The sequence below is a fragment of the Zosterops lateralis genome, assembly GCF_965231275.1.
Source record: "Zosterops lateralis genome assembly, chromosome: 1".
Lineage (NCBI taxonomy): Eukaryota > Metazoa > Chordata > Aves > Passeriformes > Zosteropidae > Zosterops > Zosterops lateralis.
In genome coordinates, this window is record NC_139762.1 from 55217032 (window position 1) to 55276495 (window position 59464).

Here is a 59464-nt window from a genome sequence, read left to right on the forward strand (position 1 = left end):
AAGAAACCTGGTCTAAAGCTCAGGAATGTCCAAAATACAGCCTCTCAACTAAAGCCTTTCTAATGGCTCCAATATTCTGGTTTATGGTTAAGTAGTAAATATACAGACATAAAAATTTGCACATTAACCATCTTAGGAATTCAGCAATTTAGTGAAGGATGAGAACAGCATTTGTTAAATATGAAGGCTTCTGCTGGGAATTCAGTATCTACAAAGGCTAAAATACTTGAAAGCCAACATTTGAACAATAATATCTATCTAAGACTATTTCCAAACATGGAAAAGTGAAAAGAAAAAAAACCTGATTGTCTCTTCTCCTGCCATTTGCACTGACAAGGAAGACATATTTGGTCTCTCTCTAGTCCATGACAGTTCTAACGGAAGTGCAAGTATTTTTTCCAGGCAAAAATTTCCAGTTAACATGTTTTCCAGTGCTTGTACACCTGCAACATGCCATCCTCATCCTCCAAAAATATCCTGAAATGAAAATCCAAACTTATAGGCAGTTGAAGCAGCAAGATAAAAGGTTTTAATTTGTCTTTCAAGGCTCTTCAATCTCAGATCACTTCCTAAATTTCTAAGAGCCGTCTTGTGTTGGAGTATACATCCCCCTGGGCCAAATCCATACAGGCCCAGGAGTGCCCAGAAAAGTGAATATTGAATGAGAAACTATGATACATAAATCCACACAGACATGAAGTAGAAATGCAAGTTTAGTTCTAAATAAATAGAGGGGTTTCGGGTGCCTTAGATGAATAAGACCCTGTGTCAGGGGGTAAGAAAAAGACCTAATGGCTAGTTTATAGTTCAGTAACACTGCCTTTTGCAAAATTAGTTAAATTCTAGTCATAACAAAAATAATGTAGCCTTGCTGAAAATTCCTAGATAGAGCAGATAGAGATACATGTGTAGAATTTGTGAAAGAATTTACAAAGATTAACATACATTAATTTTATCTTAGGATAGGTCCAACACTATTGTAAGAAAATTTGTGTTTAAGCCTGATTGGTTAAAAACAAAATAAAATGCACTTAGAATGCCAGGACGCTCATGCTGAGGGGACACAGAATACGGGTGCTGTTGCTGCTGCCTTTGCTGCTGCTGTTAAGATCCTACCACTTCTGCTTGGGACATGGGGACTTTGCTGGCACAAACTGTAACAACCTCCACCTTCACGAGGCTGATTTTGCCATGCAATAAAGGACTTTAATACTACCCATCACCTTTTGTCTTCAGCGAGGACATAAGGAAAACTTGACAATCTTGCACTTCACCTGAAGTATCAGGCCAGGCTTTTGCTGAAAATGCCTGACCTGGTATTTTGCTGAAAAAAAGTTTTGGCAGGAGTCAGTTCAAATTACTTCAAACTTCTGATTTTCAGACTGTTTGCTTTTTGAATCTTCCTGTCACTTACTAAACTGTGATAGCAAAGTGTTTACATCATCCCTCCACCCCCATATATCATCCTGAATTTGTTGTATTAGATACACGACTTTAAGGTTACATTAGTCCTCACTTCTCCTCCCCCCACCTGCCTTACAGTCACCATTACAACTTAACGGTGAACAAACAAAAATGAAGGGACCATAAGTTAAAATAATATATTTTATTGCCAAGTAGCATTTAGGCAGACATAATAAAGGGTTTTTCATATAACCAAAATGTACATTTCTATTCACAATCATCTCTCCTGTAGTTCTGAATTCCAAGAAGGCAGCGGCAGCATATTCTCCATTTTCTGAGGAGCCCTCTACTTGTTTCATTCTCCACACAGCATTCACATAAAAATCACTTCAAATCCAGGAATTCATATGCTTTATTTTAAAATTTGAGGAAGAGGAACTTTCCAAATGTCCATTTAAATCTTTGCTCTTGTTTCTCTGTGACGTCTCTGTCTTCCAACTCCTGAATACCAAGATGAAGTTTGCAAACAATTCCAAAGCGCTGAACTTTAAATTTAGATTTAATTTTGGTTTATAAAGAAAGTAATTTTACATCAGTAACTTGACAAAATCAAGTTAAATATAAATCTTTCAACAAATAACAAGTGTTGTAGAAAAATGTTACTTTGCTCATTTTGAGGCAGATGCTGTAAAAACTGCCACAGAAAGTGATCTTGCTAAAGTCTATTTATGTATCTTAAACAATTTTAGTTTAAATCCAAATACTGAATATTCAGAGCACTTTAAATATGTTAAACTATACAGACAGGCAACAGCACAGCCCAAATGCCAAACAATCTGCCTATTTTAAACACAATTTTAAAAGCACTTCATGAAGTTGCATGAATTCCAACTGGTATCACATGACTTATTTCAAAAGATGCTTACTGGAAAGTACTTTCTTCAAATATATTTACAGGAAACAATATTATTCTTAGGGCTGTGGAAAATTGCTAGCATACTGAAGCTGAAGTCATAAGTTACAGTGATGTCACCATGATTTTTGCCACTGACTTCACTGATGCAAAGATTTCTTTTATCTACTTACTTTTCTGTTAGATAAAAGATGTAAACACCAGCTCAGATTTAAAAAATAGCTATTTGAAAAGTATTTCCACAAGGCACACGTGCAATATGAAGCTAAGTTATCACATACATTGCAGCAAAAGCAAAACAAAACAGAGAAAACAGCACCACTGTTAGCCTTTGCTGAATTCCTTCTTAAGGCAATATAGCTGAGCTCTGGGGAAAAATCACTTTCATGGGTAAACATATGGTATCATGTTTTTAACCAAGTTACTAAAATGAATTAAAAAAAAAAAGATTTGGTACTTGTGAATTGCTTCCTCACTACAGGTACGGCTCCAATAGCCATGATTTAGAGATGTGTAACATACAGACCTATAAAATGTTTTAACATTCATACAGTTAAGAGGCAAGTGATAAGAAGTACGACTTCTCAGTAAGAACCGGTTTGGTAATAATAATTAATCTTAGCTTGAGAAACTGAGATCACCTCCATTTTCTTATTACAAGCAGTGGCAACTTGACTGCTGAAGTGTGTCTCACCAAAGCTCTCATTTTTATGCTAATGCCACAATCTGATAAAAATTCCACTAAACAGAGCTGAAAATAATGCTAGGAAAACCTTTCAGGTTTTAAATTTCAAATCAGAGGCACAATTGTGATGGTTTTGGCAATATTAATGTGAAACTGTGAATGGTTAAGTAGACTTCAGCTTTATTCTATTTATTATCAACTAAACCACTTTGGTTTTCTGTACCGTTAGGTCAACCAACTGTGTGTGCTCCAGTATACATCTGACTCAGTTATCTGGACATGTGTGCCAGCTCCTGTCCAGAACCTACCTTTGAAGCATGAATATGTATACAGAATGTATATTCTTCCTAGAGGTCTTACTAGCTTTAAGTCAGTGCTATATTAACACAGCTCTGAGCTTCAAAACCAGGAATAGCCTTTGTTTGGCCACATTGAGTCAGCATTTGTCTTCAAGCACTGGTACAGATACAGTCCCTGCAAGAAAGGGAGTGAAGAAATATATTCCTGGAAGTAACTTATTTCTTAAGCTGAATTTAGCAGTATGCCTTGTCGAATCCAAACCATAATTTGCTTAAGAAATTAAGGGCAATGTAAGAGATATTGATTTATTTTTAATTTCTGTTCACAAAGTATGAGACAAAATAGTAAAACAAATTTAAATCACTCCATACAAATTAACAGCCTGAACATTCTTGAAGGTACCTGGTTTTACCTGAAACACCTCAAATGTTTAATAACATTAAAGACTGCATTTTTGAAAATGTGAAATAATCAACTCCTACAAAAATATACAATAATAGCATGTATTTTAGTTTTCAAAACATTTTGGGGGACAGATATGGTTTTTGAGTTTTCTACTTGTTCTTCCATGTTTCATGAGCTGTTCAATTGAGATGTAGCCATGGAATGCTTCATAGTTAAGGCTCAGGGTAATATGATATTTCTAAGTGAATCTAAGCATGAGTAAATGCCTTCCATTTTTTGGCAACAAATCTCACACTACAACACGGTGAGTCCCTTTTTAGCATCAGCCTCTGATGCTGTACTGGGGACTCACCTCTAGTATTACACGTGGTAGCCATAAGGAACAAGAAACAGAGTGCATCAGTGTCAGTGTTCCTAAAGCTATTAATACAAAAAACTTTCTCCTCAGGAGAACAGCTATTACTCAAATTCAGAGCTGTACCATGTGTTCTGATCAGACCTACAATCTCCTCTCCCAGAGAGCTACTCACCTATCTTAAATCAAGATCTGGAAACAATTCAGCATCATGAGACCACTCCAGTGTCTTTCAGTGTTATCCCATTTTGTTAACAGCATTTCCCATAAAACAAAGGTCTTCCATTGCCAAATAGTTTAAGCAGATGGCCTTATAAATTTTACAAGTATTATTCCAAATTCATAACATACTTAAACCAAACCTCACACTTCCATCTTAAGCTTCCACAGTACAGAAAAAATATAAACCGTAATAGTACCACGCATACAACACCAAAATAATATATAAAGTCTGTTTTTTTAAAGGTCTTCAATAAAAAAGTAGTATTAGTAATCTCATGTTGTGGCGTTGGTTTTGTCTTTGTTTGGTTTGGGTTTTTTTCCTTTGTTTTTGCTTGTTTTTCTTGTTAAACACATCAAGTTTGAGATAAATTAGAGTAAGTCTTAATTCCCCCCCTTCCCAAATACTGGTTCTTCAGATTCCAAAGCAAGTCTGTGCTCTTAATAGGCATTTATGTATATATTTATACTTAAATTTTATATTTCTTTCCATGTAGAAGAGTAACTCAGATTCTCAAATTTACCACAATAACACAGAAGTGAATTAATAAAACATGAAAATACTTTAAGAATACCCCAACCAGTGTTTTTATCACAGATTATTTCTAGTCCATCTTGTGTGAGATATGTCAAAATAAATATCTGAGATTTATTGTTGTTCTTAATATTCCAAAAATATATTTGCTTACCACCAGTTCTCTTGCTTCAAAGTCATGAATGAAATCTACATTATTCTGACAGCACATTAGATACAAAATTGCACCAAACCCAGATTAAAAAAGCCATACTACTATTAGGTATTATGCCGTTACATAAAATGTTGAAATGCTTAACTTTTCAAACTAGCATATCAATCTAACTTCAGATGTTAAATTATGAATATGTTGAACAACTGATCATTTGACAGATAATCAAAAAGCACCTCACACGATAACTTAGTATTTTCACCTCTAAGCTTCTGTATCACAATCTATGTGATTCTGATTCATCTGAATGTTTCTACATCAATTGCTTCAGTCCTGGACATCAAAGTAGTCAATTACTGGCTCCTCCTTAAACGGTTTGGATAAAGCACTGTTTCCACTACTCCTGAAATTAGAAGAATATTAGATATTACATGCATGAAAAACAAGATACAAAGTAAACTGAATCACAAACTCCCGCAATGTCTCAGTGTGCACATACATACTGAATCGGTCAATAGCATGCACTTCTAAATTAAGTTTTATTCAAAGTACCTTAAAGCTCCAGAAAGCCTTTGTTAACTTTGACGAAAAACATATGCTTGATTAAATTAATGTACATCAACATGTACCTGAATTGATAAAATTCCTTTTGGGGTTTTACCAGAAAATGTAATTTACCAGTATTATTTATTACAAAAATGATACTGTACTGAAGATTAAATGTTCAAAATGCCTTTTTAAAAGAAACAGCAAAAGAAATACTGTTAAAGTGAGTTGATGATCAAATCCACTTGCTTTCAAAATCAAGACTAATAAAAAATATATGGTCATAGCAAATCCAAACACTGTAAATAATTTTTTCAATAAGACACCATGAGATCTTCCAAAATATTTTGTAGAATTAAGAATCTCTAAAGAAACTTTACTCCTAGTAATGAAAAATAAATGGCTAAACCCCTTTATTTAATTTTGCTACGTAACTCCTTAGCATTAATTAAGATCACTGAAGACAGCAATCCCACAGAAGTGGAAATGAAGGGTAACAACCTGTTAAAAACTGACACTGAGTTACACCTTAAGCAATCCTTTTAGAAATGTGTTTTGCTCTGGATGCTGATCTCTGACACAATTTAAATTTTCTCGGAACAGTCTACTTTGTATTCCAGCAGCATCTACCAACAGTAATTACTGCAACATTAAGCAGTTCCTTTCTGCAAAAGGTACTTGAACATGATTTCAGATGCTCATCTGGGAAAAATTTCAGAGGAAAACACTTCTGAAAGGTAAAACCAAACAAATAATAATAAGCCAACCATTTCTAAAAAATCATAACTATGGGATAACTTTAAGTATCTGAAGGTGGCAGGTCATAAAACGTAGACTGTCCTTTTAAGACCATTCATCAAGATGTCTTATATATCCCATCTTCAGAAATTCTCACTATCTGACAAAACTGTAGTTCACCTTTAATCAACTGTGTAGTCATACCTACACAAGAAAAATACATTTAGTACCTGTCCAAATAAATCATTTTATGCCAGTAAAATATTACTCTTGGTTAAAGGTAAAACAAATAGAATCCCCAAACCTCTAAAACAGCCCTCTCTTCCCATCTATCTAATATTTACTAAAAATAATTTTAAACCTCCCTAATATTTGTTATACTACTACCCCTATACCACACAGTCAATCCTACATTTTCTTATCACTTCATTTCAGGCTTACATCTGTGGAAAGAACATCTTAGTGCATGCTGCAAGCTCCAAAGCTGTGTGTGGGTTGGGAAAAAACAAGAAACAGGGCATATGAAGTTGAAGCTCAGGAATATGTTCCTTGGAGAACTCAGCACAAAATCGAAGAATATGGTTTTAAATCCAAATTCCTTACTTATCTGTTTGTTTGTAATGCGGAAGAGGAGGTGCAGGCCTGCTGTGCATTTCTTTATCTAGTACAGAAGTTAACGTATTGCTTGGACAAACAGATTTCCCTCTAAAGAAATAAAAGAAAGATTATTTAGTTCAATAGGAAATCATACTCACTAAGAAGCTGGGAATGAGTAATATTTGTAAGTAGCAGTTTTAGTATAAGAGTTCACACTTGTATTCTTAAATCATCTATTCAAATATTTAATTTTCCAATCATGGAGACACAACACAACTACAAAACATACATTTTCATTACCAAGAATCTATCCATTATATTCTACATGTCTCTTCAGTGCTGTCTATAAATGACAGAGAAGCAGCAAACTAGATTTGAGCATTGGCACCTGCACTCCTTTTCTGCATGTGAGGTCCACAAGTCCTTTCTACTATGAAGTGCACTAAATGATCAACTGTTAAAATAGCAAAACTGGAATATTATACTCTAGGGCAACATATCTGTTCTTTTAAAGAAAACCAATATAAATCAGAAAGAACAACTTAATAGCTTAACTCAGCACCGCAAGAATACAGTTCACTGAATCTTTACAATATATTATCTAAAATTTTGGAAGCACCTTCTCAAATGCTGGCAGTAAATCATGTTGAACTCATTGATCACAGCACTCTGCTAAGAGGCACTCTCTCAAACAACACTGCCTCTTCCTTGTAAGCAGTTCCACGTGAATCAGATCAGAAAAAAACCTATTATGTATTAGAGTGGGGAAATTAAAAAATCAGCTTCTTCTGTCCTCCACACTAACCAGAATGCATTATGTGATTGCCACTACACAATGAAGCATCACACTTGTGCCTGTCCCACCTGCAGTGTAAGGGTCACCCCGTGGCTATATTTACAGGGCAGTACGTTCTCCAGCACAGGAGGACAATGTACTTTAGTATGGATACTATGTATTTTAGGGTGTGAATCACACGCAACTTCAGTTGCCAGTTTGTGCCCAAAGGCTGCAATAGCTGGAGAAAGAGGAAGGAGAGATAGATGACAGATAGATGACAGATAGATAGATAGATGTGACACTCTGGTTCATATAGATGGAGAAATATGTTACAATAACCAGACTTTTTCAAAGATGGTGTAAATTTCAGTATGATTTCGCAACCCAGAAATTAGTTTTCACAAAATTTTATTACATACATTATTTTTGATACCTCTATCAATTCTAGCCAATGACAAAAAGTTACTAAGATGAACGGAAAACAATCTTGCAAAATATTTTCTTAGCTTTTTATTTCTAATGGTGTTTTCTTCTCTGAAGATTTACTTGAGTAAATGTGCCCATGAAACTAGCAATTCAAAAACTGATTTTAAAACTTTTCTACTGGAAATTAGTGCATTTTGCAGATTGCATTGTAAATAAACTCCTTTTGCTAAGTGATCAAAACCCATCCAATTATTTAAACCCAACTCCATTATTTAAACTATACTGTAAAGATTTGAGAATAAGAATGAATTACATACTTCACTGCAGTGATAACAACATTGCGCTTTGGTTCGTTGTCATAGCTCACACTTTCAATGCCATAAACCTGAGCTAATTCATGGATGATTCTGCGGTGATCTCTGTTCATGGGTGGGTAACAATGACTCTTCTTTGTATGCTTGCCCTGAATTCAACAGAAGAGTTTAAGAAAAAAAAAAAAAAAAAAAAAAAAAAAAAAAAAAAAAAAAGGTGAAGTTTTCCTTCAGGAGACCCAGAGGGAAGAGTACAATGAAAAAAAGTGTTTCTACATCTAAAATTTTGCTGCTATGACAAAATCAATACCACAAATTGCCAAGACCTCAGTATTGACAGAAAATCCACCTGAAAATATTAATTTAATTCCACAAAATTCAATTTATGTATTCTCTGTTGTTTCCATCACCTCAAAGTATATATATACCCACACAGGGGTATCTTTAAAGTTTGAAATACAAATCCTGATTACACATATTCTACTTAGATCTCAAGAAACAATACAAAATTATTTTTATCAGAATTTGTATGTTTCAAAATTTTCTGCCAAGTTCACAACAGATCCAATTTTATTTTGCAGATTGGCTTCACAATGCACATATTGCACATAGCTACAAAGATGTCAAATTCATCAATCATTTCCCTCTAAAGTAGCTATTTATCTGCAAGTTCCTTATGTAATGGCATCAGTAGATTCTTTATTAAATAAAACCTCAAAGTTCTAGTTTTAATCAGTTAACAAAGACTGATAACGTTTGATTGAACACTGATTATTACATCAACAGTAAAAGAACAAACAAAAAAGCAGGGCGCTATGAGCTCATGTCTGTAATGGGTTGGATCAATTTGTAACAACAAATGCATGAGTCGCTCAGTGCTTCAGTCTGCTTTCACAGATACAGGATACTGCTTCAGCTTTTGCCTTCATTATCTTCATTTGCCCTCATTGCCTTCATTCAATGAAGTCTTCTAGGTCTCTGTGTCAACAGAAAGGATTCAAGGGGAACACAAACTATTTGTAGTAGAATAAGTTTGAGTCAGAGACTTCTAGAGAAATCCCAACCTATGTAAGCTCCTAGGACTGCAGACATTTAGGGTCACTGAGAGACCAGGATGATATCCCACTTCTCCATCACCTCTGAAAGATTGTAAGAATGGGGTAGGAACCCAACGACTAGAGAAAGGTAATTGTTGCAAGTATATACAAACAAACAAACAAGAAAGAACCTAAGAACTATTGGCTGATTAGCTAAAACTCAAATCTGTTTTTAGCTACATGGAGGAGAAAAGTTCCTGGAAATAATCAGCATGGATTTACAAAAGGTCAGCCACCAAAATTAATGTAAAAACCACCACATGAAGTAGAACAAGTAACCATGAGTATAATGCAGCTATCCTGAAAATAGAGGGTTAATATCTGTCTCTTAGATTATGAAATTGCTAAGTTACAAACAGTAACTGGACCAGAAACTGTGGTCAACCATAAATCTTCAGGGTAAACACATGCTGACAGAATATTATCTTTACTTTGCAATTAACAGTAATGAACTTCCCAGCTATTACAACACTTCCAGCATAGATACAAGAGTTTGCAGAACTCTATAGATTCTGTACCTATTTATGACTAGTATGCTTGCTTTAAAAAAGTGGTGATGGTTCCATGCTCTGAAAAACATCAGAATTCTTGTCCCTATGAAGACAGAGCTGGATATACATGTCCTCTGTCTTTTCTCCTTCTCGTATCAACCATGAAAACTCTGCTATGCTAGATAGAGTACACATTGGTGAGTCTAGGGCAAGAGATGTTTATGAGGCAAGCAAAGTCATATATAATAGACAGAGCTGAATCATATTAATGCTAAAACTTCTGAGTATCAAAATCCTTTTTATTACTCATTTATTCAGTTAAGCTGAAGTAGGCATCTCCTAAGGTAAAATGAAAAAAAAAAAAGGCAAAAAGAAAAAAAAGCAGAAGCAAAATGTGTAAGCCTAAGTAACAGTAATCAGTTTCAAAGACATAGTACTGTGGCAGAGCCACATGAATGTTCTACATCTAGAAACAAAGAAAACAAGCCACATATTTAGTCAGAGAAATTTAGGAATTATAATAAACAAACAACCAAACAGACAACCATAAAGAGGGCTTGAGGATCATGGCAGAAGAACAACTAAAACTAGTCTCCTTGCGTAATGCTCTGTCACACATATTAATTCAATCTTTAGCTACATAAACCTGTAGGTTGCAAGATGAAACATGACTCTCATAAGAGAGAAAAGAAAGTCTCCGAGTCTTTCAGAGAAATAAAAAGAAAAGTTATGCAAGAAGAACTGAGTACAAGGGCAAGTTAACTTTACAGTGCATGGGAAATATTCCCTTTTACACTCCATATGCCACAATTTTGAAGGAAAATAGAGTTAGAGCCTGGCCTTCACACATGCTGTCACTTTAGCTTCAAGACAGGCTGGGAGGACACATGGAGCTACAGGCTGGTCAGCCTCACCTCAATCCCTGGGAAATCTCCTCCCCTTTGAAATACAGTTTGATTTCTGGGAGCTTTCTGGGAACTTCTCATACCTTTATGGTATAGCAATTCCCTACAGCCTGATGGGTAGGGTGGTACAGAACTGATCCTTGAGATACTCAAATGTTATGTGGCCCTAAATGGTTCATCCTGATCATGATAAAAGCTGGGTACACTGGGTCATTCTCCCCTTAGATCAGACAGGGAAAAGGCTAAGATGTGGTTTGCTTTCATATTTTCCTTCTCTTCTGCAATGTAGATGCTCTTTAACAGACACTATTTGTCTGCTTTGTAGGATTTGGTTTGCACGCTGAAAACTAAAATAGCTGGTTTGCACTGGAGATGCTCTTGAGCTCTCTGGTACTCTTGTTCTGGCATATTTGATGTCACTAACTGCAAATTCAAGACCTCCAGCTGCCCCTTTTTTAATATAATTACTTATCTTGGTTTGATAATAATATAAGTATCTATTTGGTACATGCAATTATATATAAAAAGATATATGTGAACACACTTGTGTACGTATGTGTGCATTATAAAGGTAATTTATAAAGGAATACGTAAAATAGGATAACCACAGGCAACACAACACTAGGCAAATTATTCTTAGGTAAAATAATACAGATAACAAATAACTAACTATTCTATGCATCTTCTTCCAAGTGTCTGAGGTTGGAGGGACCTGAGTATAATTGGCATAATCTGCAGCCCAATAAACAAGATATTGAGCACAGGAGGAAAGAGACAAATAAACTAGTATTAACTTGTAAAGTTAATACTCAAGCAGTGAGACACAGGAGACTCAAGCAGTGTCAGGCCATTTGGAATGAGCACAAATAAGTTGTAAGAGTAAGTAGAAATGAGACAATGAAGGCCAAGGCCCATCTGCAATTACATCTGGCCAATTATGAAAGGACAGAAAGAAGGGCAGAGTGTCACCAGGATGTCATGAAAGGTGATCATGATCCTGCTCCTCTATTCAGCCCTCATGAGGCCTCACCTGGAATTCTGTGTCCTGTACTGGGCTCCTCAGTACAAGAGAGGAATGGAGCTCCTAGAGCAAGTCCAGCAGAGGGCTACAAAGATGACAGGGGAGTGGACCATCTCATGAGGATAAGCTGAGAGAGTTGGCCTATTGTGCCTCAAGAAGAGATGAAAAATTGGATTTTATTTATTATTATTTCTTTTGTCAATAAGTATCTGAAGATAGAGTGTCAGGAGCATAGAGCCCAGCAACTTAATAGTTGGCCACTTAATAGTGCCAACCAACAGGAAAAGAGGCATTAGGCAGAAACTGCACAGAAAGTTTCACATGAACATGAGAAAAAACTTCTTTACTGTGCAGGTGACAGAACTGAAATGGACTGCCCAGAGAGGTTGTGGAGTCTCTCTCACTGGAGATATTACAGAACTGTATGGATGCAATCCCATGCAATGCTTGAGCTGGATGACCCTGCTTGAGCTGGGAGCTTGGACTGGATGACCCAACTGGGGCCTCTTTGGTAACTAGACACAGATTGACTCATTTTAGTCTTTCATTCTAATCATGAAAACAGTGTGCAAGAACATTAGACAGATGGACAAGTACCATGATTGTTTAAGTATACTGGAGTCTCTCAAATACTGTGGTTCAATCCAGGTTTTCTTATACAAGAAGGAGGACAACCTCACGCACTGCAAATACAGGAAGGTATCAAAAAATTTGTGAGCAAGTTCCACTACAGGGATCAGAAGTACCTAGGCTTTCCTTCTCAAAGTCTGAATGTTTAAATATCATCTTTGACAGTATTTTATTAATGGAGATCCAAAAATTGATGATAATCCATTGATGCATTAAAGCCTAGCCCTGCATGAATCCTAAGCAAGGTTTGGCACCAAAGTGATCCTGAGCTACTAGGTCTCCTAAAAATTTTGTTCTTTTTACAATAAATTGTGCACTGTATTTGAGCCCAAAGAGATCAAGTGTCAACTCATGAGTATTAAAAACGTTCAGTAATATCAAATTTTCCCCAAAAGAAACCAATTCTTAGAATCCATACAGAGTATACGAATACTGACCTTATTCACAGCTTCCACAAGCAGTCTCATTTCCTTCTCAATGTCACTGACAAACTTTATGTCCCTCCTGCAAGAACAGCATTCTAGGTTAAAAAAGCAAGAGAGTGTACAAGGATAAAATATCTTCATATTTTGTAATATATTTCAACAAGAACAAAATTAAAGAACACAGCTGACTGAAGCAGAAGCTTCATTCACGTTAAAAGACTGTTAGTGTGTCATCACTATAACAAAAATAATTATTTCCTCTTAAACGACTGGAACTGAGAATAAAATTCTGTGACATGGTTCTACTGTCTGATAATACAATTCCACATTTTCAAATGAATAATGTAGATTTTCAAGTTGCCATTTTGATGTTTTTAAATTACTTGTCATTAATTTACTGAATTACAATATAGGATGAGAAACAAAAATGGGTATAGGATAAACAAAGGAGAGTTCTTTTCCAAGACAAAGCTCACTGATTTTGGTCTTCAGCTCACCTAGCATAACAAATTATTAAGAATGCAAGAAGCAGCATAAAGCTACTTGCAAGCAAAGAAAGCATTCTAGATGTGAAATACTAATGATTTATTTGAAGTATTTTTTTGTAACCAGCTTCATCACAGTACTTCAAGTCTGTCACTTAAGGGTGAACTTTGTGCTCTGTTCTTAAATAGGCAGGAAAAATAACTTTAAAATTAAGGTTGCTATTTGTTAGGCCACCATCCCCATGGGGAAAAAAGGCTACCCAAAGATTTCATATCTCAAAGCTGGTTAGTAGTAAATAATACATCAAAAACCAGGCACTATTCCATATCAACTCAGTACCACTTTGTGAATGATGTCAGAATTTAACCAGTCAAGAAGTGCCTACCAAAGCAAGCACAACTATCTTTGGTAGATGACAGTTTTAAGTGCAAACACTAATGAAACTGTAGCTCCACAATGAAAACATTCAGCTCCTATTTTGCAGGAGGCTCATCAGTTGGAAGTAAAGAAGACATAACTTAAATTCTGAATGGTTGCTTATGTAAAATTTTCACTTATCTCAACGTATCAGCAAATCAAATAAAGGATTTTCAAGTAGCAAACATCCTTACGAAACCATGGAATTTATGTGGCATCAGAATACTGAAGCAAGAACAAAACATACTAAGCTGTTCTAAAAAACAGAGACCTTGTAAAAACTAATGTCATGCCTACAAACACATACAAGAGAAAAACCGCTTAGATGAGACATTATCTAAACATCTTTTAAAAAAAAATCTCTGATCCCTCCCTGTCATTCCAGATTGCTAAGTACTTATTAGTGTGATGTTTTTGACATCACTTTGGTTTCACACTGCCTCATTTTAGGATGTTTCAGTCTAGCAATCTTCTATGCAGTCGCACTGGCATAGGCTTTGCTCTGCATCCAATGTTTTATTAATTCCATTTCTTTATTTTAAAAATAAAAGCAGTAAGGCAAAAAAATAAATGAGACTAGTGGAAAGAACAGCAGGCTACAAGAGCATATTTCATTATTTAGCCATCACTTTTGTCTTTGTTTTAAAATGTCTATAAGGCACACTGAGCTGGAAGTTGGTTCTGAGTAAAAGCAGCAGAGATGTGAGAAGTACAAATACTGATAGTGAAAACAGTCTAAAATGATGTTGCCATTCTAAATCTGGTCTGATTACAGAAAAAAGCAACCTGTCAGGCATGTTTTCCATTTCAGGTTCTCATTTGGCAGGACTTGAGAAGTGCACAACTCCTTTGCCTCAACTGCCATGTACTGCCAGGACAGCTATTTTTAGAAGAGTAAATAGAACTGTTTGGCATTTCCCATCTTGCTCTCAACACTGTTGACTTATGACACCTGCCACCATTAAAACACATACCTTGCATCTTCTTTTAAAAGGTCACTGTACTTTGGTCCAGAAGAACGGATATTAAAAGGGTCAGAATTGTCATCTATTTCAAGGGCTTCAGCAAGGCGCCTAAATTTGAGGGTAGGAGGAAAAACCCCCAAAATATAACAAAAACATAAGCAAACAAAAATCCCCACAATATAAATCCCCCCAGCCTTCCACACGTCATCGAAGAATAAAGTTACAGGTTACTAATACAAATTAACAGCTTGCAAAATACATGGTCTCTACATTTGAAACTACTCATTTAGATCTAGAATATTCTAGCAAGATTTCTGATCACTCAATATAGATCTTGGTAACAGGAACCATCTCCACATATATCTTTTCTCTAGGTCATATGGATAAAGATTTCTTCTCTACATAGCATTAACTTTCCAAACCTAGACTACTTGTTAAAAAAAAAAAAAAAGCAAGTTAATTTCCCACCTGTTCCTCTGAAGAGCTAAGCATTCTTCGTCACATTGCAACCTGAATTAAGAAAAAGAAATACAATTAGAATCACTGCTGCTACTCATACTTTTCAAGCTGTAGCTTGTTCGTGTCACATTATCACAGTCTAAAGAAGTAACAAGAGTGTGTGAGAATATTTTATTGTATTAGGACAGATAGAGCGAAAAAATAAACAAGCAACAATCAAAGATCTTTGAGCATCCAATCCCTTCTCTAAGTCTTGAACAGAAGCAGCAATTACCAAAGTCATACAGGAACTGAGGAAAAACGCTTCTGAACTAGATGTTATATTGATAAATTTTATCATTTGGGAGAAGAATGAAGTTGGTAGGAGCATTGAGGGGGATGCTAAGAAGGACTGGAAATCAGCAATGGAAGATGTCACTCCTATGAATCAGAAAATATTATCAGCCAGGAAAAAGAGGAACGTTAGATATAGGAGCAGCAGGGACAGTGATGGGAGAGATCTCTGGAGTCCAGGGCAGCTCTGGAAACATGCAGTTTATTGCATAGGTCATGGGTGCAAGAGCTCTGCTTAAGCTGCCAGCCACAGCTAAAAGCGTGCCCGAGGAGAGAGAAAGTGCGAGAGAGAGAGAGAGAGAGAGAGAGAGAGATGGCGTTGCAAGCGCCACTGTGGAAGGATTATGATGAGCCATAAACATTAGTATTTCAGCAACCCCTAATTTCTAGGGTCAGCAGAGTTATGAATTTCAGTTTTCTGTCTCATCTTTGAAAGGTATTTCATAATTTTATTTTGAGGGATTAAAATGTTGGAGCAGAATCAGGAGTTCCCCAGAATTTCAGCGGCAGTTACAAACTTCTTCCCCCAGAATGAATAAGTTAACTAATTTTCTTGATAATAGTTCCTTACATAAAAAAACTAAAAAAACACAACAAAAACATATAACAAAAACCAAAACCAAAACAATAACAACAACAAAACAAAACTACAGGGGAAACTGGTTCAAACTGGTTTATTCAGTGGCATGTATTATCTTTGGAGACAAATAGTTCTAGGATCCAGAACTTTTTTTGTGTGTGCTTCAGGCACACACAAAGGCTTCAAATACGTTACCACATTTATCTCCTTACCTGGCCTGCTTCATCTCTTTTTTTGTAATAAGCCGACTGATTTCCACTGAATCCCCAAGCTGTAGATCTGTTAGCTTAGTTGCTATAGATATAGCAGCTATTCTGAAAAAGAGATTGGGAGATTTCATTTGAGGCAACATATAAACTTCTGAAAAGTTCATATATATAAGGATACAGATTTAACCTCTAGGCAAAAGAAGTAAGACAGACTGATCATTTTCCCATTAGATTACCGAACTGAATTCTAGTTGTACATCACCAAGTTTCAGGAGTCTAATCTAGTTATGTAAATCAAGAGTTTACTCTCATCTCCCTCAACTAGGAATAACAAATGGACATGCTTCCTATGCAAGTTGAAATTATGCAAGGCAAATAAAATACTCTATCTCCTCACTTGCTAAATATACAAACTGCAGCTGACCATATAGCTTTAACTATCATTTTACCTGATTCTTCGTTAATTTTGTGCAACTACAATATGTAAAGTGAATTTATAAAGTACTCAGAAATTTGCTTGGAAGATATGGTTAACACAATCCACAAGGAAAGGACAAAATGTCTACTGAGATCATTACTATCTTCCATATAAAAATTCTTCCTAATTCCCTTTAACAAGTCTTCCCAGTCTCCTTTCCTTGGTAAAATTTGTATAAATAAAATATATAGTAATTTTTAATGGAAATATCCCACATAATTTTCAAACAAACTCCTAAAAATTAAACATTGTATCCTCTTGAACTATAATTTCTGTTACATTCAGATAAAATAATATGTTTGTTTCTATATGTTTATCTCCTTATGTTTTTCATTACATTCAAAGAACCAACCACCTATCAGGAAGGAGGCTAATCATATTTCATAAAACAAAAAAATCATTGAGATGGACTTCATATTGATCAGTTGATGCCAAAGGCTAGGTAATAGGACATTAGATCATATGACATCATCACTTGTGCCATATATACAGATACAGCAGCACAGATATTTCCTGTTCCCTTGGGCATTCTTTCACAAACATTCACTAACAAAGCCCAAAGCTATTTCATCATTTCTCTAAAATTTCCAAGAAAACTTGGATACTCCCCTAATTTGCAGACTTTTACTTTGTTGTGGGTTTTTTTTTGTTTATGATTTTTGTTGTTTTGGTTTGGTGATAGGTAGGAAAAAAAGGCAAACTTGTCTCCACAAAATTAGAATAATCTTTCGGGAACCTGAACTGCTGGAGTTATCAAACTTGGCTGGTACATTACTACCACGAGTCAAGAGAAATTTGTAAGCACATATGAGCACATTTTAACTGATATAAACACTTGCTTTAAACAGAACGGTCTCTTTCTCTTGATCTGGACTCTGATTAGAGAGATAAATACATATGTATTCACATTATGCATGCAAGAACTCTCACTGGCTTCAAAGAACCATTTTCCTTGCATGAATGTTTTTGCACTGCCTGAGCTATAGAACAGCAGAGAAATAACAGCCTCCAAAAGTCTAGATTTGTATGTTATCATCTGAACTTATCATTAATGACAAGTATTTGTCAATTTAAACTGGTATTTAGAAGTTGAACCAGTCTTCTGATTTGTATTCATAGTGATGAAAATACCAAAAATACCAAAATTCTGTACATGTATCTTGCATTCAACTTAGTATTGACTACAACTGTTCTTGATTATTTCTAATTAGCACATTTTTCTCCTTATATTCATTAGGTAATACTAAGTACCTAAGCTAAGGTATCTTCTGTCAGAACTTGAATATGGACAATGTTCAGCAGAAACCAAGCAGCATACCCTAAGCAGGGCTAGGATAAAAAAAGGGCCTTCAGATACCAGTTCCAAATAAAACCATTATTAAGAAACTGTCTTTGAAAGATAGGAAGAATCTCAGACTTTGGTCGCCCAACAACCAGGACACAGAGCACAACACTGATCATATACCAACTCTCTAGATTAACTTTTTTTATTCCATTTAAATCATAGCCTCAGAATAAGCTTTTTTTAAATTATTATTACTGTTTTGGTGCATTAGTTTCAACAGTTCCAAAGTCCCACTTTTCTTCTTTTCCTATGCCCATTCCTTGTTCTTTCTGAGAGAAAAATAAGTTTAGATATAGGATTTGGAGACCGTTGCAATAAATAGAGTTGGGTAGGGCTCAGTTTGCATATTAAAATCCAAAATTTAGATGCCAAAGCTCTCCTACCTAAATTTAGCTATTTTCGACTTACTTCAAATCACTCTTTAGCATCCATCATCTCCACTGACTAGTTACATCACACATGATTGGAAACTTGGACAGCAAGTCACACCTGGACTGCAATTACCTACATTCAGGAGCCTGAATCTGGACTTGACAAATTTGTTTGTACCTAATTGCTCTGTGTGGGTAAAATAGAGTTCCACAAATGGGAGAGACAAACTTCAACACACCACCATAGTTAGACTAATAAAAACCTTGTGAACTAAATATATTTAGTAAAGTCTGGAATTTAATCAACCTGCGAAGTAGTAAGTCAAGTAAGGAATTGAAAGATTTACTACCATACCAACCTTTGATATGTATTGGATGCTTCTGAGCAAATCATACTCTCCTTTCTTCTTCCACATTCACACTGAAGATCAACCTGCCATATCACACAAGTGAGCAAAAAAAACCTTTTTAAAGTTTTGTCTTTTTATGGCCATGGAGGGGTGTGAAGGATATAAATTTATTAATTTTAGAAGTCTCTTTTTAGTAGAATAATGCCTAACTAGAAGTGATGAATAGTTTTATTTTTTAAAAATCAGTATTTTAGGTTTAAAGAAAAAATGGCATACTATCAATATACAAATATCACAACTGTTACTGGCTGATAATTAAACCCTACAATTCACCTGTGACACTGCAGTGAATTTTTTGGGGGGTATCTAACCTTTGCACTGCAGGGTGTTGTTGGACAGGGTGAAGAAGGATGACACGGAGCCATACATGGATGATTACAATATAGCCTTGGAATAATACATGGCTGTTTACACTCTTCATCTATAAGACATTCTCCTTTATGACAAATTCTTTTACATTTGTGCATTCCACATTTTAACATTTGATTGCAGCGAAGTCCACAGGAAATGTCAGTGAGATGACAAGGAATATTGCTTCGCAGCTGAAAGAGGAAAGGAAGAAGATGACCTAACAGTAAAAATTATCAATGGAAATCTTAAAGTGCTTTTATTGTTCACACCTTCATTTGGCTCTGTCCACATAAGAGTCAAAAGATCTTAGGGCAAAGAATGAGTTTTGTTTTATAATATAGTCCAATACAGCAGTTGGTTTTAATGCATATGGAATAAATTATATACTTCTGCAAATTAATAACTTCAAACTCCAACTCCAGTAACATATTCCATTTCAAAGAAGACACAAAAATCTAAGTGTACAGACCTAAAAAATTGTTTAGTATTCAAAAACATTAATTGTCCATACTTACTTCATGCTTGCCCATACACCATTTCTGAGTGAGATAGGTACAGGGGGGACATTTCTCTTCACTATGACACGAATGGTACACTGCAGTCACAGAAATACAAAAGTTGTAACAGTTTTATTAGCATACTTCAGTTGAATGCATTAGGGCAGACAGTGAAGACTATTAAACATGAGTGTGCATTTAAAAACTACACAATTTATGGGAAGGATGATGCGTCATAAAAGAATAATGTGTTCTTTAAAAATTATGATGCCAAGTGTTTATGTGAATGTCCCCTATATGCTCTAAATTAAATAGCAGGTAATATTCTAACTCGTGAGTAGAGTTATACTGTCAGGCAGAATTTCTCAGAAACTGTTTGACCCATGCTATTTATTTCATGATCAATCAATGTAATTCCAAGGAACATAGAAAATAACTATTCACTAGATTATGCTACTGTTTCAATAGAACACTTGATCTTTGGAATACAGCATTTCATGTATTGTGACAAATAAGAAAAAAACCCAGTGCTTTTACCAGTGAAAAGTACCACTAGTAGTATTCATTGAAAGTTTTTAGTTGGTTGGCTTTTAAGTGTAGACCTTGGATATGTATTTTCAAATAGAGCTATGTACACTTTTCTACATTTTGATTAAAAGTACTCCAAATTAAAAAAAAAATAAACCAACCACACAACAAAACCAAGCAATAAGAAACCCTAAACAAATAACAAAACCCAAAAAAACCCCAATCAAAACTGAATGGCTCAACTTACCTGGATGATCACAGTCATGTGGCCTGGTGCATGTTTTTTTACACTCTGGTGGCTGAGTGCCACAGGGAACAGGGGGGTAAATCACAGATTCACCACAATAACAAGTTAACTCGTCAAAACCTGAAAAAAAAAAGTCAAATATATCCTTAATGGCTACATCTATTTGTATGTTTCCTCTATGAGAAATCTTCACATAACATGCAAATATTTTACTCCAGCTTCACTTTTTAAATATTAAACACTTATATCTGAAATTAGTGAATTTATTAGCTTTCACGGGTCCTACAAGAAAACTAAACTATATGACTTGGTTAGGAATTATGCTTTGCTTATAGAGTGGCTCTTTCACATCAGCTTTTTGAACTAGAGCAAGCAAAATGCTCATGGCAAGTTGAAAGCTTTACTGTTCTACCTTTGACTTTAAAAACGGGAGGTATCTCTTGAATTCTCTTCCAGAAGGCCCATCACTGAAATTTTGTGTTCCAAATTTCCTGACATCACTTTTTCAGACCAGTGGTTAGATTTTGTCATTTTGCCAAGCCCTGAATATAGTACTATAAAGATTCCAAAGAAAATTACCAAAAGACAGCAAGTCTTCTTTATGGTATTTGTTATTTCATGGATCCTCAAAGGCATCTTATGAACCTGTCCCAATACTTCAAACCCAACTCTGTATGTTTTGGAAGTTCTGTTTCTCAGGCAGTATCCATTTTATTCTGAGCACGTTTTTTTATCTTCCATATTTGGGAAACAAGTTTTAAACTCTTATAAGATCCATCACCTGTCTTTCTCCTTTTCACCAGTGTAAAATAGATCACATTAACTAATGTATTCCCAGAATAAGCAACAATTATGTATTTTTGCACATAACTCACTTGTTTGCCAGCATGTTTGACAGCTACCCCGATGGCAGGGTTCTTCACATCTATGAAGCCCACAGTTCAGTTTACGACCACAAACCAAAGAGCACTTATGTTCTGTGTCCTAAGAGATGGAGAAAAAGCAGAACTGAAATATAAAGCTTATTGGTTATTTTTTTCTCTTTGAGGTTCCAATTCACTTCTAGTAATAGATTGACAAAATTGTATAGTGCAAAAAATAGCTTAGGCCAAATTTATACAGTTTTTCCATCACTGTATGGATACACAAATTTTAAAGCAGACTCTGTTAAGACTTCTGTTACAGACACAGCTACAAGGTTTATGCTTCTAATTAAGTAACATGCTTTCCCTCTCTATTCTCTCTGCATTGACAAAAAGCACCTTTACACTGATTTAACTGCATTTAGGCTGAAATGTGGTTTTACATTTAAAATGACACCTATAAAACAAAACTTGCAAAATAAATGCACACACACAAACTTTTTGAGCATGACCACACAGCAAATAGAGAATGAAAATGCACGAAAATGGAAAGATACAAAAGAAGACCGTTAACATCACAAACAAAATGACACATCACATCAAACAATTTTATAAAACCAAAGGTACACTTACCACACAGCAAACTTCATTACACTTGTGTCGTCCACATGATCTCTTCTTGTTGCATCGCTTGTCACACATGAATGTAATAGCAGCTATTAAAAGAAAAAAAAAAGTCCTAACTTTTAGATCTTTGCGTATGCTGAGAATAAAACCTGCAATCACAATGTTATGCTAAGGCTGTTGCAGAGCATGGTCTAGAAGAAACTAACACAGGGTAAGCCAGAAAGCAAACTTTCAAATTACTTGTTCTCCCTCACAATTATCCCCATGTAGGCAACTTGCCTTTCTTTAAAGAAACTGTTATTCAAACGGATTTTGGAAAGCAGAATACATGAAGCTAATTCATTTCCCCTTAACCTTCACACCATGAACTGCATACAATAGAACAAAGAAAACAGGATATTCTGATACAGTGAAGTACCACGAACATCCAATTTAAGACTGTTTAGATTGGTGGGGCAGTAAAAGTTCAGCTAAAAACAACTACTGCTATATGGTCATTAAACTTCTGCTAGCAAAGAATATCCTTGTTATCATACACAGCTAACAAAAGGGAATCACTTCCGGATTCCATAAGAGCAAAGTCTTCACAGACAAAAGCTCATATTAGAAAATATGCATATTACTTTCTTATAGATCTTGTAAATAAATACCTCAGTTCACAGAGGTAAATCAAAGTAAAGATTTCACTGAGGGGAATTCTGAGATGTTACACCCAAAATACCAAAAAGCATCAAATGGGAACTCTCTGCCATGGTCAGATGCAAAGACCAGCTGCAAATATCAACACCATACAATGTGAAGCAGAATCAAAGCTTGTATTTCCCCAGAAACATAGGCAAGATCAGAGCAAAACTATTATACTGAATCTGAGCTGTGCAGGTTGACCGAAAGTTATAATGGCAACCTATTGAATATGGTGGGTGGCGTAAGAAACTGTCCAAAATAAAATAGACATTGTCTGAAATCTTTGGGATCAAATGTGAAGAAGTCTTTCCTTATGTAAAAGATGAATGAAAACTGAAGATGTTTATTTCCAATCTTTTCCCAAACATAGCAGCATGACTAGTACCACAAATAAGCAGCCGAAATAACCAACTTGGCATGAAAGTACGGATAAAAGATGCAGAACGGATCATCTGTTTGCCAACTTTGTCAGTCAAACCCCCAATTACTATGAGCTGTGATAACTTTTCAACAATTTTATTATGTATGTATCATAATCTTGTACCTTTATTTCTGAGAAGAGCACACGGGATTTCCTAGAAAACAGACAGGAAGCCAAGAGATTAAAATAGATGAAATTGAAACATACTTATCTAGAAAACACTTGGTTACATGGAAGAAGCAGCACACTCAGTTTCCATGTCTATAACACATCTGTATACAAAAATGGAAATAAAAACTGGAAAAAAATATCCTCAAATCTTTTAACACAATATTTGTTCCTTAAAGATTCAATACCAATTAAAAAAAAATAAGTTTTTTATTCTCTACTTAATTCAGCAGAATTAAGTGTCACTGAGACAATCAGGCTTGTCCCAAGAAATCAGAAATCTGCATAATGGAAACCAACAGAGCTCTCCCAGAGAATACTGACAAGAGTGCATAAATTTGTGCCTTGATCAACTGTCCCAAAAACACAAGTTTGATGGAAGAAAGGAAGAAGCCAAATGTTATGATCTACAAAGTTATACCTAAAGAGCTCAACATGAAAATAAAATGTGATGGATGAAAATAATGTTGTTGACATTTGAACCATTCACCATAACTTTATGTTCTAAACTGTCATTTCTGAGTATCACATTTTTCATAATTGATTTAAATTATCACTGTAGTTTCCTCTTTTTAAAGAAGCATCTTTCTGGTGTGTGAGAAACTTCATAAACTAAATCCAAAACCTCAGTACCTTATTTCAGGATTCAAAATGCAATCTAAAGCCTTCTACGCCATAACTACCTTCAGCAAACTTGTAGGAGAAAACTGTTCCAACCTCCAGCAAACTCTCAGTCATTTCTGTGCACCTGCATATAGACTTATATATCCAGAAGCCATCTCTACTTGCAGATGATATATAACAGGCCAGAAAAGTCATGAAAGCTGTGACAGTAGCCAAAAATTTCAAATCTATGATTTCAGAAAGTAGCATAGTTTAAAAATATGATAATTACTGAATAACAATAGCTGAGGATCTGCAGGATCATTAGATAAATGTAAAAAGAACGGGAATCAATAACAATATAGTCTCTACAAAAACTTCTACAAGGAGACTACAAGCTAATACTATAAAGTTTTAATTAAGCTGCCTTTCTACTCTCTGTTTACTCTTTGCAACACTACCAATTACTCATGCTACAAAAATACTCCAGAATAAGATAGGATTTTGCAGACTGTTTACACTAATAGAACCCTGTTCAAACCCTTCCAAAATACTTTAAAAATTGCTGTCTTAGTAAAAAGCATATATGAGTAAGTATAAATGAGATGCCATCTATCAGTTAGAATACAACATAGGTTCTTGCAACTAAGGAGCAGAGCACTTCTTTATGCATCTTCAGCTCCTTTTTCTCCACAGCTTTACAAAGCAGCAAAAATTACCTGTTTCCATGGTTACTCACTCACCTTTTTTTTGAAGCCACACCTACAATAAATATTTGATGTGTGAGAACAGGGTTTACAGTCTCCTTCGTGGCAAAGGCTTTCACATGTATGAACAAACTCTAGCAAAATGAAAATACAAATATTAAGAATAAAAAATGTCTACAACCTGGAACTTCATATTTATTAGAAGCATCACTGGTCAACAACACTAAGCTCATGCACAGCTGGGTTTTATTTCCCTATTTTAAAGCATTATTATGAACACACAGCCAGACTGCAAACTTTGCAGTGGTTTTTACATTCATTTTGGTTAAAATTCAAAATCTCTAATAAAATATTTATTTCTTGAAATTAAACATTTAAGGACCACTTTTTGTTTTAATTTCAAAACTATTGATATCAAAAGGTTAATCTAAGAATAAGGACTCTTTGTAGTTTGTGTAGTTTTAACAAAGAAACAGGTGTGCCCTGCTTCCAGAGCAAGGCCAGAGGGAAGATTAAGGGACTGAGGGAGAGAGTACATCTGGCTTAGGAATGCAAACACAGCCAAAGTAAGACCATAAAAAGACTGAGCCAGGAGGAGAGTTTTACAGTAATGATCAATTATAATATGTGTGAGATTTCTGCAGACTGTGAAGCATATGTATGTAATTAAGGTATACAAGCAATGTGTTTGCAGAGAATCAGAATGCACACTAGGTGAAGCTATCCCCCTGCAGCTGGTGCCACAATAAAGAATATCTGCTTCTTAATGCTGCACTGGTGTTAAGGATTTCTATTCACTCGACTTCCACTGACACTATAATATACTTCAAATACTTTGATACAGAAATTTTTAATTACCATAGCTACCACAAGAAAGAGGTTTGCCACATGTTTTTCCACATGATGGGATAGGATCTGTGCAAATTTTACGTTCAACACATCCTAGTTCCAGTAACTTGCTGAGAGGAGTCTGACCACAGGGACAACGATACACAACTTGGGGAAGTCGTGGACAGAGCTGGCAAGGCTGAGGATGGCATACTTGCTTACAGTTGTGCCTCCCACAATTTAATTTTCTGGGGGAAAAAAAATCAAAGAAACAAAATAGAAAGCAAGAAAAAAATTAAAAGGGGAAATACTTAAGAGTATCACAATAAGTCATTTTGAATGACCTTTTTCTTTTTAAAAGCCTATGTTGTAGTGATCTTACTTGCCACATATATTCTGGCATGAGAAACTCCCAAAACCATCAGAGAATTCTTCCTTTGATCCACACAATACTTCTTTTAAGTTGCTTCCACAGTAACACACTGAAAGAAAGCAATATTCCACATCACAAAAAAACATCACAAAAGAATATCAGTGACAAAACATTTCCAGCAAACATAAAAAGGTAAGAAGTGAAAAATTGTTACAGTCATTTTTTAAAAGGATGAAGAAGTTGCTCCTCTTTAGATTTATTTCATCACTGGAAGTTTTTTGTCCTACAGAAGTTGGAATTCCAGCATTATTTGTTTTGATAAAGTGGTACTATGTGCAAAAGAAGTTTATTTAGTAAAGCAGTACACATAACAAGGTAATTATTACCTTGAAAGTTGAGAAAATTAACTTGCAATTCCTTGTATAAACTGTTCTATGATGTTTTTTATGTACTGGCATACATATTCAGTCAATTTAATTTCCATTCAAGACTAAGTTTAGAGAATTTTAACAGAAATCATGAGAAACTTGTTGAAATGTGTTTTCCTATACCTTTCTCTATTTTTCTTCCATGTACTGTCTAATTAATTCTTATAGTAAACAATTCAGAAGGATCAGAGGATAATTCAGATAAGAAAGGATTAGTTAGTCCAAACCCTTACCTACAGTACAGTCAGCAATGAGATCAGACCACATTACTCAAGTGTTTTATTCAGCTGATCTTGAAAGTCCCATGAAAATACTTTTCCCTTACAGCCAGTTACAAGGAATTTAAGCTCATTGTCTCTCCTTCACACATGCATAGCCCAGCTCTGTCTTCTTAAATTATTTATTAGCTACTGAAAGGCCACTACTCAGCCCTCTCAAGCTAAGGAAGTCCAGTATCACCAGCCTGTCCTAAAAGGCACATGCTCCAACAGTCTAATCATCATGGCAGGATTCCAGCAATAGATTTTGGTTGTGTTAAGTAAAAACTGGCACTTGCCTCTTGGTACTGATCTTTTCCACCATCTTGTTTTCATTTTATAACATGGATATCTGTAAAGCATTTCAGTACTTACCTTGCTGTACTGTTAACTGGCAAGGTGAACACTTTCCTGCATGGCACACTTGAGTACAGGTGTGCTTTCCACAGTTTAAAGTATTTCCACATACATTAGAACAATGAATTTTTGTTGATTGGCCACAGCGAACTGAATGACTGTAGAGAAATGACACCACAGACAGTCAGCTACCTTGACATCTATACAGTATTTAATAAAAAGAGAAATACACTTTCAGTGAAATGCCAAAATCTTCAAAAGGCAGCGTAATATATTAATGCAAGTTTTTAGGAAAAAACATCCCTAGTTTTTCCTTTGCTTCTCCTCTTCCACCTCACTAAAGTAAAACACCTATCACAGTAGTTAGTCTACTAGATTTTTTTCTGAAGAAAACAGGAGAAAACAATGCAAAGTGACACTGTAACTTGAACTTAATGTATGAACTCATATATCTGTTGTCAGAAAAGCAGGTATTTCCAATACAGACATCCTTCTGAAGACTTAAACAATCCTAAATCCATTGAACACAATGAAGATAGCAATAGGGCCTTAACAGGAGTCAGATGTCTATGAAAATAACAGAGTTTTTAATTAAATTGTAAAAAAATGGGACAAAAATCAATTCTCCTATTTTTTTAAACTCTGGATGGCTCATACAATGGCTGTAAAATGTGTACTTGAAATAGTAATTTTAAAACATCCTAAAGCTGATGCCATGCCATACACCCTGGATGTTTATACAGTACATATTAAATGCTATTTTGAAGCAGGTTTTAAGCATCAAATGTACTACTACAAAAATCAGAAATCTGGTGAAGTAGCTGACATCTGGGGAAAAAAAATAAAGTTGTTGCATCTATTAAACTTTTAAATGAAAGAAGAAGTCAGAAAAACAACAACAAAACCAGAATCCAAACAAAAACAACAACCCCCCTAAACAATAAAAGAAGGTAATATTACTATGGAAGATAAAATTCAGTAATCTACAAGCAATCCATTTTTCTACTGAAGACTAAGTGCTTTTATCTACAAATACTGCCACATAAATTGCAGTACCTTCTTCTGAGAAATTAAAATTGTGTAGTATTAGATTCAAACTCTGAGAAATAATTGTAAAAATCTGCAAAATCTTTTTTCCAGAGCTGGAATGAAATCTTGCTCTGAAACACTGAAATCAGTTTATGTTTGTTTTGATTGTGTAAACAAGCTCAGGCAAACAATTTATTACAGAGAATCAGTTCTGGGTAACTAGGAAAAGAGATTCTAAAGACTCAGGCCAAATGGTTATGAGAGATCACACAGAGTATAGGTAGTACCATATTGCTATTGGCAATGACACTATATGCACCAAACATGCAAGGAGAAGATAGCTTTTAAGTCTGGAATACACTATAGACTTCTCTGTACCATTTCTAAGAAAAGCATGTTATTTTTGAAATTATTATTTCTGAAATTAAGTAATTAAAGACCTCATTTCATTCAGATAGAAAAGATGTGAACATTTTTCTACTAAATTCTAGCAAATAAAATGAATAAATACTAGATGGGATTTCAAAATCCAATCAACTCAGACTGCTCAGGCAATTCAGCTACATGTATCATAAACTGACAAGTCTTTTTTTGTTATTTTCACTTTCTTTCTTGAAAAATTAAAAGTAACTGCATGTTTTCAAAATACAAAATTCTTCAAATCATTTAAACCACAACTAAAGAGTTACAGCTCAGACTAAACTCTGTTCAGCATATTTTTAATAAACTATAAGAAAGAAAAAAATCAGTATATAAAATTTTGAACTGTTCTATTGCTTGCTTATAGCAACTAAACTTTTGTTTGCATGTAGAAGCATTCTTACCTTGTTTGTCCACATTCACATGTTTTTGTCACAAAGGCTGGGCATGAAGGGCAAGGTCCTGGGTGGCACAGACTTAGAAAAAAAGCAAAGTTAACTTTAGCTTTATTACACTCCCAGAGATACAATCCACAATGACCCAACCTCAGTGCATTATCAGAACATTACACAGGACTCCTACACTCACTCCTGCAGGGTGTGAAAGCAGTCTTAATACAAGAAAAAAAGTATTTGATTATTATAATTGCACCAATCTCAAAGACCAGTAATGTTGAAGGAAAAACTGTATTCCTGCTACTGTCAAATCAACAGTATTACTAACAAATCAAGTCTGTGACTGACACATTTGATATTTTGCATTTCACCAGCAAACATACAACTCAACTGTGTTCATCATTGACAAAAGCCAAAACAATCATCTCAAGTCCAAATCATCTCAAGTCTTATCATGTTAAGTTTTTTACCTGGTGTATTATTTCTCTCAACACTCTCATATACAAGCAATGTTAGGATTTCTTCCATAACCCCACTCCTGGCACTTTCTGATAATACTGTATCACACGACAGGAATTTATATTGATCACAAATATTTTAAAGTTGTAAACACTGGTAAAGTAGGCTGCAGTCTTACAGGAAGATTCCTTTTGTTAGAACAGTATCACACAATTAATTTTCAGACATCTCAGTTTTGACAATGTGTGTTTCTGAGTCAGTTTTCTGACCTCTTTTAATATGAACAGAAAAATTCTAGTAATGTAAAAACTAATGCTTTGAAATCAAACTTCTGACTTTTGAAATACGTATTCTTTACACATCCCTACAGATACACGTGCGAAAGTCTCTAGTACAATTTACTTTAGGCAGAAACTACAGTATGGCTACACTTCCAGGATATACTTGATCCATACAACAACAATTAAGATTGACATTCAAATTTCATTTAGCACAGAGACATGCACAGGATGTCCAGAAAACGTCCTTAGATGATTAAGATGGGTGATACCTTTAGAGTTTTAGTCCTGGTTTAGGAGATTAAGCAAAAAGCTAAGTTAAATGACTTGACAGTGTTGCAAACTAAACTCAGGAAGACAGGCTGAAGACTTCAGTATTAACTGTTGGTGAATGCAGAGGGTTTTTTAACTGAAACTTCATTATCATTAGCATGGAGGATTTTGCTGGAATTTATTGCTACTGCTCTAGAGAACTGGCATACCAGTGACACAGTTTAACACATGGCAAAAGTGTTATGCATACCTGATAAATGATACCTGTAAATGTATCAATCTCTGAGGGTCCAGCCCTTACAGACTGGCTTAAAATAATTTTGGTGAGACTGCTCTTCAGAGGTGTTTTGTAAAGTAAACAGTTTAATAAATGAAAAAAACCAAACGTTACAGAAAACAAAAGAAAAGTCGCACACGGGTGTCTGAGAAAACTTCTGAGACCTTGCTAGAAACACTCTAAAAAGCCCCTTAGTTCCTTTGTGCTCCTTCCTCAATACTTAGTGTTTTAGGAGCGACAATTTGGCTTGCTGCCAATAGGGAGAGGTACAGGATTTGAAGAAGAATGACAAGATCCAAGAGGTGCTTCTCTCTTGGCACTGAGCAAATTACAATGAGAAGGGCACAGAACTTTCCATTTAAACTTTCTAAAATGTCTAAAGGTAAACTGGAACTTTTTCCTTATACAGACATGCTCACTTGGGAGTGGGAGATGCTTTACTACATACAAGAAAAGTTGTGAAGATAGATGTATCTAGACAGAGGAAAAATTAAACTTCCATTTGCCTGACAGTGAAAATACTAGATATTGTAAGAGCAAAAAAGAGACCTCTACTGCTGTAGAAAAGATTACAGCACCAAAGACCTATGAAGAAAGTCCAGATACTAAAATTTACATTAATAGAGAGAAAATTTATTTACTGCCTTTGTTAGACCTTTTTCAAATGCTTTCAAGAACTCGCATAGTTCCACTTGGCAGGGAGAACTTCCGTCTTAAAAGGAGTTTTACTTTGTCATGAAGTTTATTATCAGGAACATTTTATTGAAGGTGTTTCTTTGATGCAGAACCTAACACTGCAAAAGCAATTTCAGTGCTTTTAAACTAAAAATGTGAACTGAAGAAGTGTAATGCATGTCACAGCACAACACTAGCAAAAGGTCTGCTAAGCCTTCCCTTTCCAAACAGCTGCTTGCTTGTTCCTCAGCTCTGACAAATCAGCTGTTTATATAAATGGTTACCATTTCAATAAATCTGAAATAAACCAGTTGATGTGCTCAGGCCTAAGCCAGAGTTGACTTACCAGATGGATCCCAAGCACTGTATGACTAACACCATCAGTATTATTTAGCTAAAAATAGACGACCGAGAGCTTACGCTTGCCGTTTAACACCAAACTGCCTGCTTTAGAAACTTTCACATAACCTTGTGTACTTATCTGCAAGAAATGTATCATTTTAATAAATTTTCCTAACTGACATGAATAGAGGCTTGCTTGTAGGATATTTTAGATGAAAAGCCTCCCAGCCAAGGCCTAGGCCCTGGCAGGTCAGGAAGTGCACCATCAGATTCAGGTATTTCTGTGCTAAAAATATAACTGAGTCACTTCAACTTGCTGATTTGGGCCTATAAAAGCTGGACCCACTTTCAGGGCATATTTGGAGATCTCACCTACGGATGGACTCAACATTTAGGATTTTCCAAATTGCTAGGAAGGGTTCTCTAGGTCCTCACTGTGAAACGGGGCTTCCCAGTGAGTGAGGCCTCCAGATGATGGTACAGTATCCAGGCAATTGGTGATGTATCTATCTTTCTCAATTACTATCTTTTCTCTCATACAGTAATGACTAGATGCACTACGTTGCTTATTTTTACTTGTAGCTAAAGCGAAGCATGTCATTCTATTGGATGTGTAATTTTACTTTGGTGATATCTTAATATTCATTAAAAAAAAAAAGACCATTCTTTCCATTGGTGCCTATGTCCTTTAAATCACCCCTGTCAATTGGCAGAACACCAGTGTAAATTACCTTTACTTATTTTCACCAAAATGGTGTGTGGTGTTGAAAAGGAAAAACAAAACAGCTTTTAGGATATCTGTCGCTAGATGGACACGAAAGAACCACACTCACACTGTCAGGATGTGAGAGCAAATAAGAAGGACGTTTATTTGGGATTTGGGTTTATATAGTTTTTGGAGTTTGATCAGCAATTGGGCAATGAGGTTGACACCTCTTTGACTCCACTGGTCAAACTAGAAGTTCATCACAGAGAGGAATGCGAAAACAATCTACTTTGTTTTCTGATCTAGCATGATTCTATAAATTAAGAAAGCAGCTATGATACTTAAATTAAATAAAATGCAAATGTGTGTGCATAAATAAATGATGCATAAATATAAATTAAAACTAATATCAAAAAGAAGTCTAATAGAATATTTTCATGTGTGGGAAAGATGTATTAAAGAATTATTCTGACACTCAATAAAACATTGAAATATATTTAAAACAGAACACATTAAATATGAAGTTTAGAGTAAAATTCCAATCTTTAGCAAATCTTGGAAAAAGTATCAGACAATAAGCTATTTTTTGGAATGACTGAAGTTTTTGAGTGTGTACCAAGAGCAGAAACAACTGCTTCTATCAAAAATTTCCAAAACCAGTAACATGAACAGATGTTAAGGATCATCTTTCATGGAAGCTAGATACAATAGGAACAACATATAATTTATACTTCTGACTAGCAAGCATATTCATACATTGAAAATGATCACGTAATGGTGTTAATCTTAGCAATGCTATTACACTACTAGAAAAAAATCTAATGTAAAGTATCCAAAATTGAAAACAGAGGTGCCCTCCTTTGCCTCTCTTCACTGAATTATACTAATAAAACATTAGCAAAACCAATCTGAGTTACATATACTGATTAAAATCTCCAAGAGGGGTTCTGGTTAAACTATCTGATGGTCTTAACAAATAAAGAAATACAAATGCCCTTTTTTCCTCAACAGTTTACAAGCTTAAAAAAAAAAAAAAAAAGGCCGGGGGGGCAAAAAAATAGAGGAAAGAAGTGGTGAAGTGGTCTTTCAGTTCAAACAAGTAGCATTGATCTCAGATTAAGATATTCAAACACTTTGTCATGAATAACAGCACCTAAATATCTGGTGGACCACTGGACATGTTCAGAGTTACTTTCAGACACTATTATTTCTCTACTTCAACAGAATTTCTTGAAACCAAGTCAGACAGCTGGTTCAGTTTCTAAAACATGATAGAAATGTTGCTACAACTATTGTAGACCTCGTGTTCGTACTCTCATATGAACTCACTTTAGACATACCAACACAAAGAACTTTCAGGCTTTTCATTTCTTTCAGGCTTCAGCTGAACTATAAACCTCTATAGGTTCTGAATCTCTAAGCATATCCTGGAGTCAAAAAATAAGCAGATACAGTCTTTAGAATTCTTCTCTAAATCATTTCAATGTTTGTATGATAAACCATTACTTACATGTTACAAAGATGTGGACAGTCCAAACACTGCCTCCTCTTTCCACAAAGTTCCCCACAGCTATGTGGGATTTCATTTCTGTTCCATTCTGGATTGTGCACCTTACCTAAATCATGCCAAAGACGAAAAGATACTTAATGCTTTGAATATCAGACTAAATTTGTGAAAAATATACCAAAGAGAAAAAGTAGTATTTTAATTACTGGCAGGTAGTCTTCTTTAACAAAAAAAAAAAAAAAATTACACAGATGTTTATGCTTTTCTGTACTGATACACACTCAACTTCTTTAGAAGAATGTACTATTTTTACACAGTGATATGAAAATATTTACCACTTGGGACTTACTATTTTCTTTTTATTTTTCAAGAAGCATACATATGATCCTCTGTGCAGCGCCTTTCCAGTGTCAATAATTTTTTTAAAAAATTGAGTTTCAGGCATGTAAGCAAACAAGCGCCAATACTGAAATTCATATTAACAAGAATCAAAACGACAAAACTGTTTTTCTTTGCAAAAAGTAAGTGAGAAACTCACCACAGAAACAAGTGTAAATTTTAGGAACCTGCACAGAAGCATTCTGACAAGCTGGACATCTCCAACCACTATTGCCATCTGTAGATAAAAAAAAAGATAAAAAGGACTTGGAGTAAAGAAAAGCCCTAATCTGCAAGCCTAGAATAAGTTCTTATACTTTGTTTCTTATCACAGTTCCAAATAAAATAATTTTTCCACTTACTCCGAAGTGGTGAGAAAACACATCAATAAAAATACATTTTATACAGCACCGACATCAACACAGCCCTGGTATTTCATTTCAACAGGATACAACTTTTTTATTGAAGCAAAGACAAATTTTAAACTTCCAATTCTTCTATTATCACATGCCCTGTTATAAGACATACAGCTAGAATACAGACAGTCTTCACCATACCTAAAGCTGTGAGAAGAAAAGTGTTAAGAGAGGGAAATTGGTGAGGAAAGCATAATTACTTCACACAAAGCACCACCTGTACTTTCCTTTTCACTATTCTCTCATGAATTTATATGTTTTGTAAAATACCAATTTAGTGTTGTCTCACATACAGAATAAACCAGTGTTATAAAATCCAGACTAATCTAATTTATTCATTTACAGTTGATAATACCTAGATATTGAGTAGAACATTATTTTTCAAGTTGTTATTTTATTAAATAGCAGTTTTCTTATTCCTGTGTTTCAGGAAGTTGCTGGTTAGCAGTAAGGGAAGAACAGCAAGGTGGAAGAAAAGCAAATATTAATGAAGACTTGCCCAATTCAGTACACATCTTGCTATTAAGAATACGAGTCTGAGAGCATTACCGACCACAAAAGAGGTCATAGACAAGAGAGATACATTTTTATATCTATATATAGATATTAACAAGAAAAAAAAAGTGATTGACACTTTGTCTCTTTTAACTTAATCAGTTCAGTGCTGGTAAATAATAAAATGGTGGTTTTAAAACTATTCTTCACTATTAAGAAATCTGACCAAGATTCATGGTAATTTCATGTTACAAAAGCAGAAGGGATTGCAAACACAGAACTCTACCTATGACAAGATAACTGCAACACAACAAGAGGCACCTTCGGTTCAACTTCAATTGGATTGAACAACTTACGTTGCTCATCATAATGTACAATGGAAATTATTTTCACAAATTGAAATTATCCAAATTACAAACTGCCTTGAATGTCTAGAAATGCAAACCTAATGCATGTCTGTTCTTTCCAATACTTCATGCCTATTGATATCCCTCTTTATCCCAGCCCATATTACTGTGCCACCAAGATTGCTGCAGAGATCTGTACGACTATGGGCTGAGCAGCTCTAGGACAGTGGCACAAGGCATATACCCTCATAATCATGGTCAAGACCAATCTGCATTTCCTGACCAAGACTTATTTCTTTTGACCGCTAGAAACTGAAGGATCTCAGACAAAGCAACTCAGAGAGCTGTTGAAAATGACAAGCAAAAACTGACAGTAGACAACTAAAAGGCATATTTGCTGACAAAACTGTAAGCACCTTATGTGGCTCCTCCTAAAGCCAGTAAAATAAATACTATGGGATTCCTTATGAGATTACAGTATAGCACAGTACATTATACTTAATTACTTCATTAACAATTTCTTTCATTCTTATTCCATGTTATATTTTCAAAAGCTGTGAAGGTAAGTCTACCCTGAAAGTTTCAGGAGGCCAGCAGAAGACCTCTCCTATCAACAACTCCCCTGGAGCTGGATGCCTAGTCCTCCATAAGCAACAGTTTCTCTAGAGTACAGTGATGGTCCCCAAAAAACAGGAACCTATTAAAACAGCTTTGCAAGACATATTTTCTTCTTCATCATCACTGATTATCTTTGTTCAAAGCACATTAATGTATGTTCACCCACAAGAGACATGCATGGTTGCCTTCCTTCAAAATTAGAAGTAATAGAAGTTGTGTTCCAGGATCCACAGGCTATCGCAGTAGGAATGATGGTAGGATGACTCCTGACATACACATTTGTAAGAAGTGGTCCTGTAAGCACTCCTTACAAATCCTGATTACTAAAGAAAGAGGTTACATAAGAATGAGGATGATCCTACAGAAAGAACATTCCACTTTCACGAATCTTCTCATGAACAGAAATGAAGTAGGCAGAACTCCAACCAAAGACACCAAAAGGACAGTCGTATAATCAGAATCAAGACACCTCATTCCCTTTTACTAGAGATTGTTTTAGTAATTGCTATCCTCTCCTTCCTTCTGGGATAAAAAGATTCCTTATTTGAAACTACTTACCAAAATTTTGGTAACTTCTATTCTGACCACTGAAACTCAGAACTTTGGAAATGCAGTGTTAGAGGCCAGAACTGGACTGGTACAGATCTGGTACACTTGAAGTGGAGCCCAAGAGCAGAGTAGAAAGAGACAGTTGTAATACCTCAAATATCTCCAATTCTTCCAGTCAAAATGAAAATACCAGTAAATCTTCTCTACAAAGAAGGGACAATATTACTTAAATGTTTGTTCTATCAATTTAAGGGCACAAGTTGAACACCACTTAAACATCAGTTTTAAAAAGAAGTAGAAGAAGGAAGGGGGCAAGCAGCAACAATTTCCTCTTTACAAACAAAGATCTTGTGTGCAGTGCAGGTATTTTTGTCAGATTGACCTTAGCTATGTGATACCTTAAGGCCAAATTCCTTCAAGACATAATTAAAAATGTTAGTAAAATGTTGCTTCCTTACAGGAAAGAATCTTTCCACATGATGGCAAAGTGATGCCCAGTAGAGCTCCTCCTCCTGACCAGGACATCTCTAAGATACAATAAAAATTCATTCTCTAGTTCTGAGTGCTGCTGACAATCTGCATTGTAGAAATAAAGATGGTGAAAATGTGTATTAATGTCTTCACAAATTACTCCATCTTTAAGGACCAATCAGGTTCCGGAAGAATGGGTGTGGGGTCATTACAAACATCAAGCTGCCCAAGTTTGTTGCAGAGGCAAGCACAGCTTGAACTTCTGAATTTTGGGGGGAAATGCACAGACTTAATACACTTATGAATATTAGCTTCTCCAGCTAGGATGGGGTTACAGCTAGTTTCAATGGCCATACAATGTGTGATGGGGGTGGGGAGGACTATATATGTTCAAGGGGGAATATTTAGTAGTCAGTTTGGGAAGTCTGTATCTTCCTAGTACCTCAACCCAATGGGGAAAGGAGGAGGACAACATGCAGCTGGGAGTTTAGGATAAAAGGAGGCTACATCCTTCAAAAACTCAAGAGACCCCACAAGGGGTATGGCCTAGTAGGCACTCTCTCCTTTCATTTGAATAAAGTTGCATGACTCTTCTGTCTCCTTTATGGACACTGGCTTTCCACAGCATGATTTTCAGCACAGCAGGGAGTCAGGTGAAGCACCCACTGGCTCACTGCAGCTGTCCACTGTGAAGGAGCTTTGGTCTCAACATGGTGTTGAAAGTATAACTGCTAGAGGGTCTAGTGAATGAGAAGACTGGGAACATTCCTTAACACACAAGACCAAGAAGAGAGCAATGCCATATGACTCCCCACAGATAATAAGGAGACTCTTTCACTTGCCTTGGCCAAACCAGCTGTCATTTTTCAGGTGACTGTAAAGACAATAGAAGGCAAAGAAGTTTTCTGAGGGAAGACATCTTCAATATAGCCAAAAAGAGAGATACTGTAGCATGTGAGAAGACTTTGTTACAGTAACCTAGTTCAAGAACTAGTTTCTGGAACCTAGAAATCTAGACCTAAGACAGTTCACTGCTTCTTCCCAACCAAGAAAGTAGAGCTTTAAGCACATTTTATCACACTAACACAGTAATCCAGAATACTTCACTTTCCTTTCCAACTGCATCACCTTTGCATTGATGCCAATCTGATGGCCTGCTGTGGATCTCAAAATTCAGACAATAACACCCACATTCAGTGAGTTTTGTACGAGTAAAACATATACACAATGCATTAATAAGCTCAAATTAAAAGAGAGCTGTACACTCCCTGTTTTTCACTTCCAATAAGTGTTCTATTGCACAGTGTCCCAACATTTAATTACTGTTGGTGTCCCAGGGCTCCCATCCTGGTAATGCCTTGCTTTCACTAATGCCAGGATGGATGGATTTAAGGAGTATTTTATCTGAGAAACCAACTAAAAAGTGGTTGAGTAAAAGCACACAACCTAATGCATGAAGTGCATCTTCTGCATGACTGCTCAGCAAAGTACAGATGAGAGATAAGACACTTCTTGGTGTGTAAAAACACAGCCACAGAGTTTTGCATCCTGATGCACTGATTTCATTGAATGATCTTCTGTATCCAAATCTGGAAATTAGGTTTAGCTAGAACCAAATTCTGGAAAGAATTGAGTTACGAGGATTATATAAGGCATACACAGAACCATGAGAATAAGATTGATTTAAACTTGTTTACAGCTTACTGCTTGTAGTGAGTGAACCATTTATGGCTAAATTTTGCCTTAAACAAGCTGTTTTAGCTTGTTTAACAAAAGGAGAATCTTTGAACTAAAGGAGAAACCGCTGTTAAGCAATGAATACTACAGAGGCAGGGCAGAGGGGTTTTTTATGGTAATTTCTCTCCTGCACTGCAAGTCACCACCATGCAGCTGCAAAACTCTGAACTCAGAACCTTTATTCAGAAAAGCTTTCCAAGCACACCCTGACACATAAACTCAAGCCCCCGGTTTGATACTGCCAGACTTCCAGAATCTTCCAGAAAGAAGACTGTGCATACCCAGAATTCTTCCTGGAGGAGGTACTGCAGTGTTTGCTAGAAGAATCAGGGTTATAAACTCCCCAGTTTTTGATGCACATGCATGCCCCCATCCCCAATGGACTCAGACTGCATATTGCAACTGTAGAACGTGCCTTCCCATCACTGGAGCCATAGGTGGAGACAGATCTCTCTTTTCCTGTTTTTCTCTTCCCAGTTTTCCTCTCTTAGGGTGATTATGCACTTCAGAATGGCTACAATACACCTTATCAAATCTATTAAGTTTTTCCCACTTAAGGTTTCAAAACAGTTCTAATAAAATTTGCTGTTGTATCAGTTATTTAGTGTTGTTTTGCTCTAATCCACCCCCATGGACCCCTTTAACTATAAATTTGGTTGCCTGCCTCAGAAGTGGGTCACACTGTGATCTTAAATAACATTTCTAAGAAGTTTTCGCTACATAAGTAACACATGAATTTGAGCATTTTATATATTTGAAAACATATAATATGTGTTATATATACTATATGTATACATAATATAGAATATATAAAAAATATATATTTGAAAAAATACCAACCTTCAGCTTGTGAAGCTGGTGATCGTGCCCACTTCTTGATGCAATTCAGGTGGAACACATGGTAACAATTCTGACAGCTCCACACTGGGGCCACTATTCGGACCACCTCACAGCACACCATGCACTCATACTTCTCTGTGGTCAGCTGTTCAATCAATGACCCTGCAAATAACATATATTATTTGTGCATAAAAGAATAGCTAGCTGATAAACAAAATTCAAATTAAATTCCAAGATTTCATTTGAATTATAGTGAAATTATTTTACCTCTGTGGCTATAAATAAGGCATTAGTTTACTCCTGGAAGATTCCAGTTTGATACTTGCTGGGCATTTTTTTAGCTTTAGAGCAGGACGAAGGAGTATAATATTCCTACTAAAGTGACAATGCAAATTCCACTTTGACAAATAGCAAATACTCTGATCATATGAATTAATTGATAGTTTTAAGATTGGCAGAAGTTAGAGATTTTACTCATCACTTTATACAGGAATTTCATCTTTGCATACACTTTAAACAAAAAGATGAAAGCTCTTAAATACAGAAATGTCTGCCAAAATTACATTTAATTTCTATCCTTAAGTATTCCCAGGAGATGACACTACAAATATTAACAGCGAATTATTATTATGGGATTATGGGAATAAGCCCTTTATAAAATGAGTGCTTTAGGAGTGGAATTACTGAAAACAACAGCCAAAGTACAGGGTCTTTTGAGCCATATGAACAAATGCAAAAAAGTACTTTGAAAATAAAGCAAGAATCTCACATTAAAGTCAAAACAGTCTGATGTGTAACTATAAGAAAGGCACCACATAAAGCTTCATTTCTGTCAGATTAATTGTCACTCGTCAAGGTAAGACTACCAAATACACATTAGAAATGTCCACAGGATTTTAAACTACATAAACTACAAGTACACAGTGTAATGTGAAAATGTACAATTTTAAGATCGTACCAATACAAGTGTCAGAGACTGAAATGTTATGGTTTATGGCTTAAACATATTTATTAAGTACTTTTGCCTATTATAGCAAATTGTATAACAAAAACTGCACAAAAGACCACTGCACCCTGAAGGGACTCCCTGGGCTGAGACCCTCAACTGTGAGTTAAACTGCCTAAGGGATAGAGATAAGAAAAGTAACACAGTTGTTCAGTGCATCTGGGAAATGATGGATAAGACTGAAAGAGCATCTATGGCAGGGATGTCCAGAAGCTTCAGGGTGGAGGCTATAGCCCCAGGTTTATCTGCTGCGAGACTTATACAAACCCTGACACTAAATTGGGGAGCAGGAGAGGTTTTGGATATGTGGTACAGCCTCTAGTCAGAGGCAGTGAACACCCATCCACTGCTGTGCAGGCTTGCCCAACTGCAGGGTCCCTCACCCCAGGAAAGCCACATTTACCAGACATTGATGTGAGGGACAGCATAGGGGATGCCATGGCCCATCAAAGGCCCACTCCAAGGGGTCCCCAAACTCTGCACCCCAGAGCACTGCACGTGATGTGACACATCCACAGTCCTGTGGGTGACAAGGCCAAACTGGCCCTCCTCAGGGAGGGCATCTGGGCATTACCCCTGGCCCATGAGCAATCCATTGGATTCGATACTTTTCAGCAGGGGACCCTCACCAGCAAGAAGACCAGAGGGAGGGGAACAAGACGTCGTTGGAACACATGGAGGGGTGATGTTTCTACTTAATCTATCTCTGTCAGTCTCCCTGTCCTCTCCTCTCAGCCTCCTTTTTCTATTTCTTTCTTTCTTTTCTCTTTCTTTCTCTTTGTCTCTTCTACTATTAAGTAAAACAGATTATTTTTTGGTATAAACATCTAACTTTGTTTGTGTTTTAATCTTGTTTCCAGGAACATTTGAACCCAAGTACATTCAGCTTTATTTACAGAGTTCTCTTTGCTTCTCTGTGATTAGAGCAGATTACAACAACAAGGAAAGTTAAAATTCATAACAAAGGAAATACAAAAGGAAAAAAATAGAAAAAATTACTGTTGATTCAAAATCTGCTTGTTCCACATGTGACTGCAAGCAAGCCCATGGCTTGTAAGTGTTAACATTGTTTGCCCTGCTCAACATGATTTTCAAACTTGTTTTCTAGCCCATCTGCATCAAGTCCCACAGCATTTAGGATTAATAGGCTTTTCTTCTTGCTATCTCATAATTATTATCTGCCATAAAGGAAGATTCTCATGTAAAAGATACTTCTTTTCTCCAAAAGACAAAAGCTATACCAAACTGAGAAACTCTAGCTGTCCCAGAAATAGTTAAAAACCCGCAACCCTAGTTCCCTAAAAACACTGGCAGACAGTATTTCCAAAAAAGCTCCCAAATAAAGCAAGCAATTTTGGAAGAGGAAATTCCTTAAGTTCCCTAGGAAAGACTACTACTTATTTTCCTGTTTATTGTATGTGATATTTTTCATTTAATAATTAATAATGCCAAGAAGAAGAGTGAGGTATCTTCAATTTCATGATTCAAATAGAATCCAGGAGCACGACAATTAACTTCTTTAGATCTTGATCCTCCCAAGAGAAGAAAGTTTCCAACTAGACTTATGTTACGCTTCCCGATTATGCTATTACTTTCTCAGCTGTGAAATGGGAGATGCTGAGAAGCAAATTTGATATCACAGTTAAGACAATTGGAACTAATCTACCCACCTCTACCATTCTGTGCTGCAGAAGATAAGGTTGAGATGCTTTGTAAAAAAAATATATAATTCTTGGTGTTTCTCCTTACTGCTTCTGAATATTTAAGCCTCTTAACACTTAGTGCTTATGCAAAACAGTAAGAATAAGCTACCTAAGTTGTAGTTGAAACAGCAACCAGTATCATAGGACTGAAGAGATTCAGCTCATTTCCATTTAATGTTTTCAGGCACTAATGGTATGAGTCAGCATTCAATTTACTCAATAGCCAAAAACTGTGGGTCTGGTTTACACTGTCAACAGCACATTTCTATTCTCAAACTTCCAAAAATAGTATCCAGATATTGCCTCTATTTCTAATTACCTTTTAAGGTGATGCCTAATGACTTTTATCTTTCTTTTATATATTCCCTGTATTCTTCACACAAATATTTGGAGCTCCATAGCCTATTAATGAATTCATAGCTAGCTTTCCCAGTACTTTTCCCTGCCCTAATAGGCAGAAAGACAAAATACATTTCAAGACCCCTATGCTATCTTGTCTTGGTTCTCCTTAGAAACCAAGCTTGAGAAACAGCTCTTCGAGACACATTTTCATCAATGAGGTTCAGTCCCATCTGAAGGGGAAGGATTTAGAAAGGGCTTGAACTGGAGGGGAATTGCATCACCATTTGTGCTCCTAATTGGTGATTTTTGTCAATCATGCTAATTTACTAAACTTATAAAACTGTATGCACCCCTGGCCGGGGGTGGAGGGTTGGTGGTTTGTGGACATTTTCCATATGTGCCCCAGAGGCCTCTGATAAACACCATTTTTTATATTACCTCCTATACTGATATTATCTCAGAAGTGTGTGCTGTTTCATTTATAGGTGAAGGCAGCAAAGGTGCAGAAAAAAGCACATAAAATTCAGTTATGAGTAGAAAACTGTTTCCCTGTCTGGCATTTTCCTACTTCTACATAAAATACGAGAAGACCTATTCTGAAAAAGTCAGTTCCAGCATTATCCTTCTCAAGAGTCCCATTGTTCAAAATGCTCAGAATTTTACTCCCACAACATATGCATTTTAATATGGTACCTGACTAGGTCATCGTTTGCAGTTTGGTAGCAAAACATAAAAAATGTAAACAAAATCTGTCCTTATCTAGTAAACTTACAGAATATGTTCCCACTGAGAAACCATGCATTTACATTTAATTCTACCCTTTGAAACCAATACCAATTTAATGTGAAATAATAATCTTCAGCTATTCAAGCCAGGAACTGAAGCGAAGACTGTCTGAATTATTCAAGATCATATCTGTCATACAGGAGTCCAGGACAGTCTCAAAAACTTACCTGTATGCGTTTCTTTGTTTTTTGGTACATCACTTTGCTTTTTCCAGTACTGAGTCCAGCTGAAATGAAGTGAAGGTGCTTGATCCCCTCTTAGCAAAAACTTTCTTCCATTGAATTTGAGAGACTCAGACAACTGATGCCTGGTTTCACTGGTCAAGTTTTCATCATTTTTGTGAGCAACGAGTTCCTTCTTTCTTTCATTTTTATCTTTTGGAGTATATGCAACAGAAGATTTCTTACTTGCTTTTGTATTTTTACTATGGTGAGAATCATGTTTTTTCTGACACTCTTTTTCTGCTGGGGGTTTATTCCACACAGGCTTCCGGGGATATCTTTTGTTTACATTATTGTAGCTTTTTTGCTCATCCCCACTTCCAAAAGGTGCATCACAGAATGCCTTTCCAACGGATGATTCTGAAGAGTCAGACTGTGTCAAATCCAAAGATGGAAAATTTTCAAACAGCTCTACTTTCTGTTTGGAGCTTACTCGCTTTTCACGGTCATGTACTTGCCTTCCCTTTTCCCTGAAGCCTCTCCCAGATGTATGCATCAGATGTGTTTTCTTTGGTTTTGCCCCTCGGCTATCGGCATTAGGTACCTCCCTGTCACTCTCAGAGGAGAGAAAATCGCTATATCCTCTAGGAGGTGCTCTTCTACCAGGTACCAGTGCAGCATCTGAAATCCCTGGACCTGCAGCAGCATCAGTAGTACTTTGCCTTATTCTATTTCTAGCATATGCGCTATCATTTCTTAATCTGTGCAATCTTTGGCTTTGCAAGCTGCGATTCTTCAAACTTTTACTGGCACCAAAATATGGGTGGAACTCTTCAGAATTCCCATACTGACTTTCTGAATTACAAAAGCCATGATGCTTTGTGGAAGAGCTTTCATAGTCAGTACTTCTTTCAGAAGACAGACTAGGAATTGGTATATTATTTCTATTCTGATTACTGTTAGAGTCTTTCCTATCTTTATTTACGCAGTTTATATCTGTAGGTTGTCTTTCTCCCAGAACGGAATCAGCAGCATCAGAACTGAAATTCAATGCACCTAAAAAAATAAAAAAATTAATACAAATTCATAAAACTTAAATAGTAAATACTTATTTTCAACCAAACTACCATGCATGCAATGATGCAGAAGTTCAATCATTTCCGTACTTGACAGAACAACTGCAAACAAGTGTCCAGAAACTAGAACTGAATCACACAGGGCTTTGTAGAAGCATTCTTGTCTTGTAATCTTTACAAAAGGACTGTGATGACCAAGAGTTAAGAATATCAAAATAAAAGGTGAAGGAAAACTTTTGAAGCAGTGTAAGATATGCAAGTGTGATAACCAGTGTTTAATATCTAAAGTTTTTCCTAGCATGTTTACATACATCCAAGAACTTGGGAAAAAGGGGTCCTTTAAATACAATGTCTACATCTGAGATTTGAATATTATACAAAACTTTAAATATAAATTAAACGTAGCAGTAGCAACTATGTCCATCATCTCTGATTACACTGTTCTACAAACAGACATATTAAACGGCACAGGGCAACTGTGTTTAGTTACTTTGCTGAGGCCATCAACACGAACCATGCTTCTACTTGAGAGATCTTCTGTAATTTCTATGTCTCTAGATAAAAGAGAAATCCTATGTTGCCCAATTTCCTGTAACACTGTGCCAGTAGGGCCTGCCTGCAATAGAAATTGGTGAATATAAGGCATAGTTTAATTGGCTGTGGCAGATTAGTTAAAGCTTACACAGTAATGTAAAAAAAAAGTAGTTCATAAAATCTCATGGAGGTAGTGCCCATTTTACTGGTTGGGTAGTTTACCTCACGTGGTAGGGCAGAGTGCAGTTTATTCCAGTTCAAAAAAAATAATCAAGCACTTACACCATGACTTAGGCCAAGAGACTCTCCAAAAGGCTAATGCAATCTAGGTTCCTGAACCTCCTACTATTTTTTCAGTAAATATTTTGGAAATTAACATTTTGAAGGGAAGAATAAACCAGAACATTTCAAGACATTAATATACTTTTTTTTTCAGTGAATTTAATTTGCTTCCAAATGAAAGAAGTTTTTTCTAAACCTCTAGGAATGGTCATAGCTGCAGTTGAAAGTTGGCAGTGAAAGTTGGCAGCCAAAGGAAAAAATATAACATATGATTTTGTTGAAGTGAAGCTTTAACCTTAATAAAAATTAGTAATTTAAAATTATGTTTTAGAATGTTTTAACCACATAGCCTAGTTCATACTTTATTTTTTAAAAGAGTAGTTGAAATTATTTTGGGTCTTTTCGCCTTTGCAAAACCTATATTACATATTATTTATACAATATATAATATAATTTATTACCTATACTTACTATATCCATATATATTAACATTACAATGTAACATTGTAGACAATGCGAGCATATGTTATTATATGTTATAACCTGATTTTGAGAGAACAGAATGAGAAGACCAGACACAAGTCTGGTCTTCAAAACAGCTCAAGACTTACTAAAAATCAATCTTAACTCAGGCAAAAAAAGAAGTAGAGATTCAAGTGCTGATCTCTTCTTCCCAGTACCAGCACACATGGGAATGGTTCAAAGCTGTGATCCTCGGCCGGAGGTGGGGGGAAGGGGCAGAGAAGTGTTCAGACTCCACATGAGGGGACACCGTGCCAAAAGTGTGGTCAAAATCTTCAACAGGCCTTCCAGAAAGGTGGTCAATACCCCATGTCTGCCAGTGTCCAAGAGGCAACTGGACAACACTCTTAATATGCTTCAACTTTTGTTCAGCCCTGAAGTGGTCAGGTGTGGAGTCCCTTGTGCCCTTAAAGGAACTTCCAACTGCCCTGCCCTGGGAAGATCACCCCTCCCAGGTGTAACAAAAGGCTTCTCCTCCATGGCTCCTTGCAAACATTGTGCAATCTTCTCTCTGGGTTTCTCAAGTCCACCACCCCTCCTCCCATAGTATCCCCTTTCCCTCTTTCCCCATTGGCTATGGGGCCTGGTGTCCAGTTTACTGTCTTCCCTATGGCCACTTGGCCCCTGCCCTGCCCCCTGTACCACCCATAAACCTGAGACACTGTATATATAACTGAGACAAACCACATGATCGGTCTCTTTTGGCCTCTGGATTCTACCTTTGGCACATGGAATAAATACTTGCTGGAATTAATCCGGGGCTGGGAGTCTTCTGCCTCTCTGTTCAGCTAACCTTGTAACGTGAGTGGATGTGTGAGCTTGAATTGCTGCCTGAATTCTTCTCAAGCAGTTTCTCCAGTGGAGAGGCTGACTGGGATCCAGAAGGGCCGTAGCTGCACTCCGAAGAAGACACACTGTTCCAGTCCGGTCTGGATTCAATGACCATTGCAGGTCCCTTCCAGTCAGACTATTCTGTCATTAGGATTGCAGACCATATCTAGTAGCTACTAACATTAGGCTTATAGATATGAAAGAATCTAGACTGCAAACATCTTTCCTAGAAAGATTCTATTTTTCTCAGCATATGTATCTTGTGCAAAGAACTGCAAATATTGTTTTAAAGTTGTCCATTTTATTTTCAACAGCTACCCTTACTTTCAGTTTTCTCGGTGTTTTGCCAGTTTCCTTTCTATCACTAATAAAGAGCAGTACAATTGTAAACTACGTTTACAGCAGTCATTCAGTATAGACTACTTAAGTTTCATACATTTTGATTTGAAAACAGAATGCAATCCTATAATTACATGCAAACCTTTTTTTTATAACAGCCCATTTTATTAGCTGTTTGAAGTTTTCTTTTGTATTCTCTAAAATTTAAAGCCTGATGGATACCTAAAGTTTATAAAAATAGGTTTTGCAAAACCCACACAGCTTGCCTCTAAAAAGCACATTCTATTTTTATAGACCACTTGTTTCTTTGGTTATGAGATGTGGGATGTAAAACGAATGAAGGAATTAGTCAGATTGACTTTTGGGCACAGCCTCCAAGAAGTCTAACCAGCATTTGAAAAGTAACTGTAGAAGTAATATTTTGAAAGCATTTTTCAAATAATCTATTAAGTCTCCAGAAAAAAAATGAGAAACTGGGATTCAGATATTAAAAAGCACCTCCAAAATATGAATAATTCATTAGCACTTTTTACATCAATAAGATTCCTAATCTTGCTGTCAGCTTCTACATAATGAAGAAAATATCAGAGTGGTAAATTCTACTAAAACTGATTTCTGTCTGCCAAGACAAGAAACTGCAAAATAAATGTACAAGTGTAATAATAAGTAGCTAACACTGGCTGAAATTTGCCTCTGACATGCTTACACATACATACACAAAAATTCAAAGTAAAAAGGATGCCCCAAAGCTAAAGTCCAGCCTATATTTCTATAAAATAAACACAGGATATCATAGTACCTTTATAAAAAAACCTCTATATTGTCTCACCTCTGTGCCTGAGAACATCATGGAACAGATCCTCCTAGAAGTTATGCTAAGGCTCATGGAGGATGGGAGGTGATTTGGGAGAGCCAGTGCAGCTTCACCAAGGGGAAATTCCACCCGACCAACCCAGTGGCTTTCTAGGATGGAGTGACTACACAAGAGGACAAGGAAAGGGCTACAGATATCATTTATCTGGACTCCTTTAAAGACTTTTATATGGTCTCCTGCAACATCCTGCTCTCTCAATCAGAGAGCTGGGTGGACTATTAGGCAGAAAAGAAATTGGCTGCAAAGTCACATCCAGAGAGTAGTGGTCAATGGCTCAGAGTCCTGATGGGGATTAGTGACAAGTGGTGTCTGTCTTGGGATGCAATATGTAACCAAAAATGTTTATTCTATTTTCCATCTGTTGAAACCAGTTGGGGAGGTGTTTTCTTTATTTCTTGTATAACCCATTCCTCATAACTCCAGGGGGGAGGGGGCAGGTGCCTTCTGCTAATGGGTCAACTGTTAAAACCAGGCAGAGCAATGTTCCTTATCTCTTTCATAACCCCTCCTCCCTCAAGGGGGGATATCTGCTGTTAATGGGCCCTTAAGGCTCACCACGTGACTGATAAAATTACATCATCCCATTGTGGGATACTCTACTCAGGGGGGGAGCAAACCATTCCTACCTAAATAAAAACTGAGACTCAGAAACACCAGGCAGCCTGTTTTCCACCGGATTCCACAGGAAGAGCACACCCATCTCATCACCACTGGACATTTCTACAGAAACATCTCAAATCCAACACAACCGCATCTGTTACTTCAGGAGGATTTATTTGGACTGCTTCCAACACCCTGACCAACAGGGTGTCAGGTCATATTTCTGACTGTCAGGGTTTCTAGGATTTTTGTTCGTTTGTTTGCCTTTTTCTTTTTTAACTATATTTGTATTTTTAATATTCCTAGTAAAGAACTGTTATTCCTATATCTTTGCCTGAAAGCCTCTAACTGCAAAATTATAATAATTTGAAGGGAGGGGTTTTACATTCTCCATTCCAATGGGAGCACCAGCCTGTCTTTCCAAACGTAGACAGTGTCCCTCAGGTGTCTCTATTGCAACCACCGTTGTTCAATATCTTCATTAATTATATAGTCATAGAGATACATTGTACCCTCAGCAAATGTGCAGATGCCTCCAAGCTGAGTGGTGCAGCTGACACACCTGAAGGATGGGATGCCACCCCGAGGGACCTGGACAAGCTCAAGAAGTGGGCCCATGGGCCCACAGGAATCTCATGAGGTTCAATAAGACCAAGGGCAAAGTGCTGCACCTGGGTCAGGGCAACACCCAGTATCAATAAAGGCCGGGGGATGAACAGATCAGGAATGCCCCTGCTGAGAAGGACTTGCTATGAGAGGCAGACATGACCTGACAACCACATGTTCACAGCCCAGAAGACCAACTGCATCCTGGGCTGCATCAAAAGAAATGTGGCCAGCAGGTCAAATGAGTTGATTTATACCTTCTACTTTGCTCTGAGTACCCTGCACCTGGAGTGCTGCATCCAGCTATGGAGCTTCCAGCACATGAAGGAAATTAACTTGGTGAACTGAAGCAAGTGTGGAGGAGGCCACTAAGATGGCTGGAAGGATGGAGCATATCTCCTCTGAGGAAAGACTAAGAGAATTTAATTTGTTCAACCTGGAGAACAGGCTCCAAGGTGACCTGACTGCAACTTTCAAGTACCTGAAGGGAACCCACAAAAAAAATGGACAGACTTTTTAAAAAAGCATGTAGTGACAGGACAAACAGGTGTGGCTTCAAACTTGGAGAGGAGAGATTTAGGTTAGATATAAGGAAGAAAATCTTACTATGACAGTGGTAAAGCACTGGAACAAGTTGCCCAAAGCAGGGGGTTCCATTCCTGGAAGTTTTCAAGGCCACACTGGATGACACTCTGAACAAGCAGGTCTATGGAAGATGTCCCTGCCCATCAGAGGGGGGTTGAAACTAGATGATTTTTAAGGTCCCTTTAGCCCAAGCCAATCAACAATTCTATGACTTTAACATCCCTATGAACTTTGGTTTGAATTAGAATGAAGCATATGAAAGCCACATGGTTTCATGCCTGTTCTGCCACAACAGAACCCCTTCAGCATTAACTGTTGATAGAGACAGAAGGCCCTGGCAAAGAGGCAGTCCTTGTGAACTATCTTTAAGAAAAATAATTTGATAAGGACACATTTAAAAATACGAAGCAAATTAACAAGTACTCATCTCATTTTAGTTAGTACAAGCTTATCTTCAAAAACAGAGTTTATACTTGGGAACAGTACAGCCAATAGCTTAGGTACTTTTTTTATTAATACATTAAGGATGACATTGGAAGTTGCCACTTAACGACATTATGCCTAAGTAACATATTTTAGAAGAGTTTCAGGAAGCTATATTCAATTATATTTTTAAGAACCATTAAATAATGTACTTTAATTACTATGAAGTTGATAATTAAAAACAAACATAAGAGAGAAAAATATATTGACAAAGTTAATCAGAAAAAAAAAATAACACAGTCCACAGAACATGGACTTAGTCATCAGAGTTAGTACTTCTTTATTCTTAAATTAATTCAGCTTTATCTCCCAGACAGGAAGAACTGATTTCCTTCTGAAGTTTCTGATCAATATAAAACTGGATTGAAACAAACAATACTGATTATTACCATTCTTTATGAATAAATTTCAGACATCTTTTAACTGACTTTTTTAATGAGATACCCATAAATTCAGCCAAAAATAGTGCATTGCACTGTGTGTAAAAATAGCTTCTTCGGTACCGTGTGTTTGGTTTCACAATGCAAAAATTATACAAAAATATTAGGTGTCCAAAGGAGGACAACAGAGATGGTAAAAGACTACATGACATGAGGAGCAGCTGAAAATATCTGCTTTGTTGAGCTTGGAGGAGACTGAGGGGTTACCTCACTGCTGCCTACACTTTTCTCATGGGAGGAAGTGGAGAAGCAGTTGCTGATTTCTTCTCACCAGTGTCCAGTGTTAGGACACAAAGGAAAGCTTAAAACTGGTCACAGTGTTCAGATTGGAGAGTATCAGGAAAACCTTCAATTAAAGGGTGGTCAAGTACTGGAAAAAGCTTTATAGGAAAGTGGTCATGACCCCAAGCTTTTCAGTATTCAAGAACTGCTTTAATAATGCACTTAAGACATCTGATTTAATTTTTAGATTGCCCTGTGTGATTCAAGCATTTGACTCAATGACTCTTGTGAGTCTCTTTTCACTCAGAATACTCTATGAATAGATGTTCTATTTATATACTGTCTCTCACCTGTAAGACAAAGCTAACTTCAGGATGGATTTCTTTAGTTTTAAAGCAATTCAAATAACCTATTATTTCACCTAGAGATAGATGACAGTAGATTGTGCACAAAACAATCTATTTGTGTCAGCATTACATATATCCAGACAACAGATGATTCATCAGCTGCACACGAGATGCAAGTTAAATGGAAGACACTCTCTGCAGCTCTTAAAATTCCTGTGTTAAACAGCAGAACAACAACCCAAAAAACAAAAGAAAAAACCCACAAGCAAACAAACAAACGCAAAAAACCCCAAGCAAACAAAAAAGGAATGGTGCATTATGGAAATCTGAGGCCTTCCCCATAGCACTGGAAGCTTTAAACCAGACTACCAAGTTTATATTTTCTGATCACTAACACATTCACCTACAGCATCTTAAAATTTTCAATATGACACAGATTTGCAAAATGTTGAATTTCTTCCTAAACAGGAGTTACATTGTTTCAGGCTTAATGACTCAAGCAGTGCAACTCATTTCCAGGCAAAACAATCTGGATGCCCAAAACTCATTGTTTATTTCAACTATATTAGCTCATGCCAAAAAAGACATGCTCCCTTCCCACAACTCTTGCTGGAAATCATTAGAGAATAACACCCAAAATCAGCCTAACCACAGAACTACAGAATGGCTCATTTTGAGACTTCTATAGATCATCTAGCCCAAAAATCCTGCCCAAAAAGGGTCAGTTTGCCATAATTGTGACCAGCTGGATTTTGAGTATTTCCAAGGACAGAGAGGCCATGACCTTTCTGAGTAACCTGCTCCAGTGTTATTACCATTCACACAGTAAAAAGGCTGTTCCTTGTGCTCAGTTAGAATTTCGTATGTTTTGTACCTGTGGCCTCTTGTCCTTTAATTTAATACCACTAAGAAGAATTTGGTTGCATATTCTTTATTTCCACCCTTTGAATATTTGTACACAGCACTAAGATCACTCTGAGACTTCTTGAGACTAAACAGTTCCACTTCTCTCTACCTCTCCTTATGTGAGGGATGCTCCAATTCCTTAATTGTCTTCCTGGCCCTTTGCTGGACTCGGCCCAGTATGAACTGGACTGTCCATGTCTTCCTTGCCCAGAACTGGACACAGTGCTCCAGGGTTGGCCCCATCTCACCTTTTTGGCAAAGCTGTTCTCCAGCTAGTTAGTCCCCTGCGTCTATTGGTGCACAGTGAGGTGGTTTTGTCTTATGATATTGTCCAGTCCCACATCCAATTCACTGCATCCACACTTCCAATGGAAATTAAAAGTTTTAGCCAGCCCATTTCAAGATGACATGGGAGAGAATTCGATAGTAGGATTTCATCATAAGTAGTTTCATCATCCTAACAAAAGGGCCTACTACAAAATAGATTTTGCATATGGAAAACAAATATATTTTAAGTTTTCACTTTCTTCTTCCCCCTTACAGTGGGCTACTCAATGCTTTATAGCAATTCCCTGATTATCTTCACCTTATATCTTCACCATGTATAACACCCAGCTGTGGTTGTGATTGCAAAAAACCAAAACTATATTCAACAGCAATTACAGCAACTGATGGGAAAAAAATCCATTAACAGCTATTAAATACAATCCACTTGCCCCTTCTTGGTGCACAGGGACCAAAACTAGAAAGATGCATCAATGTGAACAATTATTATACAATTGCCTTGCTGCTTATATTTTTCCTCTTTTTCTCCTAAAATAATTTCCTTGGTCTCAATAATTTTTCAAAACATCCTAGATGGGCAGCACATCTGCAGTGACTCAAAACTGTCACTCTTTGACCCTCGTTCTACCCTGAGAACAGTTTTTAAGCTTTCAGAATCAGACACTTGCTCTGTCCCTGCAGTTGCAGTGCAAAAGCCACTTTCCACTCTAATACTGCACATGTACAACTCAAAACTAACCTGTGAGATTTTTCTTGAGAGCATAGTATTACCACAAAAAATGGACCAACTCCAGAATTTAATCCCAAGTAACAATATTTATGTTATTTTAAGTATTATAAGGCAAGTGTAGAAATGGTGCCCCATCCAGACTAATCTACTGCTTTACAATAAAGCAATTTTTAGCCCAGTATACCTAGGACTCTTTATTCCCATACTTGTATACTCTACAAAAGATTTCACAATCAGAGTTGACCTGCAGCCTGACAGAATGAAAAAATAAACAGAAAAGAAGAAATTTGACTGCACCAGCTTTACTGAAGCTCTGTTTCTCCTCTCTGTACCATGTCCCAGGCCATTTCACTTCTGTCAAGGCAATTTGTGGACCCATTCTCATACCACCAAAAAATGAACTCAAATAACTTCTCCATCATGATAGCCAGGCTGCCAAGAACAGGGGATGCTCTTAAGGACATTGGCTGCTGATAATCTGAATTAGCATCAGGATGCTGCAAAAGTAGAGAATGATACTTCTTCACCCGAAACACAAAAGTCCAGGATTCTCCCTGACAGAAATCCAACAACTCTATGAACAATTTAATTAGTCAGCTCATCAACTGACCTCAATGTGAGATTGATTACTGGAGAAGGTCTACCTGGATTACAATAAAATTAAGTGATAATGAAAAAAACTAAGTATCATTAATTACTCTCAGCAACAGTGTTATTTCTAGATACATACTCACCACAAAATTACATAAGGGCTCTTCTATTGTGAAGTACAGTACAGGACGAATAATTAAATGCAAGGCTGAAACATCACTCTTGAAAGGTTTCCTACCCACTCCTCAGCAACCATAACCAATAAAACTAAAATTAATCAGAATCTGCATCATAAGTAAGCAGGACAAAACAAAAGAAGAAGCGTTTTCTTGCATGTTGCCCTCAGCCCCTGTCCAGGCCGTGTCCCTAGGACGCTCTCAGTGTATCAGTGAGCCCCTGCCCAGACCCCTCTGAGCTGGCAGCACCTGCTCTAAGCAGTAACCTCCTCCATACCCAAGACTTCTACTCAGAAGATTTCTTCTCTGCAACGCCTCAATAAGCTGCAATTTCACAGCAGCTCGTGGGCTTGAGACGTTGTCATTGTCACCGCTCTGTGCGGACCGCCTAACACCTGGGTGTCAAGGACACGGGTGGGCAGAGAGCAGACAGGTGTTCCGGTAACCAAGCTCTTCTTGATGTATTTTTTCTGGCGTTACCAGAGACGTTACACTCGTTTGTCACACACCAGGAGCCAGCACGTTCCTCCCCGGGTAAAATTCCTCCTCCGGGGCCCTGCGGCAGAGGCGAGCCCGGCCATTTTGGGCGATACAGACGCGGCGAGTCTCGGCGGGCAGGGCCGGGCCGGGCCGGGGCACCGCCACAGGTGCTGCCTCAGCCCGCGCCCTTCCACTACCCAGCGTCCGGCGGCGGCCGCCCCGCCGCCACTGTCTGCCCGCTGGTACGGCCGGGGAGCGAGCACGACTCCCCTCCTTCACTGCGCCCACCCAACCCCGCAGCCCCGCTCCGCAGCCCGGCTCCGCAGCCCCCTGCCCCCAGCGAGCCCCGCTCACCTGAGCCGGGCCGCGCCTCCGCCATGCCCGCGCCAACCCCGCGCCGCCCTCCGCCGGCCCGGCCGCCGCGCACGCGCACAGCGCCGCCGCGCCAGCCCCCTCTCTCTGTCCGCACGCATGCGCACCAGGGCGGGGCCGGGGCCGGAGCGCAGCACCAACTCGGTGTTGGGTTCCGGTAGCGCCGCTCCTCCAGTGGCCCGAAAGAGCTGGAAATCGGAAACCTTGTGTGATACTGCCAAGGAGGAAGAAAAGAAGAGTAACTAGTGAGAAAGAAGTGCTAGCTCTGGCAATATATTGACCTTGCCGCCAGCATTTCAGAGCCCGGCCGGGCGGCCACGAGCAGGAGGGCGGGCTCAGGACAGCTCGGCCTCAGTGTGTATTAAAGAGGTGCTTTCTCTAGGCACAGGGATGTGTTATCAGGCGATCTTGGGCGAGGTAGCGGAGACATTAAAGTCCACGCAAGAGTTCCCATACTGCAGCCGGTGCTGCAGACAAATCTTGTGCTCCAGCTACAAATACTCCAAGAGCTGCATGATTCATCATACTGCGGGTTTCAGCAGCACCGTTTCACCATTTTATGATTCACACTTGCCTGCAGAGGTTTGCAGTGCCATGGTTACAGTGCATCTGCTGAACAGCTCAAGGGCTGTACAGAGCTGCTGATTTTTTACAGACTGCAGAGAATGTTCATAGTTCCATAACATCAGCAGCTCTGAAGAAGGACACCTCAGGAGCACTGCTGCACACAGCCCGTCTGCATTTTGACCTCCACACCCCATTCTAGTGAAATTCTCCGTTCAAAGTTCCACTTGCTGCACAGTGCTACTGTTCATAGTGGGCAAAGTTCATGGCTTTAAAGTCCTTAAAGAACTTGTGGGTTACTGCAAAAACATTAGCTACTGAAATGCCCCGAGACTCCTGCCACTGCTGCAAAGGAAGTTGCAAATCAGTATGGCAACGGCCTTATGAAGATGCTACATGATTGGCCAAGCACTTGGAGTGTATTTGAAGTGCTTTGCTGTATGTAAACATGGTGGTTGTCTAAGGTTGCAAAGAAAGGTATGTGTCAGTAGCATCCTTTCAGAGATGGTGTATGGTTTTCCTACTGCTGTCAAGAAAATTACATTAGTCCTCTAGTGCCCATAGACTTCTCTGTCACTACTGTAAAGATGTGGCCATAATATTCACATAGAACTACTACAAAATTTCACTGTTTTTCATGAATACCACAGCACTACCACTTCAATATGCACACTTTTTTTTGTTATCAACAGGAAACCAGTCACTGCCTGGAAAGCACCAAGGAGGTTTTCCTGTATGTTCTGCTGCACAGTTGCTAATGGTTAGGTCTGTATAGGTTTTCCTTTGTTCCCACTTTTCCCTTTTTATCTAAACGGTTCTGCTTGTGGGGTTTTTTCCCCTTTCCTATCTTTAATTTGCATTGGGTCAATTCCAGCCATTCCTGATAGCCTAACTTAACTGCCCCACATTTCTCTACAGGCATCTGCTTTTATTTTCTTCTTTAGTTTGGCCAAAATAGCCTTTTTATATTTTCCTCATAATTTCTTTTTTTCACATCAGGGATAGTGGAAAGGATCTCCCCACTGTATCATACACCTTCTCTTAAAACGTATCTTTTGTTTCTATTTTGTCATGCTTGGATATTTATCTTCAATCCTTTTGCCACTTATCACTCATTTCTTTGCTCAGTGGCTGCTTCTCATCTGAACAGTATGACTGTCAGGATCTAGCAGGGCCAGACTGCTCCCGTCTGGATGTAGAAGATAGAGCTGGGAGCTAAAAGTCAGCAAATTCGATACCTGAGCAAGAAGAGCAAAGCAGGTTCACCAAGAGTCCAGGCAGCAGGCCAGGTTGCCATGCAAGCCTGTACTGACAGGGGAGCTCAAGACAGAAGACAGAGAGCAGAAGTCAGAGAGGTTAGGCACAAGCATACCTGCAACATAGTTCAGGCACAAAGAAAGAGAGCAGGTGTTTCAAAGCAGTGAGGGAAAGAACAAGGGGCAGGCACTCACTGAAGCTGGTGTAAGCTCATCCAGACAAACACCCAGAATGTCAGGAGAAGGGACATGGGAAAGATGTACTCAGGGCTCTTACAGTCATCTCTCCTATATGCAGCAGGGATGACAGTAAACAGCCTTGCCTTTCAAGGGAGAGGGGGAGATGAGGCAGGGAAGCAGGAGGAAGACTCTGTGTCAGTGTGCATGTCAAAGAGGATGAATCTCTAATAGAAACACATTCACTCGAGGAAGACTCTGTGTCAGTGTGCATGTCAAAGAGGATGAATCTCTAATAGAAACACATTCACTCCTGAATTGTCATCATGGTATAGTCATTTCTAAAAACCAGTCAGCCCATGGTGGGGTCACTGCTCAGGACATCCCTTCACATGAAGACAACAAGGTTGTTATGATGTGGAGATTCTGGTGAGAAAGATGAAATGGACTACAGCCAATAAACTACAAGTCTAGATGGTCAGCATGAGTCTCCTGCACACACACAATACTCTCTTGTGCAAAGTATTTCCTGGAGTTCCTGATTTTTGAAGAGGCTGTTCCTAGGTATTTCCAAATGCCATTCAGGTTACAATCCCTGCAGCCAGGAGCAGTAATTTAATACAGTACTCTGTACACCTCCAGGCCAGGGAGGAGTTATAAGGTGCTGCAAGCACAGTCAATTGCAGCACACAGTGATGCTCTCTCTCTTTAGTTCTTTCCTTCCTTACATAAAGCCCTTAAGACAAGAGAAAAAAAAAAAAAAAAGTCATCCACCAATATGTGCTTTCATTTTAAAAAATGCCTGTTGCTGGGGACAGCTTTTTAGAAGCATCCTTCTAAAAGCTAAATTTGGGCATAAAATTGAAATAGCATCCAAACTTGTGACAGATAAAAAGTAAACCACACCATAAGACAGTCTAAAAGAATTTGAGGAACAACTTGCATAAGGAATAAAATCTAATAATAAATCCCCTTTCAAACACTCCAGGCACTGGCTGTGTGCCTGACACACTGCAGTACCAGTAAAATTGAAAGAAGAAGAAAATAACAGAAAATTTGTGTTCACTACAGCAGAGATGGATGAAAGGCTCCCAAACCAGTTCTTTTTTTATGGGGGGACTCACTAGGGGTTATGTCTTGAAAGATTCCATATGTAACAAAGAGCTTATGGAATATATAGGCAAAATTAATAATAACAAATCACAAGGATCACACAGTATATAACCAGCAATTCTAAAAGAATTCAAGAGTGAACTACAAACTGTCCTGAAATATCTCTAGTACAAAACTGATTTAGTAGCAGAAGGCAGCTACAGCTGACTCTTGAAAGTTGATTTTAAAAGAATGCCATAAGAAATCTAGAAAAAGTCCAGTCCTGATGTTCATAGCAAGCAATTTAGTGGAAACTGTAAAAATGATTTGGTGAGCATATGCATGAAGATGTTATAATAGGGATGAGTCATAAGGGCTTTTGTAAAGGGAAAAACTGCCTCACAATCTCACAATCCTACTGAAATACTTATTAGTCCCTCATGGCTAAGGAAGATAGATCCTGGAATACTGACCATGGATTTCTGGAAGGATTTGGAGAGGTCAGTCATCGAAAGCTCTTAAAAGTTACACTGCCAAGAAATAATTAATTGCAGGGGTAAATAACTGAATGAAAGATAGGAAATAAGACTGTCAATAGTCCTTTTTCAGAAAAAAAAGGAGGTAATCAATAGAGTCCCACAAGGAAGTGTTTTGGAATCTGATCTGTGCAACCTGTTTCCCAAGGATGTGGAAATGGCACTGAGTCTGCTGACAATGCAGTGTTATTTAGGGAAATATTGGCAATGGCAAGCTGAGAAGAACTGCAAGCAGAAGAATCTACTGAGTATATAGGCAAAAAAGATAGAATTTAGGGAAGCTCATTGTAAAGCAGGACATGTGGGGAGAAACTATCCCACCTTCACATTTAAAAGGAAGAGCTCTAAGCTATTACAAGACAGGTAGTTGTATGAAAATGTCTTATCTATGCTCAGTAGTGTGAAAAAAAACCCCAAATCAAATTATTAAACTTTCCTAAGAAAGGAGTAAAGAATAAATAGAGATAACACCAAAACAGTGTATATATTGGTAAATATTATACAAAAATCTGGGTCCTCCTTCTCAGAGGACAAAGGAATGAGGAAAGGTCTTTGAGAGATGACAGAATTAAAGATCATTTAGAGTCCTGGCCAGGAAGCGGTGACAGAGAGTAAAATATAAAAATAAAAGAGGTTAAACTGCACTCAAATGACCAAACAAGTTTGAAGTTGAAAACTATAATGATAGACTACTAATAACATGGTACTAGTAACAGAATGGCCAGTTTCATTTGAGAAATCTCAGTGTCAGTAAAAAGACAGTGGCCCAGATGGGAGTATCAGACATGACTTTTCAGATGTTGAAATTCTGTGCCCACCTTTGATTTCTGAGGTGCATAGCACAAACTGATCCTGCCTTTGCTCCTGGTGTCCTAGGTGCTGTTTTTCCTGCTTATAGAAGACAAGTTCTGAAGTTTCCACACAGCCCTTTTACCCAGACAAAAATAGGTGGCCTACAGCAACTGTTCCTTTCTATGCATTGCTGTGGTACCAGACCAGTCCCACATGGCTCCAAAGAGCTTGCACCTTGGTTTGAAGGCTTCAGCAAGCAATAGTTCTGTTGTCCAAGGAGGAAGTAGTAAGCAGGTCCTCTCACTGGCCTAAGTAGGTGATGAAAGCTGTCTGGTTTGTGTTAAGAAAACTCCTCAGTCTTCCCAATTAGGAGACTCTAGTAGTCACACTCCCAATGGCAGAGATCTTAACTCTTGGGACTGAAGCCCTTTACAGTGAGTGGTTCTAGCGAGCTGAAGGGAGCCCCACTCACAGACCCCACTCACGTGCAGTCAGACCAGGTTTCCTTCCCAGTTTGACCCCAGGTTTTCCATAACAGAGTCTCAGATGATGAATTCTAAAACAGAATTTATTCATGGCACAGTAACACATAAGTGTGTTATCCAAAAGGTCAACATTTCACAGCCTCTTGT

The 59464-nt window shown here is 37.3% G+C and overlaps 1 protein-coding gene across 2 annotated transcripts; it reads right to left on the reverse strand.

Annotated features, from left to right (window-relative positions):
• Nucleotides 1-1423: 1423 nt before the first annotated feature.
• NFX1 (nuclear transcription factor, X-box binding 1) lies at nucleotides 1424-54448 on the reverse strand. Of its 2 annotated transcripts, XM_083855249.1 has the most exons (24): nucleotides 54398-54448; nucleotides 43141-44190; nucleotides 39137-39298; nucleotides 33824-33901; nucleotides 33289-33394; nucleotides 28778-28849; nucleotides 26943-27082; nucleotides 25892-25991; nucleotides 25540-25757; nucleotides 24718-24815; nucleotides 23327-23357; nucleotides 22105-22187; nucleotides 21484-21592; nucleotides 20609-20728; nucleotides 19852-19931; nucleotides 19297-19527; nucleotides 18935-19008; nucleotides 16385-16486; nucleotides 15269-15310; nucleotides 14810-14908; nucleotides 12945-13011; nucleotides 8370-8515; nucleotides 6855-6956; nucleotides 1424-5370 (listed from the first exon to the last, which is right to left on the reverse strand). In XM_083855249.1, exons 1-24 carry the CDS (start codon nucleotides 54420-54422, stop codon nucleotides 5295-5297), a joined length of 3411 nt encoding a protein of 1136 aa, XP_083711375.1. In that variant the 5' UTR covers nucleotides 54423-54448; the 3' UTR covers nucleotides 1424-5294. The 2 variants fall into 2 exon arrangements, with proteins under 2 accessions (XP_083711375.1, XP_083711376.1); XM_083855250.1 differs by lacking the exons at nucleotides 1424-5370; nucleotides 6855-6956; nucleotides 8370-8515 and adding an exon at nucleotides 11923-12027.
• Nucleotides 54449-59464: the final 5016 nt, after the last annotated feature.

Bases quoted from the DNA above. Each gene is read 5' to 3' on its own strand.
- NFX1 (XM_083855249.1), bottom strand. From the start codon at position 54,422: ATGGCGGAGGCGCGGCCCGGCTCAG. The intron at 25,758-25,891 runs GTAAGATCACTA...TTTTTCCCCCAG, and splicing joins TGCCAGAATATATGTGGCAA to AAAATTAAATTGTGGGAGGC. The intron at 5,371-6,854 runs GTAAGGAATTTG...TTCTAATTTCAG, and splicing joins CATTACAAACAAACAGATAA to GAGTAGTGGAAACAGTGCTT.